Below are 64,692 nucleotides of genomic sequence, written 5' to 3'. Positions count from 1 at the left end.
CCCCGTCTGTGCAGCACACGCAGGGGCTGTCGGGGAGCAGAGCCGGCTGGGTTTAGGGTGGCATTGGTTTCTTCTTTACCTTCCTTTGGCTGGGCGAAGCTGTGAGCAAGGAATCTGACCCATTTTCCTGGGTTCATTCTAACCTTAGAAGCAGCAGCAATGTCACCCGAGGTGCGCTGAAGGAAGCCCCAGCTTGGGGTTTTAACGGAGACCGTTTCCCTCCTCAGCCACACGTGTGAGTCGAACAGCGAGTCACTTTTGAACACAGTTCCTGTTAGCTAGAACTAACCGCGACGTTCCCAGCACCTCTCTGGACGGATGGGCAGCTTCAGACTTTCAACACAGAGCGGTTTTCTCCAAACTGGTATCCAGGCATTGGAGTAGAATAGGGATTTTTTTTTTGAATATTGTCTTATTATGGGGTTTGTGCCGGACTGTTGAAATAGCTGCAAAGTTAACGCCCTCGTTGGTGGAAGACACAGTGACCTTGAACAACGAGGCGTCCTTGTGGCACCTTGGAGACTAACACATTTATTTGGGCAGAAGCTTTCGTGGGCTAAAACCCACTTCGTCAGCTTGGGGATTTTTAATGCCGTGTGTTTTCTGTAACTGTCACTTGAGCATTTGAGTCTAAGAAGCATGATTTTTTTACAGCTTTTCTTATTGTTGGGTTTTTATTGAACCCCCAAAACAGCAGCACTATTCTTTCACCCCGTTATTTTTCCCAGAAGGAGCCAGACATTTTGGCAAGGGGCATTTTTCCCCTAACAGCTGAAGATTTGGGTAGAATAGGGAGGTTTGATTCTAATGGTCTTTTTACCTTTAAAAGGGAACAATGTCATGGCATATCTCATCCTCCCAGCCAAAACCGGGACCGTTTCACTTTTCACCCTGAGCGTTTGCCTCCAAAATCATCTCTGAGCATCTGAGTATGATGATCATTTTGATTTTTTTTTCAATATCTGTATTATCGAGCAGCTGAACTAAGCCGTCCTTTTCTGTCTCCTCTTCTTTTTAGTGCTAAGCAGCACACCGAGGTCCTGTACGGCGCTTTTCATCGGCAGAAAACGATCAGGAACGTGCTGGGAGGAGTCAGAGGCCTTTGAGTTTTAACACAGACTGGATTTCTCCCAACTGGTATCCAGACATTTGAGTTGAAATGCCAGTAATGAACAAACTAACCCTTCTGGCTCCTTGGCAGGCTGGGGGGGGGGGTTCTCTTCATCCGTGAGCCCCCGCTGTCCATAGGGCCAGCCAGCCAGACCTGATTTCTAGCCTAAATCCACCACCCAGCCCCCTACCATTCGTTAATAATTAAAAGCGAGAGAAAAACGCATGCGGGTAGCAAAGAAGGGGTCACAAGGGGGCGCGGCCCCCACAGGCTCTTTCTTTCCTTCCACAGGCAGGTCTGACCAGGAATCCGAGCCCCCCCGACAAGCGGGAGTGGCCAGGCCAAAGCCGGCTTCGCGGGAGGGGACGGGGGGCTCCGGCAGACGGCAGAGCTCCGGGACGGGCCCCCCTCAGGACCCCGCATTACGCCTGTCGCCCAGTAAGGACGTTGTCTCGTCGGCGCTCCTGCGAGATTCTGCAACGAAAACACAGACGGGGGGAGTCTTCAGCCAGCGAACCCACCGATCTGCTGGTAAGGGGGTGGGGACTAGGAGTTAAAACAGAGGGGGCTGGGAGCCAGGACTCCTGGGTTCTCTCCTGGCTCTGGAAGGGGAGTGGGGTCTAGAGGTTAGAGTGGGGAGCCTGGGAGCCAGGACTCCTGGGTTCTCTCCTGGCTCAGGGAGGGGAGTGGGGTCTAGAGGTTAGAGTGGGGAGCCTGGGAGCCAGGACTCCTGGGTTCTCTCCTGGCTCAGGGAGGGGTGTCTAGTGGTTGGATCAGGCTGAACATTCCCTTCTACCTCCAACAGCAGCAGCCGCATCCCACGGCCATGTCCTGTCTCAGCTGCAGCCGGATCTCCTACAAATACCTTTGTGCCTCAGTTTCCCTCCCTCCTGACCAGCGCTGGGGTGGATGATTCTCCAGAGCTGCTGCGCCTGACTAGCTTCATTCCAACCCTGACATGGCCCAATCAGCAGATTGGCCAATCGCCGGCTAATTAGTGTCACCAGCCTCCGCCCAAGTTTGCAGCTGGTCCAGCCGGTTGCAGGGGAACAGCCGCTGTTCCGTCTGGACAAACGCCACCCCAGCCGGTCTGGAGCCGGATCCTGAGCCAGTGTCAATCTGGAGCAACCCCACTGCCCTCCAGGGAGTCAGGGCGGGATTCTGAGCTAAGAGTAACTTGTTCACCTGGCCTCAGTGGGAGCGAAATAGCAATTCAAAGGGAAACTGAGGCACGGAGAGGCAAACCAGCGATAGAACCCAGGAGTCCTGGCTCCCAGCCTCCCCCAGCTGTAACCGCTGGCCCCCTCCCAAAGCCGAGGACAGAACCCAGGAGTCCTGGCTCCCAGCCCCCCCCCCCAGCTGTAACCGCTGGCCCCCTCCCAAAGCCAAGGACAGAACCCAGGAGTCCTGGCTCCCAGCCCCCCCCCTAACCCCTGGGCCCCCTCCTCTCCCAGAGCTGAGGACGGAACCCAGGAGTCCTGGCTCCCAGTATCCCTGCTCCTCTGCTGATGGGAATGGTCTAGGGCCTGGGAAGATTAGCAGCGCAGTTCTTATTGCACCCAGTAGGGGGCAGTGCGAAGCGCAGGCATCACTGCAGAGATGGAAACTTAAACCTAAGCCCAATAATATTCTATCCATCCCCGTACACGGGCTCCATATCTGTGTGTCTGCTCCATCCCCCACCCCCCAACCCCGTCCCTCCAGCCTCCCCCCGGATCCATATCTGTGTGTCTGCCCCATTCCCCCCCCATACCTCCATCCTCCCCCCAGATCCATATCTGTGTGTCTGCTCCATCCCCCACCCCCCAACCCCGTCCCTCCAGCCTCCCCCCGGATCCATATCTGTGTGTCTGCCCCATGCCCACCCCCCATCCCTTCATCCTCCCCCTGGATCCATACGTGTGTCTGCCCCATACGCCCCTGTTCCCCCTGCCGCGGATACCCCCCCATCCCTCCCGGGTGCCCCGCTCCCCCCCCGGTACCTCTCTTCCTCCTGCACAGCCGCTTGATGACGTGCCACATCCATTGCAGCAGGAGGCAGAAGCACTTGCACTGGTTGCACATCGTGGGTTCACCTGCGCCTGGGGGGGGAGGAACGCCGGGGCCAGTGGTCAGGCAGCGCCGGGGCCAGGGTCCCTCCTGGCTGCCTCGCCAATCCCCTGCCGGGCTGGAGTCTGGGGCTCTCGCCACGCCAGGCTCAGACCTCTCACGCCCCCTCCTGCGCTTGGCTGCCCGGCTCGCCTGGGATGGGGGGGCCCGGCTCCCAGCCAGGATCCCGGTGTGACCCCACCGCACGCTATCCGGGGAGGGCCCCCTTCACATGGAGATCCGCTCCCACCCCCGGCCGTGCCATTTCCCCAGGGCTGGTGCCGCTGGCAGCTCCTCCCGCTCGCCTGTCGCCTCAGCTTCTGGCGTAATTAACGGCCCCACCCGCCCGCCTCCGCAGCGGCCTGGCAATCAGGCTGCGGTGTGAGCCAGATCCCTGTGCTAACCTGCCGGGCGCCTCCTGCCTAGACCCCCGGCCAATCCGGCTTGGGTCCGCGCCGCGAGAAAAACAGCACCGGCAGCAGCGGGCTGGCTCCGGATCCACGCCAGGGCCGGCCCGGACTCCCCTGACCTCAGCGGGGTCGCTCGGGATTTAAACGGGGGTCGCTGGAACCAGGACCCAGCAGCGGCCGCCCCCCGGGCCCCAGGGTCAGCGGGAGATCTCTGACCGATCTCCAGTCCCAGAATCCGAGGGACCCCCCCCCCACCCCGATGATCGGGTCGGTTCACGACCTCTCTAACCAGGACTTCCCTGAATTAATTCCCGATTCAACTAGAACAGATCCTTCCGAGCAAACTCCCGGTCTCGATCGAAACAGCCCGGGGCAGAGCCTCTGCCTCGACCCTCGGTAAAGTGCGCCCGGGGTTCATTCCCCTCCCTGTTACAGGGTCACACCTCGCTTCCCGTCTGAATTTGGCTGGCGCCGGCGTCCAGCCGTCGGATCGGAAAACTCTCTGGCCTCGAACTTCTGTTCCCCCTTCCAGCCATGCCTAGAGGGGCCCCTGCCTCCCCGGAACCCCGCTGGGGAGCTACGCAGACCGAGCTCCTGGAGTCGGGGTTTCCAGCTCTTTCATCATTTTCGTGGCCCTTCTTTGAGCCCTCGGCAACTGATCGACGCCCTCCCCGAATCGGGGCCCCCAGAACTGGATCCCAGCCGCGGCTGCTCCGGGGCCGAACCCAGAGGGCAAATCCCATCTCCCGAGTCCTGTTTACACGGCCCAGGATGGCATCGGTGCTTTCTCCACCCCGCCCCCAGATCTTTGCCGGAGCCCGTTTCCCAGGAGGGAGCCCCCCAGGCCCAGACACCTCCAAGAGCCACCGGGCCACGGGCTGGTGAGCGTGTCCCCTCCGTTCCCCGCCAGAGAGATCCTTACCGGTCTCCGGCGTCGTCCCGCTCCGGGTGCCTCTGCCTCATCCTCTGGGAACGGCTCCAGGTTTATATACCCGCCACCCCGCCCTGAATGCCCAGACCAGCTGGATCACAGCGGGGCGAAGTCACGGGGTGGGGAGAAGTCGGGGTGTTTTCACAACCACCCCGGAGCAGCCGGTAGGGTTGGTAGCCTGCCAGGATGTCACTGAATCCAGCATCCTCCACCTCAGACCTTGAGAGGGATGATTCTTTCTGGGGGGATAAGGTGGGGGTGAGATTTGGGGGACGTGGAATTGGGGCACAGCAGATCTGAACCCCCCCGGCTCCCTTTATGGGATCTGGGGGGGGCTGCCCATCTTGGGGGGGGTCTGATTCCCCATCCCTGCCCCCCTCAAGTGAGCTGGAATTTGGGGAGAGCCTTGTCACTCTAGGGGGGTGTCTGACTCTCTCTCCCTGCCCCCTGGCATGAGCTAGGATCTGGGGGGCCTGCCCCTATGGGGGTGTCTCCACCCCCCACGTGGGAGCCGGGACCTAGGGGACCCTGATCCTCTGAGGGTGTCTTTTCCCCCCAACCCGCCCATGTTGGAGCCAGGATCTGGGGGGCCCTGCCCCTATGGGAGTGTCTCCACCCCCAACATGGGAGCCAGGATCTGGGGGACCCTGCCCCTATGGGAGTGTCTCCACCCCCAACATGGGAGCCAGGATCTGGGGGACCCTGCCCCTATGGGAGTGTCTCCACCCCCAACATGGGAGCCAGGATCTGGGGGGCCCTGCCCCTATGGGGGTGTCTCTACCCCCCACGTGGGAGCCAGGATCTGAGGGGCCCTGCCTGTCTCCACCCCTTGCCCCCCGAGTGAGTGGGGATCTGGGGTGGGAGCGTGAAGCGAAAGCAGACTGACATAACGGAAAGCTCAGCGGTGACACGTTGAGGTGCACAGCACCCCTGGTGGGAGAGGGGTGGGAGGGCCTGGCCAGCGTGTGGGGCAGCCCCCCAGCCCTTCCCTTCCCTTTGATGGATCTGCCGGACGTTTGCTCGTGCTGTGAAATGTTTGAAGCCTGAAGCTGCCAACGCAGGGGAAGGGATCTAGGGTCCCAAACCCTGACGGTTTTCTCACCCGGTGGTTACAGGAACTTTAAGCTCAGGAGAGAGGATTGGTGAGGCTCTTTCTCCATCATTCCCTACAACATACCCCACCCCAGCCCGTGCCCAGACCCCCTTCCCATTCAGCCATTAGCACGTTACAAGCCGTCATCACCTTGAGGTTTCACCAAAGTGTTTGAGTAGAAGTGTTCATTTTTACCAGGTTTTCTTCTTCATTTTTTAAGTTAGCCATAAAAATAGTAATACAAAAATCACTGTCCCTGTCACTCGTGGTGTTTTTTTTTTAATTAGAAGGAACCAGACACTTTAGAAAAGAACATTTTTCTCCTAGCTGTTAGCCAAGCATTTGAGTATAATAAGTATTTTTACAGTTTTTCTTCCTATTAGCTATTGTAACCTTTGAAATAGCAGACACATTCATTCTTCTTTTCACCTTTTGTTTAATTCAGTGGCTTTCGACCTGTGCTCCACAGACCCTTGGGGGTCTGCAGACTATGTCCAAGGGGTCCGCAAAAGGTTGTTGTTACCATAGAACAGTTGTTTTCAATCTGTGATCCGCAGACTCCCAGGGGTCCACAGAAAAGGGGTCCGCGGTTCCATTCGAAATTTTGTAGGGCTCCGCAAATGACAAAAGATTGAAACCCACTGGGTTAGTTACAGAAGTTTTTAGAACTGAGCATTTTTCTCCTACCTGTCAGCCAAGCATTTGAGTACAACACATGTTAATGTTGATGCAGCTTTTCTGAATAGTGGATTTATTTTTTAACCTGAGAAGTAGCAGCAACAGTCAGTCGTCTCTTTGCCTGGTTTTGAGTTAAAGGTTTTAGCAATGAGTGCTTTTCGCCGAGCTATTAGCCAAGCATTGGAGTATAACACACGTTAACTTTTAGAAAGATTTTCTTACTATTGGATTTTTTGAACCTTAGAAATAGCAGAAGTTTTCATTCTTCCCCTCACCTGTCTTTCAGTTACAGGTTTCAGAGAAGAGCCCTTTGCTCCGAACTCTTAGCCAAGTATTGGAGTATAATAGGGGACGGGGCAAAGCGAAGGTTTCACAATTCCCGCCAGGGCTGGTAGATCCAGTCTTGGCTGGCACAGGCGTGGGCGTCTGGCTTCAGCTTCCCCAGGAGCGATATTGCTCAAGGGAGCTAAAGTGACGCTGGAATTTCCTCCCCACCTTCCCATCCGGCTCTTCATCGGCCTCTCTCCTGTAATTAGAAACCTGGCTCTGAACGCCCTCCCCCCTTCTCTAACCACCAGGCTCCACTCCCCAAACTGGGGAGAGAACCCTGGAGTCCTGGCTTCTGCTCCCGCCAACCCCCAGACCCCACTCCTCTCCCAGAGCTGGGGAGAGAACCCTGGAGTCCTGAATCCCAGCCCTTCCCCCCACCCTAGACCCCTACTGATCCTGGCCCCCACTGAGTGAGGTGCTGCACATTCAGAGGTGTGGGGACACGGTGACACCAGCCCCTTCTGGGGGGATTAGACCCATTTGTCCCCCTCCATGCCCCATAATCTCAAAGGGCCAGTTGTCCATTTCCCCTCCCCCACCCCCAGTTCCCTTCAGGAGGTGGGATCCACCAGTGGGGGAGGTTGACGGGCGCTGGGCTGGGCCGGGCCAGTCTCAGGCCCCTTGCGGCGTGATGTGGGATCCCTGTGGCCCGAACGGTGACCCCACGTGGGGATGTAGCCAGCCAGGTGTCATGGAGGAGTCGCGCGGAGGCCAGTCTGGGCCCCACGCTGGGGGCAGGTCGAACCGATCCCCGGTGGGACAGGCCCCGGCACTGTTTTGGGGCTCGCGGTGGCCCCTGGGAGGCTGGTGGAGGTGGGGGGAGCTGCATTGTGAGCAGGGGAGGCAGGAGCTGCGGGGATGAGAGTGAAATGGGCGGGAACCCCTTTAAGAGCCAGCCTGGGTATTGGGGAGCTGCCCCTTTAAGAGCTGGAGTAACAAGCAGCGGCCCCTTTAAGAAGGGGAGTAACAGGGAGCGGCCCCTTTAAGAGCGTTCTCTCCCCTCCTCCCTCGCTTCCGCGTTCGGACCAAGTCCTGGGTCACGTGACGAGGGAGCGGCCCCGCCCATCCGCCGGAGTCCGCGCCGGAACGAAGCCAGTCCCAGTGCGCCTGCGCGGCCCGGGCCCGCTCGCTGCTGCCGGGCTCAAGCTGCCCCACGCGGCTCGCGCCGCCGCCGCCGGGATGGTGAGTGCGTGACGTCACTGCCCCCGGGGAACCCCCCCCGCCGGGGGGGGGGAGTGGGGGACATGCGGGGGGGGCACGATGGGGAGTGGGGGGGGTGCGGGGGATTATGCAGGGAGCGGGGGGATGGGGGGGGTCTGGGGGATATGCAGGGAGCTGGGGGATGGGGGGGGTCTGGGGGATATGCAGGGAGCTGGGGGATGGGGGGGGTCTGGGGGAAATGCATGGAGCTGGGGGATGGGGGGGGTCTGGGGGATATGCAGGGTGGGGGTCTGGGGCAGCTGGGGGATATGCAGGGAGCTGGGGGATGGGGGGGGTCGGGGGGATATGCAGGGAGCTGGGGGAGGGGGGGGGTGCGGGGGGATATGCAGGGAGCTGGGGGCTGAGGGGGGGTCTGGGGGATATGCAGGGTGGGGGTCTTCTGCAGCTCGGGCATATGCAGGGAGCTGGGGGATGTGGGGGGGTCTGGGGGATATGCAGGGAGCTGGGGGATGTGGGGGGACTGGGGGATATGCAGGGAGCAGGGGGATGTGGGGGGGTCTGGGGGATATGCTGGGGGATGGGGGGGTCTGGGGGATATGCAGGGGGGGTGCGGGGGGATATGCAGGGAGCAGGGGGATGTGGGGAGGGTCTGGGGGATATGCAGGGGGGGGTGCGGGGGGATATGCAGGGAGCTGGGGGGTGCGGGGGGATATGCAGGGAGCTGGGGGGTGTGGGGGGGTCTGGGGGATATGCAGGGAGCTGGGGGGTGTGGGGGGGTCTGGTGGATATGCAGGATGGGGTCTGGGGCAGCTGGGGGATATGCAGGGAGCTGGGGGATGTGGGGGGGTCTGGGGGATATGCAGGGAGCTGGGGGATGGGGTGGGTCTGGGGGATATGCAGGGTGGGGGTCTGGGGCAGCTGGGGGATATGCAGGGAGCTGGGGGATGTGGGGGAGCCGGGGGATATGTGGGGGGGGGCGGGGGGAGCAGCGTGTCACATTTCTCCAGCAGCTGGAAGCAAGTGGGGGCCCGGCCGGCCTTGGGGCCTGTTGGGGGGCGAGTGATGGTGCCAGGGGGCTGATCAGCGGCTCACGCGTCTCCCTGAGCACTGGGGTGGGGGTGGGGGGGTTTAGCAGTCTCGGGGAGGGGCGGGGACAGAGGCCGGGGACAGGCTGGAGAGCCGCGGAGGAGCTGCCCCCCAACTAGCCTGGAGACACGGGGGGGAACCCCCTGGCTGGCCTTGAGGGGTGGCAAGGGGCACCCGGCATCTGAGCCGGCCTGAGAGCCGCTGGCTGGTGGGGAGGCACTGGGGACACCTCCCCCCCCCGGCTCCGTGCCAGTGAGTCCCAGGGGAGAGGCCCCATCGCTTGGCATGGAGGGGCCCTGGGGTGCTGACATGCACCATCCCCCCCCTCTCAGCCTGATGGCCGGGCCCCAGGGCTTGCGGGGGGGCACTGACCCAGTGGGGGGTGAATGCTGAGCGGGAGGAGGATGGGGTCCGGGGGGCGGTTGGGGGGACTGCAGGGAGGTGATGCTGAGGTGCCCCAGACAAAGGGGACAGTCGGGGTGGGGAGCTGTGATGTCTCTGTCTCTCCATGGGGGTCTCACCTCCCCCCCCCCATCTCTCGCCAGCTTTTCTATTCGTTCTTCAAATCCCTGGTGGGGAAGGACGTGGTGGTGGAGTTAAAAAATGATCTGAGGTGAGTCCTGGTGCACACGGGGGTCCCCTATTGCCTGCCAGCCCCCCCCCCCGCTCTAACCACTAGTCACCACTCCCCCAGAGCTGGGGAGGGAACCCAGGAGTCCTGGCTCCCAGCCCACCCTGCTCTAACCCACCAAACCCCACTCCCCTCCCAGAGCTGGGGTAGAACCCAGGAGTCCTGGCTCCCAGTCCCATTCTCTCTCCTCCCCCCCCCGCTGTTACCCCTGCACCCCGTTCCCCTGTGGTAACACCCCTCCCTCTCTGTTGCAGTATCTGTGGGACCCTCCATTCTGTGGATCAGGTAAGAAATTTCCAGGTTATTTTCAGAGCGTGTCTCTCCCCCCCCCCCCCCCCAGTGCACCTGGCCCAAGAGATTCCTCTACCTTGAGGCCAAATCAGAGCTGGCGCCCCCTGTGCCCCCCCCCCCCCATCCCACCCCTGAACCAGCCAGTCCCCGCCCTGGGGCCGGATCGGAGCTGCCGCCCGTACAGGGGAAAGGCCCAGTGCCCCATTCCCTGCCCCACCCCCCCGCTTTCCTGGCAGAGCGATGCAGAAGGTAGCCCCTTGCGCCCCCCCGCCCCCATCTGCCTTCCCCCTGCCCACCCCCCCAATCTGGGTGTTAACTGTCCGTGTGTCTGTCCGTCCTGCCAGTACTTGAACATCAAGCTGACCGACATCAGCGTGACGGACCCGGAGAAGTACCCCCACATGGTAAGGGGCTGGCCCCTCCCCTTGGCTGGGGTGGAGGGGCCCTGCTGGCGGGGTGTGTGGGGGGGAGTGGGGGGGTCAGAGGTGCTGATGGCATTTCTCACAGGGTGGGTCTGGGGTCTTCACCCAGCCTGCAGGGGGCGGGGTCACAGACACAGGGGGCGGGGGCTGATCTTCCCAGCCTGCAGGGGGGCAGACACGGATCCCCCCCTGCCATCATGGGGTGGGGACACACGTGTGGGAGCTCTGAGACCCCCTCTGCCATCAGGGGGTGTGGACACACATGGGGGGGCTCTGACACCCCCTGCCAGCAGGGGCGCTCCCCCTAACCCCGCTCTCTCCCCCCAGCTGTCGGTGAAGAACTGCTTTATCCGCGGCTCCGTGGTGCGCTACGTGCAGCTGCCGGCGGACGAGGTGGACACGCAGCTGCTGCAGGACGCCGCGCGCAAGGAGGCGCTGCAGCAGAAGCAGTGACCCCCCCATGTTCCCCCCTCCCTCCCTGCTGCAGGGGGTGCAGGGCGGAGACCTGCCCCACCCGGCTGCTTCCCGCCAGCCGTAAAATCCCCCCTGCTTGGCAGCTCCTGCCACTACACCGATGCTCCCGGACGCCTGGGTCCGTGGCTGCTCCCCCTCCTGGCTGGGAGCAGGAGCTGAGCCGCTGTCCAGGAGCCCGGACACCTGGGTTCCTCCTTTTCACCCTGCCGTCCCAGGCCCCGGAGGCCTGAGTTTCTCTCTGCAAGCCCAGGCCTCGGACTCCTGGGTTCATCTCCACTTGTGCTTGGGAGGGAACAGGAAGAGCAGAGGGGAACCCAGGCATCCGGGGCCCTGCATGGGGGCTCAGCTTCTACTCAAGAGAATTGGGTGGGGGCTGTGCCCTTTCTAGGGGCCCGGACGCCTGGATTCAACTCCCCTGCCCCCCAATATGCCCAGATCTAGGACACCTGAGTTCTGTGTGCTCCCTGAGCTGCATATCTCCTGTGGGATGAATATCAGGGTGGTTCCTAGGCTTGTCGTGTCCCCCGCCATTGGGGGGGAAAGATTATGGGGGTCCCCTTAGTTCTGGTTTGAGTCTCCCCAGCCCCCCTCTTTCACCTCCGGGGCCATGGCCAGTTAAGCCTCTTTTTTTTTTTTTTTTTAAACTCTAATTTCTCCCTGTTCTTTAAGGGGGGTGTTTAGTTCCCCCCCACATCTTTGGAGGGGCAGGGACTGCGCTCCTGGGGTGCCGTTAACCCCAGCTGGCGAAATCCTGGAAGAGTTGTGGGGTGTTTGAATTTCCCGGGGGGATTGGGGTTTTTTTAGGGTTTGGGCCGAGGGGGATGAAGGTTTTTTGTATGTTTGATTCATGGCTTGAAGTCTCGGGCGGAATAAAAGTTTTTGGAGCCTGGTTACAAACTTTTGTTGTTGTTTATGGTAGGGTCTACGGTCTGCTCCAGCCCAGCGCCCTCTCTTGGCCCAGACGCCCAGGTTCATCTCCGCGCCTCCCCCCATCCCCCCCCATTATAGATGCTGAGCTGCCGTGCAGGCTCCTGGACACTTGGGCTCCCATGTAGGGTCCCAGCTGCCTGGGTTGATCCATGTTCTACATGTGGGGAAACTGAGGCACAGAGAGAGGTGACTTCCTCACTCTCAAAAGCAATCCAGGCCAGAGCAGGGCTGAGAACCCAGGTGTCTGGGCCCTCAGCTATGACCCAGTCTTCTCTCATCTGCTCCCTCGATGCTGGGGGAGGGGGGGGGGGTGTTCAGGGCCTCCAGAGTGGATGAGTTGAGCGGGTGCTTGGTTGGTCCCTTTAGCGTGGTCTGTGTTCTTGCTTTTGCACACAAGGCTGCCTGTCCCTTTAAGTAATATTGCATCATCAACACTACTATGACATCACCCTGGGACAAGCACTGCCCCTTTCACCTTACGTCATTGTCCAATGGGATTCTCGCACTTTAAATGTTACTCAGGCTCCGCCCTTTTCTCAGGATGACCTCATCTGTCACAAAACTTTCTGCCCTTGCAAACAGTAGGCTCTGCCCACTGAGCTTATTGCATCATCAGGCTCCACCCCTTTGCAATAGGCTCCACCCTTTTCACATGCCCTGTTCTAAGGGATCTTTCCCTTTAAGAAATTATTACATCATCAGGGGACTCCATGTGCCTCCCTTTAAAAAAAAAAATGATGTCATCAGATAAGGCTCCACCCCTTCCACTAGACTGCTTTCAGCAGGCTCTAAGCTCCGCCCATTGGTGATGTCATCAGGCCTGGCCCTCTGTAAGAGTAGCTGTGACCTCACTGGCCAGGCTGTGAGCTGTGGCTTGAAGATGTCATAGTGGCTCCTTAAGCCCCGCCCACTTGAAGAGTATTGCATAATCCCCTTCATGAGGTGAGGTCACTGCTGTGGGTGCTGCCCCTTTAATGGTCCTAAGGTTGGGGATTGGCTGCTTCACCCCTCAACTGGCAGCTGATTGGTTGGCATGAGATGGGTGGGGATGCAGTGCCAGCCAATGGGAAGGCAGGGTGACTCTTGCGTCATGCTTCTACAGAGAGAGCAGTAGGGTTTAGTTAGTGTGGGGGTGGGAGCTGGACTCCCAGGGGAGTAGGGTCCAGTGGTTAGAGCCGGGGGGTGGGGCTAGGGGCCAGGACTCCTGGGTTCCCTCCCTGACTCTGGGAGGGGAGTGGGGGCTGGGAGCCAGGTCTCCTGGGTTCCCTCCCTGGCTCCTCCCTCCCTATTTAAATGATCACCCTTTAACCCCCCACCCCAATCCCATAAGCACTCCCCGAATCCCCATCCCTGCCTGCAGCCTGGGCACCCAGGGGTTAACATCCCCCCCCCAGCCGCAAATGCTCTGCAAACATCCGGCAAACGCTTTGCACCAGCAGGGCTGATCCCTCCCCAGAGCCCCCCAAGCAGCAGCCCCCAACTCCCCCCCCCCACCCAGAGGGACACTCCCACACACCTCCCTCCTGCCTCATTCCCCATTTGCAAACTGTTTGCAGACCCTGGGGGGCCAATTGCAGCTGGTGCCACCGCTGGGGGGGGGGGAAGGGAGAGGAAAGGGGGGACCCCACCCCCTTCTGCCCCCCCCTTCCCAGCAGCCTTTGCAGCTGGCTGCAAGCAGAGGAGACAGGAGCAGCATTTGCAGGCAAAAGGAGAAACCCAGGTACCTTCCTGCTGCAGCAGGGGGGCGCTGAGGGGGCCACGACAGGACCCTGAGGGGCCCTTGGCCAGTGGGGGACCCCACCCCAATATTTAACATTACTGCAACAGGCCCCGTAGCTGGACTGCAGGGGGCAAGGAGTCGGAGTCGGTAGGGGGCGCTCTCCCCGGGCAGTCAGGGCTGGCCCCCGTGCCCCAGGGAGATGCTAGGGGGCGCCGTGCTGCAGGGAGCAGAGCCGGGGGCTCTGTGCTGTGGGGAGCAGGGCTGTGTGGGGTGCGAGGGAAGGGGGAATGGGGTGGGGGCTCGGCAGGGGACACTGGGGTGGGGGGTTTTCAGGGGGAGGGAGGGCACTGGGCAGGGGATGCTGGGGCAGAGGGTGCCGGGTGGAGGGCTGGGCAGAGGGCACTGGGGTGGGGGGCCAGGCACAGGGTGGGGGGGGCTGGGCAGGGGGCGCAGGGGGCTCACCCCGTCTCTCCCCAGGGGGTGCCGGGGCGGGGGGCTGGGCAGGGGGCACCGGGATGGCGTGCTGGGGCGGGGGTGTGGGGGGCTGGGCAGGGGGCATGGTGGGCTCACCCCATCTCTCCCCTGGGGGTGGTGGGGCGGGGGCTTGGGTAGGGGGTATGGGGGGCCAGGCAGGGGGCGTGGTGGGCTCACCCCATCTCTCCCCTGGGGGCGCTGGGGTGGGGGGCCAGGCACAGGGTGTGGGGGGCTGGGCAGGGGGCACAGGGGGCTCACCCGTCTCTCCCCAGGGGGCACCAGGGCGGGGGGCTGGGCAGGGGGCACCGGGGTGGGGGGCCAGGCACAGGGTGTGGGGGGCTGGGCAGGGGGCACAGGGGGCTCACCCCGTCTCTCCCCAGGGGGCGCTGGGGTGGGGGGTTGGGCAGAGTGTGTGGGGGGCCAGGCAGGGGGCATGGTGGGCTCACCCCATCTCTCCCCTGGGGGCGCTGGGGTGGGGGGCTGGGTAGGGGTTGTGGGGGGCTGGGCAGGGGGCGCGGGGGGCTCACCCCGTCTCTCCCCAGGGGCTCTCTCCATGTCGGCGCGCCTGGCCCTGGTGGACTGGCTGGACGAAGGCTTCTCCAGCATCATCGAGCTGGGGGCGGTGAGCGAGCCGCGCCGGGACCCCGCCCGCTACCGGCCGGGCCAAGAGGTGGCGGCCCGGTGCCCCCTCTTCAAGGGGCTGAACCGCGCCCGCATCCTGGCCCTCAGCGGTGAGCGAGCGAGCGAGCGCCCCCCTGCTCCGGACACACCCCTGTCCTCCCCCCCCCCACACCTCTCTGTCTGCCCCTCCCTCCCTCCATCTCTCCACTCCTCCATCTGTTCCTCCCTCCCTCCATCCATCCCCTCACACCTCTCTGTCCCTCCGTCCCTCCTGCACCTCCTGTCCTCCCCCCCACCACTCTGTCCGTCTGTCCCTCTCTCCATCCGTCCCCCCACACCTCTATCCCTCCATCCTCTCTTCTCTCCCTGCAGGGGACAGGCAGGAGTTGAAGCGGATCCAGGTCCGGGCCGGGGGCTGTCCCAGGAGCAGCTGGGGGGCCGGGATGCTGCGGGGCCCCCCCCACCGCTGGGTGGCGACGTGGAGACGGGACAGACTGCCCCTCGAGAGAAGGAAACACAGCACAGGTGGGTGCTGCCCCCCGTGCCAGACACCTGGGTCCCATACCCCATCCCGGTCTCCAGCCCCCCAGGGTGAGTGCTGCGCTGCTGTCCCGGATGCCTGGGTCCCATTTCCTGTCCTGATCGCCAGCCCCTTAGGGCGAGCACTGCACTGCCATCCCAGATGCCTGGGTCCCGTTCCCTGTCCTGATCGCCAGCCCCCTAGGGGTGAGAGCTCTGCACTGCTGTCCCAGACTCCTGGGTCCCATTTCCTGTCCTGGTCTCCAGCCCCCTAGGGTGAGTGCTGCGCTGCCGTCCTGGATGCCTGGGTCCCATTCCCCTAGAGACCAAGAAGTCTCATTCAGTGAATGTTCCTTGTCTCATTCCAGGAGGCAACGCTGATGACGTCACCACCTCCGTGCTCGACCCTGAAGGGACCCAGGTGTCCGAGGACGAGGCCCGGGCAACCCCCCAAAGCACCTCATCCTCGGAAACCTGGCATTCCTCCTCCCCCGACTGCCCCCACGTGGACAGCTCTGGCTGCGGGGTTCCCTGCTCCCCTGGCCCTGCAGACCCAGGCGTCCGGGCGGGGCTCACCGAGCCCTGCACCAGGCCTGAGTGCGAGAGGATGCGACAGGAGCTGGAGGCGCTGAGGGACCGATATGCCAAGGTGGAGGCTCAGAACGCTGTGCTGGCCCAGAGACTCGGTGAGCCCGGACGCCTGGGTCCTCGGGGATGAGAGTGGGATCTTGTGGGTCAGAGCAGAGGGGCGGGCTGGGAGCCCGGACGCCTGGGTTCTCAGGAAGTAGCGTGGGAGCAAGTGGTCACTCGTGTCTCCGTTCCCTGCAGGGGGCGATGTGGAGCCGCCCAGGGAGGTGGACAGTGAGTCCGTGCGGCCGGAGCCTGGGCTCTATGAGGACCCTGCGCTACCTTGGAAACATGGGGTGAGCTGGGGGGTGGGGAGTGGGTTGGGGGATAGTGGGGGGGAGGGGTCCCTATTATAACAGTGTCTCCTCCCCCTCTTCCTTCCATCCCCCCTCCTGACCCCTGCCTGCTCCCCCTACTGCCCCCACCCCACTTTCCTTGTGCCCCCCTCCCTGCCCCCCAGATGCAGGAGCTGGTGCCGGGAGGGGGCGTGTTCCTCTACCCCGCCCAGCTGGCCCTGGCCCGCTCCAGCGCCCGCAGCCAGACGGCCCTGGCCCGGCTCCTGCTCGACGTCTTCTTCTCCCGCCAGGAGCAGGCGCGGAGCAACCTGTCCGGGGAGAACGGGCTGCACCGCCTCAGCCCCCCCATCGTCAGCGCCATCGTGGGTGAGTCCGGGGGGGGTCAGGCGATGGTATGGCCCTGGGGGGCGGGGACAGGTAGTAGTATGGACTGGGAGGGACAATGATGGTATGGCCCGGGGAGGGGCGGGGAGGCAGGCAGTATTGTGGACTGGGCGGGGTAATGATGATATGGCCCAGGGATCAGGGTCAGGCGATGGTATGGCCCCAGTGGGTGGGGTAACGCAGTAGTATGGCCTGGGGGGGGGGCAATGATGGTATGGCCTAGGGCAGGATGATGGTATGGCCCAGCAGTGTGTGTCAGGCAATGGTATGGCCTGGGTGGGGGAGGTTGCGGTGATGGTACGGCTCAGGTTGGGCTAGGCAGTGATACTGGCTGGAGGGTTAATGATGGTATGGCCCAGGGGGTGCAAGGCGATGGTACGGCCTGGGGGCGTTAATGGTGGTACGGCCTGGGAGGGGAGTGAGGGAATGGTGCAGCCCAGGAGGGGAAGGCAATAATTTGGCCCGGGCAGGGGTTATAATGGATTGGTCCATCATAAGGGTATTCCGGTGGGGGGGGGGATCCTGCTGCCATTCACCCCTCTTTTCTCTTCCCCCCCGCAGCCTATGCTGTGGGTCAGTCCCAGTTCCAGCCCAGCAGTGCCGCCGTCGTCAAGAACTCGCTGCGCAACAAGCTGGGCTGCCTGAGAGCCCCGTCCCGCCAGCAGGGGGCCACCAGGGGGCGCCCTGCGGCCTGAGAGCCCCATCCTGCCAGCAGGGGCCCACCAGGGGGCGCCCCGCGGCCTGAGAGCCCCGTCCCGCCAGCAGGGGGCCACCAGGGGGCGCCCTGCGGCCTGAGAGCCCCATCCCGCCAGCAGGGGGCCACCAGGGGGCGCCCCGTGGCCTGAGAGCCCCGTCCCGCCAGCAGGGGGCCACCAGGGGGCGCCCCGTGGCCTGAGAGCCCCATCCCGCCAGCAGGGGGCCACCAGGGGGCGCCCGGCGGCCTGAGAGCCCCGTCCTGCCAGCAGGGGGCTCCCCGTGGGCTGAGAGCCCCATCCCGCCTGCAGGGGGCCACCAGGGGGCGCCCTGCGGCCTGAGAGCCCCGTCCTGCCAGCAGGGGGCTCCCCGTGGGCTGAGAGCCCCATCCTGCCTGCAGGGGGCCACCAGGGGGCGCCCTGCGGCCTGAGAGCCCCGTCCCGCCAGCAGGGGGCCACCAGGGGGCGCCCCGTGGCCTGAGAGCCCCGTCCTGCCCGCAGGGGGCTCCCTGTGGTCTGAGAGCCCCGTCCCGCCAGCAGGGGGCCAGCAGGGGGTGCCTGCGGCCTGACAGCCCCGTCCCGCCAGCAGAGGGTGCCCCACGGCTCGAGAGCCCCATCCTGCCAGCAGGGGGCCGCCGGGGGGTGCCCTGCAGGCTGAGAGCCCCGTCCCGCCACCAGGGGGTGCCCTGCAGCTGAGAGCCTGTCCCAGTAGCACAAGGCCAGCAGGGGAACCCTGTGGCCTGAGAGCCCATCCCCACAGCAGGGGGGGCAGCAGGGGAACCCCGTGGCCTGACAGCCCCGTCCCGCCAGCAGGGGGCCATGCCACGGCCTGACACCCCACATCCTCCCAGCAGGGGATCCCCGAGAGCTGTGAATGGGGAGTGGTTCTGATCGTGTTTTCTAATCACCAGACTCAATACAGAAGGTTTTTTGGCACCTCTGAGTCCCCTGCTCTTTATTTGTGGGAGGGACTCAGGACTCCTGGGTCCTCTTCTGCTCTGGGAGGGGAGTGGGGGCTGGTGGGTTTCCAACGCCCTCTGAGGTTCAGTGGAAATTCCCCTCCCCATGCTGGGCTGGATCTCCTGCCCCAGCCCCCATTTCTCCTGCCCCCACCCCACTGGTCACCCCCCATCACTTCCCTATAGCGCCAGTCACGATACACTGAGCTGCAGTGACTCACTCCCGCCAGCAGGGGACGCTTCCCGGTGCTTTCCCTCTCTATGGCCGTTTCTTGCTGTAGGGAGCGTGACTCGGCCGCTCTCTCCACCGGCTTTTAGCGCTCTATGGCTCTCCAAGTGCCGGTCGGGTGGCCGAGGACCCCGGCTGGGGCTGGCTCGGCAGGTGCCTGACCAGAAATATCCCGCCCCCCGGCTGAGCTCGTGGGGCGTGGGGCTGGGGGCGTCCCCGAGGTCTCGGGGTTTCTCAGGCAGCGCGGGCCGGGGGGTGGGGAGCAGCTGGCGCGGGGGAGGCCGGGATCAGGCGGCGCCGCGGGCAGCCCGGGGCGGGTCCTGCAGGCGGGATCAGCCAAAGGCGGAGACACGTGGGGCCGGGAGCAGCTGCCGGGAGCGCAGGTACCGGGGGGCTGGTGCCTCCTCCCCCCCGCCCCATAACCACCCTGACCCCGCCCCCCCACACACCCTCCGGCCCCCCACTCCCCCTTCTGCCCCATAGAACCCCGCCCCCCAGTACCGACACCCCCTGCCCCATAGATCTTCCCAGCCCCCCACCCCCGTCCTAGACTCTCCCCTGCCCCGCAGCCCCCCGGCACTGACACCCCCTGCCCCATAGATCTTCCCAGCCCCCCACCCCCGTCCTAGACTCTCCCCTGTCCCGCAGCCCCCCGGCACTGACACCTCCTGCCCCATAGACCCTCCCAGCCCCCCACCCCCGTCCTAGACTCTCCCCTGTCCCGCAGCCCCCCGGCACTGACACCTCCTGCCCCATAGACCCTCCCAGCCCCCCACCTCCCGGTCCTACTCCCCACAATTGCCCCACAGCCCCCCACACTACCTCCCGCCCCTCCCCTGCCCCACAGCCTCCCAGCCCTGACACCCCCTGCCCCATAGATCTCCCAGCCCCCCATCTCCCTGTTCTAACCCCCCCGCCCCAAACACACCCTGCACCTCCCCTACACCCCATCCGCTCTGTCCTTACCCCCGCCACACAGCACCCAGCCCTGACACCCCCACCCCCATAGAGCCTCCCTGCCCCCCACCTCCCTGGCCTAACACCCCCTCCCTCTCGCACCCACAAATGATCCTGACGGTACCGCTCCCCCCAACCCTCAGTTGCACCCCCCCCATCCCCTGTTCATACCCCCGTCTGCCCCACTCTGTGCTGCCTGTGGTCCATCCTGTGATGGGGGGGTGATGGGGCTGGGTACCTAGGGCCATTGGCTGGGGAGGGGGCGTTGCTTGGATCGCGCCCCCCCCCAGTGACAGCTCCCTTGGCCCCGCCCCAGGGGGAGGATTCTCAGAGGCGGGTCCTGGCACTGGGATTGCATCAGCTCAGCCGGTGTCAGAGCCGAGCACTGGGGCCAGGTGGGAGCCGGCGCCCCCTAGAGGGGCCAGACCCCTGCCCCATTGCCCCCCCCCCCCCAGCCAGCCAGTCCCACCCTGGGACCACATGGGAGCCAGCGCCCCCCCCAGAGGGGCCAGACCCCTGCCCCATTCCCCGCCCCCCCAAGCCAGCTGGTCCCTGCCGTGGGACCACATGGGAGCCGGTGCCCCCTAGAGGAGACAGGCCTCTGCCCCATTCCCCGCCCCCCTGAGCCAGCTGGTCCCTGCCCTGGGATGGGAACTGGTGCCCCAGGCAGGGGAAAGGCCCCTTGTCTTACCAACTCTGTGTCTCCGTCCCCAGGTCTGTCTTCGGGGTGCTCAGCCCTCGCCATGCCCACCCTGTACCTCTCCCCGCACCCGGACAATTTCCAGAACCAGCGGGTGCTGATCGCAGCCCGCTATGCCTCCACGCTGCCCGAGGTGGTGGAGCTGCCGGAGCAGGGGCTCCCCCTGCAGCCCCCTGCCTCCTGCCCCCTGCCCAAGCTGCCGGCGTTGGAGAGCCGGCCGGGGGTCTGGGTCTCGGGCCCGGCCGCCGTGGCTCATCTCCTGTGCCCGGAGCGGCTGAGGGGGCAGGGGCCAGCGGGGGCCGCGCTGGTGCAGCAGTGGGTGAGCTACGCTGAAGGGGAGATTGCCCCTGCCGCGTGCGCAGCCGCCTTCTCCGCCCTGGGTCTGGTGGAGCAGAGCAAGCAGGTGAGAGCGCCCGGACTCCTGGGTTCTCCGGGAGGGGAGCGGGGTCTAGTGGTTAGAGCGGGGCGGGCGGACTCCTGGGTTTTAGGGGAGGGGAGTGGGGTCTAGTGGTTGCGGGGGGGAGAGCCCGGACTCCTGGGTTCTCAGGGAGGGGAGTGGGGTCTAGTGGTTAGAGCGGGGGGGCGGCCTTCTGGGTTTTAGGGGAGGGGAGTGGAGTCTAGTGGTTGGGGGGGGCAGAGCCCGGACTTCTGGGTTCTCAGGGAAGGGAGTGGGGTCTAGTGGTTATTGGGGGGGGGGAGCCAGGATTCCTGGGTTCTCAGGGAGGGGAGTGGGGTCTAGTGGTTAGTGTGGGGGGAGGAGCCAGGACTCCTGGGTCCCGTGTCTGTTGCATTACCCTGGCGTGTCTCTCTGCCTTCCCAGGTGGTGGAGCGGGCGGAGGCTGAGCTGCGCAGGGCGCTGGCCGTGCTGGACGGGCACCTGAAGCTGCGCACGTACCTGGTGGCTGAGGCTGTGACGCTGGCGGACGTGACCGTGGCCTGCGCCCTGCTGCTGCCTTACAAATACGTGGGTGCCCCAGCTCCCCTGTGGCCCCACAACCCATTCTCCCAGCTGCTGGGTGGGGGTGGGGGTGCATTGGGGGAACGGTGGGAAATGTGGCGGGGGGGACTGAGAAGGCAAGATACCCCCACCCTCTTCCCCACACACTGGTGAGCAGGTGGGGTGGCCATTAGGACATCGTGGGGGTGGGGGGGACTTGGCAGAGTCTGTGTGTGGGACTGGAAGGGCAGTTTTGGTTGGGACCCATCTTGTGTCCCCCACCACCACCTTTATTGTCAATAGTAGTATCTCCCTTTTCCAATTTCAATAACGGTATCTTCTCCCCCCTCAATTCCAATGATGGTATTGCCTGATATTCCCCTCCCCCTCCTGAATTTGAGTAATGGTATCTTCTGCCCCCTCAATTCCAATAATGGTATTGCCTGATATTGCCCCCTCCTCCAATAATGGTATCTTCCCTCTCCCCCTTTCTAAGGATTTTTTCTCTCTCCTCCACCCTGGAATAATATTGGTATCTCCTAATTTTCCTCTCTCCCTCCCCCGTTTCCATAATGGTATCTCCCTTGCCCCCCATTCTGATAATGGTTCCCCCCCATCTCTTGTGGTCTTTCCCCAGGTGCTGGATCCCCCGAGCCGGGCTCCTTACCCCAACGTCACGCGCTGGTTCCTGACTTGCATCAACCAGCCCCAGTTTCAGGCCGTGCTGGGGCCGGTGAAGCTGTGTGAGCAGGTGTGTGGGGGTGACGCCCCCAAACCGAAGACCCAGGGTAAGTGACCCCCCCAACACCCGCCCAGAGCACCTGCTTCCAAGCCGCCTCCGCCTGCAATGCCCCTGCTGCGTTGGCTTCGCGGTGGCCTGCGGAACTCCCTGCTACTGGATATTACAGGGGATACTGGGCTGGATTGACCCAGGGCTCAGATTCATGGTGGTGGGGGCGAGATACCAGCCTGGATGGGTCTATGGGTCTGATTGGGGGCAGGACTGGGGTTGGGGTACCGGCTTGGATGAGCCCATTGATCTGATCTGGGGGCTGGGCCCACTGGTGTGATCTGGGTGGCCGGGGGAATGGCAGGGGGGGGATACCTGGCTGGCCTGACCCACAGGTCAGATTCATGGTGGTAGACATGGGATACTGTGCTAGAGGGGCTCATGGGTCCAATCCAGCCTGATTTTTCTCCCCCATCCCAGAGCGTGTGGTGCCTGCAGAGATGGGACCAGCAGCGGGGTCAGTCCCTGGCCCTGGGGAGGCCCCGGTCAAGAGCGCCTCTCAGCTGAAGAAAGAGGCGAAGAAGAAAGAGAAGCTGGAGAAATTCCAGCAGAAGAAGGAGAAAAGCCAACAGCAGCAGGGGGAGGTGAGAGAAATGCGGCCAGCTCTGGGGTCGGGTGGCTGGGGAACAGCCACGTGGAACGCTGCCTGGGGATGACCTGCCCGGTGCTGAGATGCAGCCAGCTCTGGGGCTTGGGAACAGCTGTGTGGAACGCTGCCTGGGGACGGCCTGCCTGGTGCTGAGATGCAGCCAGCTCTGGGGCTTGGGAACAGCTGTGTGGAACGCTGCCTGGGGATGGCTGGCCGGTGCTGAGATGCAGCCAGCTCTGGGGCAGGGCAGCTGGGGAACAGCTGTGTGGAACATTGCCTGGGGACGGCCTGCCCGGTGCTGAGATGCAGCCAGCTCTGGGGTGGGGCGGCTGGGGAACAGCTGTGTGGAACGCTGCCTGGGAATGGCCTGCCTGGTGCTAAGATGCAGCCAGCTCTGGGGCGGGGCGGCTGGGGAACAGCTGTGTGGAACGCTGCACGACAGTTTGGGATGGGACAGGGGACCGTGTAGCTGTTTTGAAATTACAGGCTGCATTTTAGCGAGGGCACAATCGAGTCAGCTGAGTTGGGGCCTGGCCAAGACGCCGGGGTTCCCACCCCAACTCGTTGGGGGAGAAGTACAAGGGTTCTGCAGTGAGCATGCGGGCGCCCCCTGCTGCCCCCCACCTTGCTCCCTGCAGCACAGCGCCCCCGGTGGCGAAGGGCAGCATTACACATCCTTTCTTCTCTCCTTTCCCCACAATCCTTCCCAGAAAAAAGCAAAAGCCGAGAAGAAGGAGAAGAAAGACCCCGGGGTTCTGACCTACGACAGCCCCACGCACCCGGGGGAGAAGAAAGGTACTGGGGGGCGGGGGGAAGGCATTCAGGCTGCGATCTGGGGGGGCTGCTCAGCACCAGGGCCCCCCCACAGCAAAGGGGAGGTTGGTGCTGGTCTCAGCTGGTGGGGTTGAGGGATGCTGCCAGCAGTGGGAGGTGGAGCCAATGATGGAGGCGGAGCTCCCCTCTGCCCCGCCCCAATTGGTGTCATGGGGGTGTGGCTTGGTGGCAGTTGAGGATTGGCTGATGGCGGCTGGTTAGGTAGAGGTTGGGATCTGGTTGGTTGCTGGTGAGTGACTGGTTGGAAGCGACTGACGTCTGGTCACTGGCGATTGGTTGTTAATAGTGGGTAGGTGGTTGGGTGTGGTGGCTGGTGATTGGCTAAAGCAGCCGGCTACGGCCAACTGATTGGTTGCTGGTCATGGAGCGTTTATTGGCTATGGTGGCTGGTCACTGGTTGGTTAGGGCTGGGTGACGGTCGGGTGATGGTGGCACGTGCGGGGTGACTGGCCGAGCTGCTGATTGGTCGAAAATTACCTTTCGGGTTCATCCATGGTGGGGGTGCTGGATGCGGGGTGTCGCTCGGGGTCGTTTTGTGGTTTTCAGAACCAGGCTCCGGCTTGGGGCTGGGGAGATGCTTCCTTCGCCCGGGGGCTCCCGGGGCCCAGCCGGCTCGTCGGCGAGCGAACGGCTTGGAGATCTCGGCTCTGCGGCCTGATTCGAGGCGGGGGTGTGGTAGATGGTTTGGGGGATTGATAGTGTTGATGGATGGATAGTTGGGTTGCTGGGTGGGTTGTTGAGTAGATGGTTGCTTAGGTTGTTGGGGGGTTGGTTGGTTTGGGGGGCAAGTGGGTTGTTTGGTGGGTTGTTGAGGGGCTGGTTGGTCGTTGGGCGGTTGGGATGGATTGCGGGGGTGGTTGGTTTGCAGGTGCGTTATTGGGTGGATGGATGGTTGCGTTGTTGGGGGGATGGGTTGTTGGGGGGTTGGTTGGTTTCAGGGGCGGGTGGGTTGTTTGGTGGGTTGTTGAGGGGCTGATTGGTTGTTGGGTGGTTGGGATGGATTGGAGGGGGTGGTTGGTTTGCAGGGGGGTTATGGGTGGATGGATGGTTGCGTTGTTGGAGGGATGGGTTGTTGGGGGGTTGGTTGGTTCGGGGGGCGCGTGGGGTGTTGGTTGGGTTGTTGAGGGGCTGGTTGGTCGTTGGGCGGTTGGGATGGATTGGGGGTGGTTGGTTTGCAGGTGCGTTATTGGGTGGATGGATGGTTGCGTTGTTGGGGGGATGGGTTGTTGCGGGGTTGGTTGGTTCGGGGGGCGCGTGGGGTGTTGGTTGGGTTGTTGAGGGGCTGGTTGGTTGTTGGGCGGTTGGGATGGATTGGGGGGGTTGGTTTGGAGGGGGGTTATTGGGTGGATGGCTGGTTGCATTGTTGGAGGGATGGGTTGTTGGGTTGGTTGGTTTGGGGGGCGAGTGGGGTGTTGGTTGGGTTGTTGAGGGGCTGGTTGGTCGTTGGGCGATTGGGATGGATTGGGGGGGTTGGTTTGCAGGGGGGTTATTGGGTGGATGGATGGTTGCGTTGTTGGAGGGATGGGTTGTTGGGGGGTTGGTTGGTTTCGGGGGCGGGTGGGTTGTTTGGTGGGTTGTTGAGGGGCTGGTTGGTCGTTGGGTGGTTGGGATGGATGGGGGGTGGTTGGTTTGCAGGGGGGTTATTAGATGGTTGCATTGTTGGAGGCGTTGGGGGTGGACAAACAGACGAACGGCCGGACTGACAGCTCATGCTGAACTTGTGGGGCTCTGGATCCTGGAGCCGGGTTGGCTGGCGACGGCGGCTGACCGATGACCGGCTGGTTAACGGGGAGAGACGTTTGCCTGTTCGTCTCCAGTCACTGCTCTGATGTGCATGTGGGTGGGCGGATCAGGACCCTGGGGGATTCCTGCTCAGGCCTCTCTCTCCTTCCCCTGCAGACGTGACCGGCCCCATGCCCGACGCCTACAGCCCGCAGTACGTGGAGGCGGCCTGGTACCCGTGGTGGGAAAGCCAGGGCTTCTTCAAACCCGAGTACGGGGTGAGTGGGGGGCCGGGCGGGGGCCCGAGGCTGGAATCCAGTGGCCCCTGTGTGTGGGAGCAGTAGGGGGGATAAGACACCCAGGGCAGGGCTGGTCCCCTCCAGCAGGGGGCGCTGACCCAGGTGTGGGGCTATTTTGGGTGCCGACGAAGTGGAACCAGCCTTGGCCTCCCAAGTCTCAGCCTCGTGTGCTCGCAGGGACTCACCCTCCGGGGGCAGTGCGGGGGTTCTGACACACAGTCTGACTCTCCCCCTGCTTCCCCCAGCGGCAGCGCGTCTCGGAGCCGAACCCCAAAGGGCTCTTCATGATGTGCATCCCACCCCCCAACGTCACCGGCTCGCTGCACCTGGGCCACGCGCTCACCAACGCCATCCAGGACGCCCTGACCCGCTGGTGAGACGCCCCCCATGCCTGCCCCGCAGCCCCTGGGCTCCCCCCAGCTCTGCCGGTGCCCGTCACTCCCGACCCGCAGCCCCCTGGGCTCCCCCCAGCTCCGCCGGTGCCTCTCACTCCCGATCCGCAGCCCCCTGGGCTCCCCCCAGCTCTGCTGGTGCCCCTCACTCCCGACCCGCAGCCCCCTGGGCTCCCCCCAGCTCTGCTGGTGCCCCTCACTCCCGACCCGCAGCCCCCTGGGTTCCCCCCAGCTCTGCTGGTGCCCCTCACTCCCGACCCGCAGCCCCCTGGGCTCCCCCCAGCTCTGCTGGTGCCCCTCACTCCCGACCCGCAGCCCCTGGGCTCCCCCCAGCTCTGCCGGTGCCCCTCACTCCCGCCCCGCAGCCCCCTGGGCTCCCCCCAGCTCTGCCGGTGCCCCTCACTCCCGACCCGCAGCCCCTGGGCTCCCCCCAGCTCTGCTGGTGCCCCTCACTCCCGACCCACAGCCCCCTGGGCTCCCCCCAGCTCTGCCGGTGCCCCGCAGCCCCCTGGGCTCCCCCCAGCTCTGCCGGTGCCCCGCAGCCCCCTGGGCTCCCACCAGCTCTGCCGGTGCCCCTCACTCCCGCCCCGCAGCCCCTGGGCTCCCCCCAGCCCTGCTGGTGCCCCTCACCCCGGCTGTGGCATCCCGGCAGGCACCGGATGCGCGGCGAGACGACGCTGTGGAACCCGGGCTGCGACCACGCCGGCATCGCCACGCAGGTGGTGGTGGAGAAGAAGCTGTGGCGGGAGCGGGGGCAGACGCGGCACGACCTGGGCCGGGAGGCGTTCGTCCGCGAGGTCTGGACATGGAAGAACGAGTGAGTGCCGGGATCGGGGTGTCCCCACCCCACGGCACAGCCCCCTAGCGCTGCCTCGGCTGCCAGGGGAGAGCCCCCTGCAGCACAGCGCCCCCCTGATTCTCCTCCGTCTCCCCACAGGAAGGGCGACAGGATCTACCATCAGCTCAAGAAGCTCGGATCGTCCATGGACTGGGATAGAGCCTGCTTCACGATGGACCCGGTAGGCTCTGCCGTGCGCCGTGGGGCCTGTCCCCTCTAGGGGGCGCCGGCTCCCACCCGGCCCCAGGGCGGGGACTGGCTGGCTCAGGGGGCGGGGAATGGGGCAGGGGCCTGTCCCCTCTAGGGGGCACCAGCTCCCATCTGGCCCCGGAGGTGGGTCCATGCAACGCCTATCACCTCCCCTCCTCCGCCTTTCTCCAGTTCTGCCCTGTGTAGTGGCGTGCCCCCACACCCTCAGTGCGGGGAACATCCCATGATCCCCATCCCCGGGGCAGTCAGAGGTCACACTGGGGCAGTGTGGGTCAGAGCCGGCCCCGTGGGAACTTGCTCCGCACGTAGGAGAATCTCCCTCCCTGGGTGGCAGAGTGGGGCGCAGGACACGGGGATGTGTGGTCTGACGTCTCTCCAGCAGGGGGCAGGGATCTCACCTCTCCTCTTGCTCCTCCGCAGAAACTGTCCTACGCTGTGCAGGAAGCCTTTATCCGGCTGCACGAGGAGGGGGTGATTTACCGCAGCAAACGTCTGGTCAACTGGTCCTGCACCCTGCACTCTGCCATCTCTGACATCGAGGTGTGTGGGGGGACGTGGAGCTGGTGGGGGCGGGGGGTCCAGCTAGAGGGGCTTGCGGGAGGGTCGGTGACGTCTCGGCTCCCGCCCCCAGGTGGATAAGAAGGAGCTGCCTGGCCGGACCCTCCTGCCCGTCCCCGGGTACAAGGACAAGGTGGAATTTGGGGTGCTGGTGTCATTCGCCTACAAGCTCGAGGACTCAGGTAGGGCCAGGGAGGGGGGCAGGGCAGAGAACAGGACACGGGGCCTTTTCCCTCCGATCTGGCCCCAGGGCGGGGACTGGCTGGCTCAGGGGGGCAGGGAATGGGACACAGGGTGTGTCCCCTGTAAGGGGCGCCGGTTCTGAACCGGGGCGGGCAGGGAATGGGGCACAGGGCCTGTCCCTTGTAGGGGGCGCCGGTTCTGATCCGGAGGGGCAGGGAATGGGGCATGGGTCCTGTCCCTGGTAGGGAGCTCTGGTTCTGATCCAGGACAGGGGTGCCGGGAATGGGGCCTGTCCCCCATAGGGGGCACCGGTTCTGATCCGGGGCAGGGAATGGGGCACGGGGCCTGTCCCCAGTTGGGGGCACCGGTTCTGATCCGGGGCACGAGGCCTGTCTCCTGTAGGGGGCGCCGGTTCTGATCTGGGAGGGGGCAGGGAATGGGGCCTGTCCCCCGTAGGGGGCACCGGTTCTGATCCAGGGCAGGGAATGGGGCACGGGGCCTGTCCCCAGTTGGGGGCGCCGGTTCTGATACGGGGCACGGGGCCTGTCCCCTGTAGGAGGCGTCGGTTCTGATCCGGAGTGGGGAGGGGCAGGGAATGGGGCACAGGGCCTGTCCCTTGTAGGGAGCTCTGGTTCTGATCCAGGACAGGGGGACCAGGAATGGGGCACGGGGCCTGTCCCCAGTTGGGGGCGCCGGTTCTGATCCGGGGCACGAGGCCTGTCTTCTGTAGGGGGTGCCGGTTCTGATCCGGGGTGGGGGTCAGGCTGGCTCCGGGGGGGGTCTCACCGTCTGACTCTCTCCCCACAGACGAGGAGGTTGTCGTGGCGACGACGCGGGTGGAGACCATGCTGGGGGACACGGCCGTGGCGGTGCATCCGCAGGACCCCCGCTACCAGGTACCTGCCCTGGGTGGGGAGCGTGTGAGCTTGGGGAGGGAGGGGGTGGCTGGGTGACCCCTGGGGGTGTCTGGTTTTGGGGTCTCCCAAGTGACCCCCTCGTCTCCTCCCCGTTCCAGCATCTCCATGGGAAGCGCGTCCTGCACCCCTTCACCGGGCGGCGCATGCCCATCGTCTGCGACGACTTCGTGGACATGGGCTTCGGGACTGGTACGTGGGGGCGGGGCCTGGGGCGGGGGCGGGGCCTGGAGGAGAGGTGGGGCCAAGGGCTGGGGAGGGGCCTAAGAGGGAGGAGAGGAGGGGCCTAATGGAGTGGGGGCGGGACCTGACAAAGGACCCAATGGGGCCAGGGCCTAGTGAATGGGGGCGGGGCCTAGGGAGGTGTGATGTGAAACACAGGAGGGGCCCAGCCAAGGGGGGGTGGAGGGACTTGGGGGGGCGGGGCCCAGAGTCATGGGAGGGGCTATGGGGCGTGGAGTGAATATGGGGCTGGGGTCAGGTCCCAGGGTTGTGGGTGGGGTCTCGGCGAGGTCAGTACCTGGGGAGTGGAGTGAGGCTGGGGGTGAAAGGGGAGGAGCCCCGGGGCTGCAGCGAATCACGAGGCATGTCTGACACCTGCCCCCACCCCCAGGCGCGGTGAAGATCACCCCGGCCCACGACCACAACGACTACGAGGTGGGGCAGCGCCACGGCCTGGACTGCGTCACCATCATCGATGACAGCGGGTGCCTCATCAATGTGCCTCCCCCCTTCCTGGTATGGGGGGGACCAGCAGGCTGGGGGGGTGGATACTGAGCTGGATGCGCCCAGGGCTTGGACTGGTGGTGTCAGCAGTGGGGCATCAAACTGGGGCTGGGGAATTCTTAGGTCTGATCTGGGCCAGGAGATACCAGACTGGATGGGCCCCCGTGCGGAGTCTGATCTGTGGTGGCAGTAGTGGGATACCAGGCTGGATGAGCCCTGGAGGTCTGATCTATGATGGCAGAGGTGGGATACCAGGCTGGATGAGCCCTGATGTGGGATCTGATCTGTGGTGGCAGAAGTGGGATACCAGGCTGGATGAGCCCTGGGGGTCTGATCTGTGGTGGTAGCGGTGGGATACCAGGCTGGATGAGCCCTGGGGGTCTGACCCTCCTTGCTCCCCCCAATGCAGGGTATGAAGCGGTTTGAGGCCCGGGGGGCTGTGCTGGAGGCCCTGAAGCAGAAGGGACTATTCAAGGAAGTCAAGGACAACCCCATGGTGGTGCCGGTGTGCAGGTGAGGGGGGACTCTTTGATGGGGCGGAGGGATACCCTCATAGGGGGGTAGGAGTTAGAGCAGCACTTACTAAGGGAGGCGGAGGGGTATCTGTGAAGGGGTATCTGTGAAGGGGCAGTGATTTGCCAGTGGGGGACTATTTTGAGGGGTGGGCTGATGGTGTAGGGGGCCGTGTTTGAGTGCAGAGGGGGGCGGGAGGCGGCGGGATACAAGGAGTCGGGGTGCAAGGGGCGGAGGGATATCTGTGCATCAGGAAGGGTGTGAGGGGGTGGGTATCTGAAGGAGAGGTGAGGGCGGCTCTCGGTGGCGGAGGGATACGTGTGCAGAGAGGAGGGGGATGCCAAGGAGGGATATCTGGGAGGGGGCGGAGGGATATCAGCACTTGGAATGGGAGGGGCACTCTAAATTGCACGAAGGGATATCAGTGTGAGGGGGCGGAGGGATATCGGCCTGTGGATGACAATTGGGGGGGGCGCGGAGGGATATCGTGTAGGGGTCACTTGGACAGGTGAAGGGCATCGGTGCGCGGTTAGGCCCCTGAGCGTGGGGGGCTCCTGAGCGATATGGGGGGCACCGGACGGCTGCCCCATGAGGGGAGCGATAGGGCTGGCGGAAGGACACAGGGACTATTTGTCACCCTCCAGCCGCTCGAAGGACGTGGTGGAGCCGCTGCTGAAGCCGCAGTGGTACGTGCGCTGCGAGGGGCTGGCCCGGGGGGCGGCCGACGCCGTGCGCCGCGGGGACCTGCGCATCCTGCCCCCCTTCCACTGCAAGACCTGGTTCCAGTGGATGGACAACATCAGGTGAGGCCCCAGGGGCGCTCCCTCCGCTGCAGCCGCGGTAATAGGGCTTTTATCCACCTATTTCATGCACCTCTCCGCGTTGGTGCAGCTGGAACCTGCTGCCTCCCTCCCCTCCCCTCTCCTCCCTCCAGGCCCTGCCTCCCTGGCTGTGGTACAGCAGCAGTAGTAGATCTTTTATCCGCCCTGCCCTGCCCTGCCACAAGGAGGCAGTAATATCCCAGGTGACGTCTGAGGCACTTTCTCCCCCAGGGACTGGTGCATCTCCCGGCAGCTGTGGTGGGGCCACCGCATCCCAGCCTACTTCGTCACTGTCGACGACCCCTCGGTGCCCGCAGGAGAGGTGAGGGGGCACAGAAACCCCAGGAAATAGTTGGGGAGGGGACCGAATCTCTGTCAGTGCCCACCCCAAAACCATGGGTGTGGGGCAGTATTGGGGGGCAGCAGGAGGAAACAAACTGACACAAGGGAATTCAGCTTTGATTCACGTTAACCTGCGGAACTCACTGCAACAGGCTTATGTAATGGGGGAAACTGAGCCGGCTAGAGCCCTGGGTCTGAGCCGGGAGGGGCAGGACGCCGGGGTCGATGGGCCCAGGGGTCTGAACTGGGGAGTACGGCCTGACACCGGGGCGTTCAATGGGCCCAGGGGTCTGAGCCGGGAGGGGCGGGACGCCGGGGTCGATGGGCCCAGGGCTCTGAGCCGGGAGGGGCGGGATGCCGGGGTCGATGGGCCCAGGGCTCTGAGCCGGGAGGGGTGGGACGCCGGGGTCGATGGGCCCATTGGTCTGACGTATGGTGACCCCCCTCCCAGGACACGGACGGCCGATACTGGGTGAGCGGGCGGAGCGAAGAGGAGGCCAAGGACAAAGCGGCCAAGGCCTTTGGGGTGACCCCGGACAAGATCTCGCTGCGGCAAGGTATGGCGGAGAGCGGGTGGAGGGGGGGTCCTGGGGCTGCGGGTCGGGAGTGAGGGGCATCTGCTTTGAGAACAGCGCCCCCTGCCGGTCGCCTGGCACGCGCCCTGGGCTCCTGTACTAACATCCGTCCGTCTGTCCATCGCTCTCGTTCCCAGACGACGACGTCCTGGACACCTGGTTCTCCTCCGGCCTCTTCCCGTTCTCCATCTTCGGCTGGCCCAACGCTGTGAGTCTGCGACGCGGGGAGGGGACCCAGGCATCCGGGACAGGGGCGCAGGGCGCTCACCTCTGGGAGGGGCTGGGGGGTGGAAATGGGACCCAGGTGTCCGGGTGAGCAGCACAGGGCACCACACCTAGGTGGGGGTTGGCGGAGACCGGGCTGGGGAATGGGACCCGGGCGTCCGGGGCGCTCACCCCTCGGGAGGGATGGGGGATGGCAAGGAACCCAGGCGTCCGGGATGGCAGCACAGGGGGCTCACCCCGGTGGGGCTGGGGAATGGGACCCAGGCGTCCGGCTCGGTCCCGTCACCGTCTGTCTGTCCCGGCAGAGCGAAGACCTGACGGTTTTCTACCCGGGGACCCTGCTGGAGACAGGCCACGACATCCTCTTCTTCTGGGTGGCGCGGATGGTCATGCTGGGGCTGAAGCTGACGGGCAAACTGCCCTTCCGCGAGGTGAGAGCGGGGCACGGCGCCCCCCCCCCCGCCAGCACGGCGCCCCCCCAGCCCCGCCCGGGGGCCTCGGGCCGCCCTGACCCCGCCCCGCCTGGCTGTGTTTCAGGTTTACCTTCACGCCGTCGTCCGCGACGCCCACGGCAGGAAAATGAGCAAGTCGTTAGGCAACGTCATCGACCCGCTGGACGTGATCAGCGGGATCACGCTGGAGGTAACCGCTGGGGGGGGGGGCATCTGCCCCCCCCAACCCATCCTCCCAGATGTAACTGAACCCCCCTCCCCTGCCCTGTAGCCCGACAGCCCCCTGGATCGGCAGGGGGCTCCCCGGCTGTGCCTAGGGCGGGGTTAGCCGGAAGCTGTCCATCAGTAGGTTTCAGAGTTAACGGCCCGTGGTGATTCCTGGGGCAGCGCGCGGCTCTCTGGGCAATGGGCTCAGGCTCTTGGCAGCCTGGGCCCATGTCCCCCCGGTTGGCACCGTCCTGAGCCGTATCCGTTCTCTCCCCGCAGGGTTTGCACGCGCAGCTCCTGGAGAGCAACCTGGAGCCGGCTGAGGTGGAGCGAGCCCGGCAGGGCCAGGTGAGGTGCTTGGGGGGGAGCGGGGACCCGTGGGGCTGCATGTGGGGGGCACGGAGGGGGGGACAATGGGGCTGGCTGGGAGTTGATCCCCCTCTTCCCATCCCCCCAGAAAAGCGATTACCCCGCCGGGATCCCGGAGTGCGGCACGGACGCCCTGCGCTTCGCCCTCTGCGCGTACACCTCCCAGGGTGAGTTCCCGGCTGCCCCGAGAGCCCTGCCGTGGGGCCGGCCCCCCTGCTCCCAGCCCCGCCTGCCCCCGCAGCTCCCCGGCCCCTCGGTGGATCAGGGCTGAGTTTGCCCCCAGCCAACCCCTTCTGCGCTGCTCCGGGACCCTTTGGCACCCCTGGGGGAGCCGTGCAACCTACACAGGGAAACTGAGGCACGCCCAGGTGCCATAAAAACACAACAGACAATTCCCTCTTGGTCTCTGGCTCCGTCTCCCTGTCTGTGGGCACCGGTGTCTCTCCCCACAGCACCGCCCTGCCCCCAGTCACCTGCCCCCTTCGTTCTCCAGCTCGCGGCCTGGCTCTGCCCCATGTCCACAGCTGGGGCCGGCCACCCATTGCCGTGGGTCGGTTTCAGCTCGCCCTATAGTGCCCTATTTGCACCACCCCAGAGATGTGAACCCCGCCAGGCCCTGTCCTGGCTCCTTAACTCTTCCCATGCTGAGCCCCAGGGAAACTGAGGCACGCGTCGGCCTCATGAAAACACGACGCAAATTCCCACTTCGTTCCCCCCCCCCCCCGTTGCCTCGCCCGCCAGGCCGCGACATCAACCTGGACGTGAACCGCATCCTGGGCTACCGGCACTTCTGCAACAAGCTCTGGAACGCCACCAAATTCGCTGTCCGCGGCCTGGGGGCCGGGTTCCAGCCCCCGCCCGGACCGGAGGTGAGAGGGACCCGCGGCCCGGCACCCCCTGTTGTCCCCCTGCCAGGTGCCCACCTGGTGCCCCCTGCTGAGCCCTCGCCCCGGTGCCCCCTGCTGCCCCCCCCGTGGCCCACTGCCCCCTGTGTCCCCTGCCGAGCCCCCCGCTGCCCGCAGCCCCCGCCCGCCCTCCCCGCTCAGCGGCGTCTCGTCCCCGGCTGCAGCCCAGCGGCGCCGAGAGCCTGATCGACCGCTGGATCCTGAGCCGGCTCAGCCTGGCCGTGGAGCTGAGCGACGCCGGGTTCCGGGCCTACGACTTCCCGGGCGTCACCACGGCCGTCTACAACTTCTGGCTGTACGAGCTCTGCGACGTCTACCTGGTAAGGGGGCCTGGCGGGGGGGGCCCTGGGCACAGGGCTGGCAGGGGGTGTGGGGCAGGGGAGATGGGACACGGGGCTCCCCCCCCAGAGACGCCGGCTCCTGGCTGGCTGGGGCGGGGGGGGGGCTTTTCCCACCCAGGGACACCAGGTCCCGGTTGGCTGGGGTGGGGGAGATGGGGCAGGGACCGGGGAGGCTCTGGGAGATGGGGCCTGTCCCCCCCTCAGGGGGCGCCGGCGCTGACCTGTCTCTCTCCCCCCCCCCCCCAGGAGTGCCTGAAGCCCGTGTTCGCCGAGGGGCAGGCGGCTGCGGTGGCGGCCGCGCGCTGCACCCTCTACACCTGCCTGGACGCCGGCCTGCGGCTCCTCTCCCCCTTCATGCCCTTCGTCAGCGAGGAGCTTTTCCAGCGCCTGCCCCGCCGCGCCCCCCACGCGCCCCCCAGCATCTGCGTCACCCCCTACCCCAGCCCCGAGCAGGTAACCGGCACCCACGGGGCGGGGGGGGGCACCCGCGGGGCGGGGGGGGGCAGGGACCCAGGGGCTGCGGGTCGGGAGTGAGGGGCACCGGCAGAGCTGGGGGGGAGGGGCAGGGTTGGGCTGGCAGGGGGCTGCGGGTCGGGAGTGAGGGGCACCGGCAGAGCTTGGGGAGGAGGGGGTGGGCTGTCAGGGGCTGCGGGTCGGGAGTGAGGGGCACCGGCAGAGCTTGGGGAGGAGGGGGTGGGCTGTCAGGGGCTGCGGGTCGGGAGTGAGGGGCACCGGCAGGGCGGGGGGGGCTGGGCTGGGCTGGCAGGGGCTGCGGGTCGGGAGTGAGGGGCACCGTTAACCCTCTCCTCTCCTCTCCGCTCCAGTTCTGCTGGCGGGACGGGGGGCTGGAGGGCTCGGTCGAGTTCTCGCTGGGCATCGTCCGCGCCGTGCGCTCCCTGCGGGCCGACTACAACCTCACCCGGACCAGAGCCGACTGTGGGTATCCGCCTGGGGGGGGAGATCTGCCCCCCCCCCGCTGATCTCTGACCCCTCCCCCAGCACCCCCTGACCTCTCTCCCGTCGCCCCCCCCAGGTTTCCTGCAGTGCCTGGACTCGGGCGCGGGCGACGCCGCCAGCCGCTGCTCCGCCTACATCCGCAGCCTCTCCTCCTCCGGCCTGGTGCGGGTGCTGGGCCCGGGCGAGGCGCCCCCCGCTGGCTGCGCCGTGGCCGTCGCCTCCGACAAGTGCACCGTCCACCTGCTGCTCAAGGTGAGAGGGGCCGGGGACCCAGGCGTCCGGGCTGGCAGCACAGGGATTGGACCCAGGTGTCCGGGAGGGTCTCCCCTAGACGGCTGGAGCCAGCAGGCGGGACCCAGGCATCCGGGTGGCCTTGCAGGGGGTCTCCCCTAGACGACCAGAGCAGTGAGCAGGACCCAGGTGTCCGGGTGGCCCTGTGGGGGGCTCTCCCCTAGACGGCTGCAGCCAGCGAGCGGGACCCTGGCATCCAGCACAGCCCTGCAGGGGGGCTCTCCCCACAGAACCGCAGCCAGGGACAGGGTCTGGGATGGCCCTGTGGGGGGGCTCTCCCCAGCGAGCGGGACCCCGGCGTCCGGGCGGCTGACGGGCAGGGCTCTGCCCCCCCCCAGGGTCTGATCGACGCGGAGAAGGAGATCGCCAAGCTGGCCGGGAAGCAGGGCGAGCTGCAGAAGCAGATCGAGCGGCTGCGGGAGCGGATGGAGACCCCCGATTACGGCACCAAGGTGCCCCCCAAGGTCCAGGAGTCCGACGCTGCCAAGGTACCCGGCTGACCCCCCAGCAGGGGGCTCCATCCTCATGCTTCAGGGCAGCCCCCCCCCCCCCCCCCCCGCTGAGGTCAGGAAGGGACGTTCCTTCTCGGGGCTCTAGGGGGCGCTGCGAGTGAGGGGCTGTTCTGGGGGGCTTGGGAGGAGATGCTGTGCAGGGGGAATGGGGCGCTGTGCTGGGGGGACACGGCTGGGAAGGGGGAGATGGAGGTGCTGTGATGTGGGGGGCCAGGCAGGGGTTGCTGGGGGGACTCGGGAGCAGGGGACACTGTTATGGGGGGGCCGGGCAGGGAAGCTGGGGGAGGCTCTGTGCTGGGGGAACCCGGCCGCGTGTCCCCCCCTCACCCCCGGCCGCGTGTCCCCCGCAGCTGCAGCAGAGCCGGACCGAGCTGCAGAAGGTGACGGAGGCGATGGAGACTTTCCAGAGGATGATCTGAGACAGACGGACCCCACAGCTCCTCCCCCCGCTGGGGGGCTGCCCCACGGCTGACTTAATTTCCCCCCCACCGCCGCTCTCCGATTTCCTGCCCCCCACCCCCTGCCAAATCTATTTTTTTTTGGAGATATTAAACTATTTTGCCGATTTAGAAAAGCCCAGGTCTTCCTTGGGGTGTGTGGGGCTGGGGGCTGCGCCGTGGGGGGTGCTGGGGCGGGATTTGAGCCGGGGCTTTCCCCAGGGGGGAGCTCCCTCCGCCACTAGCAGCAGGTGGGCTTTTATTCTCCCTCGATGTGGGGCACCGTGTCTGACTCACCCTACCCCCCCCAACACCGGGGCATTCGGACCCCAAAGGGGACAGGGGCCGTTGGGCTCTTTGGGGGGGGGAGAAGTGTCCTGGTGGGGGGGATGTGGGGTTTAGGGGGAGGGAGGCCAGACCCCAGCCAGACCCCCTGCCCCCTAGCTGTGGGGCTGGGCTGGCTGGGTCGCTGGCGCCCCCTGGAGGCCGCTTTCCCTGGTCTGTCTCTGCCAGGCCGGGGTGACTCAGCGCTGGGCCCTGGCCAGGGACCCGCTCGGCTGAGCCGCAGTGCAGGTGGGGGGAGGGCATGGGACCCAGGCGTCCGGGATGGTAACGCAGCGCTGTCGCCCCTGGGAGGGCAGGGAGTGGGGCCCAGGAGTCCAGGGAAGGGTAATGGGGGGTGGCTGAGGGCCAGGACTCCTGGGTTCTCTGTCTGGCTCTGGGAGGGGAGGGGAGTGGGGGCCGGTGGGATACATCAGCGAGGAGCGGGGGGCTGGGAGCCCTGACTGCTCGAGTCTATTCCTGGCTCTGTGCCTCAGTTTCCCCACTAGGATTTTCCTCCCCTGGTAGCGGCCCCCCCCTCCTTGCAGAGAGGGGCGTGGCCAGGCCCCTCCTCCTCTCCTGCCCTCGGGCTGTCACTCCAGCCGGAGCTGCGAGGTGCGTAGGGGGCTGGCTGGGTGTGTGTGGGGGGCGGGGGGGGGAATCTCCCCGGGGGGGGGAAGGAGACAAGGGGAGAAGGACGGAGCCAGCCAGGTACGGGAGCCCCGCGTTGTGGGGGGTTAGGGGGGGCTGGGGCAGGTGGGGGGGTGATGTCCTAGGGGAGCCAGGGGGTGGGTTAGGGGATCCCTGAGGGGGGGTCAGTTCTGGGGTCTCTGCCCCCAGGCTGAGCCGGTGGCTGGGGGGCCAGGCTCGGACCCACGTGGCTGAGGAGTGATGGGGGGTAGGGGGTGCTGGGACCTCTGGGATTTGGGGGGGGAGCAGCTTCAGGGAGGGAACCCAGGCGTCCGGGGGGCAGGCGTTTGCGGGTGGTTGTGTTGGTCTCTAGGGAGTTGGGGGAGTCTGCTAGCAGCTGGATGTGGTGTCTCGGGGGTTGTGTGTGTGGGGGGGGTTGTATCCCGGCTGGGCGGTATTGGGTGGTGGGGAGACGGTCTGGCAGTGTGTGTGTGGGGGTGTTGAGTGGTGTCTATAGGTGGGGTGTGGGTTTAGTGACACTAGGGGGTGTAGTGGGGGGGTTGTGTGTGTTGTGTTGTGCGGGGTGGGGTGTGTATGTGCGGTGTGTCTAGCTGGTGTGCGCAGGTGTTGTGTGTCCCTGGGAGACGATGGGGTGTGTTGTGGGTGTTTGTGTATCTCCAGGAGGGGTGATGTGCTGTGTGGGTGTTGGGTTGTGTGTCTCTGGGCGCTGTTAGGGTCTGGCTGTGCTGTGGGTTGTGTTAGGGGCTCCAGGGTTGTGCATTGTGTCTCGGGTGCGCGGGGGGGGGGGATTTGGGGGGTCTCTGCTGTCTGGGACCCCCGAGGAGGCTGGATCCCACATCCCCCCCGCGCTACCTGGGAACCCCCAACTCACCCCCCGCCCCCAAACGTGTCCTGCTGAGGGCAGATCCCGGTTTCCCAGCCCCCCCACCCCCAGCTCTGTGGGTCCTGGCGGTGGGGAGCATTGTGCGGGGGGGGAGGGCGTTGCCTGGGCAGCCGCTGCTCCTTAGAAGAGAAGCGAGGACCCAGGAGTCCGGGCCGTTACTTCCCCGGGGCCCCGCCCCCGTTCCCCACCCTGCTGCTCCGCCGAGATAACGCGGGGCGGGGGGACGGGGGCAGCTGCACCCAGAGAGACAGCGGGGGGGTCGCTAGGGGGGCGCTGGGCAGCAGGGAGCGGGGTGGGGGGCAGCAGGGGGCGCTGCAGGACCCAACGCCCCAGGGCGGCACTAGGGGGCGCTGGGATGCAGGAAGCAGTGGGGGGCAGCAGGGGGCGCTGGGCAGCAGGGAGCAGGGTGGGGGGGCAGCAGGGGGCACTGCCCCAGGGCGGCACTAGGGGGCGCTGGGCTGCCCGGAGCGTCTCCCCCCGTTTAACCCTTTGCTCCCCGCAGCTCCATGTCCCCGCTATGGCGCGTTCCCCGGCCCGGCCCTGGGGCCCCCTGTGGGTCCTGCCCCTGCTGCTCCTGGCGCCCCACGGGGCCCTCGGCTTCTTCCCCAACTTCTGGTCGCGGGCCATGGCCCTGGCCTGGGGCTCCGCCACCCACCAGGACCTGACGGAGGACGCGCTGCTCAACGCCACCCTGGAGCTTCTCCGGGACCTGCCGCCCCCCCGCGGCCGGCGCCCCGCCTGGGAGCAGCTCCAGGTGAGCCTGGGCCGGGGGGGCCGGCGCCCCCCAGAGGGGATGGGCCCCTGCCCCAGTCCCTGCCCCCCTGAGCCAGCCAGGCCCTGCCCCATTCCCCCCCCTAAGACAGCCAGTCCCCGCCCTGGGGCCGGGTGGAGCTGGTGCCCCCTAGAGGGGACGGGCCCCTGCCCCAGTCCCTGCCCCCCTGAGCCAGCCAGGCCCTGCCCCATTCCCCGCCCCCCTGAGCCAGCCAGTCCCTGCCCTGGGGCCGGGGGGAGCTGGCGCCCCCTAGACGGGACGGGCCCCTGCCCCACTCCCCAGTCCCCGCCCCCCGCGCCAGCCAGCGCCCCCCAGGGCCGGCCCCGGCGTCTCATGGCCGCTCTCCCCCCCACCAGGGCCGGCCCCTGCTGGCGGACGAGGTGTTCGCGGCGTATTACGGCCCCGGGGCGTCGGCCCGGCGGTTCCGCGCGGCGCTGGCGGAGGTGGCCAACGCCAACGCGGCCCTGGACTTCCAGCCGGCGGCGCGGGACGACCCGGTGCTGCACTTCGACGGCGAGTTGCTGCGGCCGGCGGCCGCCTCCCTCCTGCGCGCCCGGCGCGAGGTGCTGCAGGCCCTGGGCGCCGAGCTCTACCCCCTGGCCCGCCGGCGCCTCGGCCAGCTGCTCCACTCGCTGCAGGTCCGCCCGGACGCCGGGGTCCCTCCGCCCCCTCCTCCCGCCCCGTCTGTGCGCCCGGCGCTGCTCAGCTCCAGCCCTCTGGTTACCCAGCGTCCGTCCGGCCATCTCTGCCGCCATCCGTCCGTCCATCCACTCCTCTGTCCACCTGTCCGGCCACCTCTGCCCCCATCCACCCCTCTGTCCATCCGTCCAGCCATCTCTGCCCCCATCCACCCCTCTGTCCATCCGTCCGGCCACCTCTGCCCCCATCCACCCCTCTGTCCATCCGTCCGGCCACCTCTGCCCCCATCCACCCCTCTGTCCATCCGTCCGGCCACCTCTGCCCCCGTCCACCCCTCTGTCCATCCGTCCGGCCACCTCTGCCCCCGTCCACCCCTCTGTCCATCTGTCCGGTCACCTCTGCCGCCATCCATCCCTCTGTCCATCCGTCCGGTCACCTCTGCCCCCATCCACCCCTCTGTCCATCCCTCTGTCCATCCGTCCGGCCACCTCTGCCCCCATCCACCCCTCTGTCCATCCGTCCGGCCACCTCTGCCCCCATCCATCCCTCCATCCACCTCTGCCCCCATCCATCCATCCCTCCACCTCTGCCCCCTTCCATCCCTGTGTCCATCCATCCGGCCACCTCTGCCCCCATCTGTCCCTCTGTCCACCTCTGCCCCCATCCATCCCTCTGTCCATCCGTCCGGCCACCTCTGCCCCGAGCCATCCCTCTGTCCATCCGTCCGGCCACCTCTGCCCCCAGCCACCCCTCTGTCCATCCATCCATCCACCTCTGCCCCCGTCCATCTCTCTGTCCATCTCTGCTCCCATCCGTCCATCCATCCACTTCTCTCCCCATCCATCCCTCTGTCCATCTCTGCTCCCACCTGTCAGTACATCCATCCATGCCCCCATCCACCCACCCCCCGTCCATCCAGTCATCCATCTCTGCTACATCCGTCTGTCCATCTCTGCCTCTGTCTGTCCGTCCCTTCCCCATCTGCCCCTGTCTGTCTGTCCAGCCATCTCTGCTCCCTCCATCCATTCACCCAGCCCAGCTGTGTCCATCCGCCCATCTCCTCCCATCTCTCTCCCAGCTGCTGCCCCCTTCCCTCCGGCCCAGCGTGGGGCAGGGGCGGCCCGCGGTGCGGGGGTGGGGGGGGCTCTCACGCTCGGCGGCCCATGGGGTGACCCAGAAGGCCAGGAGGGGGTGGCCGGGGGCCCATTGGGCCGATTGCTCGTGGTCCGTCCATTTATTTATCTCTCTCCCGTCTCCCTCCCCCCCCCGATCTCTCTCCCCCCCTCCCGGCAGGATTTCTACAGCCACAGTAACTGGGTCGAACTGGGCCACCGCGGGATCCACCCGGACCTGCTCCAACCCGGCCGTGAGCTGGGCTCCATCGCCGGAGGTACCAGCCCGGCCTGAGATCGGGGACCCCTCCCGCCGGGCGCTGCCGAGACCCCCCCCCCCCCGAGGTCGGGCCCCGACCGAGTCGCAGTCGTAACACAGATCGTTTCTCCTCCTTTCTCCTGGGGAAACCGAGGCACAGAGCGGCCACGTGCCCGAGGTCGCCTGGGGGAGGGGAGGTTCCGGGGCGGCGCTGGGGACAGAACCCAGGCGTCCGGCCGGACCTACCTTCACCCCCCGCCCTTTCCCCGCCTCTCCCGCAGCCGATGTCCCGACCTGCCGCTCCTGCACCGGCTGGACCTGCGAGGGGAACCTCCTGGGCTCGCTCCGGCAGCGCGGGCTGCTGACCAGCGGCTATTTCGGCTCCGAGCCGGGGAAACCGCCCGGTAGGGCTCAGCGGGGCCGGGTTTGGGGGTGACCCCCCCAGTCCCTCCCTCCTGCACAGGCCCCCATTTCCCACAGCATTGACCAGCACCCCAACATTTTGCAGTGCGGAGGGAACAGAGGGGGGCTGTGACCCCCCAGGGGGAGGGCTTATGTGGGGGTGACGTGGAAACACCAGTCTGGGGGTGCATGGCTGGTGTGTGCCAAGGCGTCAGGGAGGCCCCCCCCCCCAAGATTTTAAGGGGTGATACCAATGTCGGGGGGGGCTATGAAAGTTGCTGATTTGGGGTTCCTGGTTAGGTTGGGGGGGCAGAGGGCAGGACCCCAATAATTTAGGGGGTGCCGCTTATTTCTGCTGCAGGCAACAAGCGCCCAATACTGAGGGCGAATGGTGACCCCGATAATGCGTGCGTTACCTTTCCGGGGGCCCAGGGTTGCTCTGGATGATTCGGGGGTGAAGGGGTGGCTGGCTGTGGTTTGGGGAGGCAGAGGTGACCCCAATAATTGGGGGGTACCTTTGCGAGGGGAGCGGGGTGGGGGTTGATATTGGGATCATAGGGGGGCATCAGAGGAGGGTGACCCCGCAGGACAATGTGGGGGGAGATTTTAACAGGGAGGGGTTTGGGGGGCCCTGGGGGGCGATTTGGGGGAGCAGGGAGGCTAATTGAAGCCTTTCTCCTCTGCCCCCCCCAGGGAAGTGCAGCCACGGGGGGCAGCTCGACAGCAGCCGCCTGCGGGACCCCCAAGGGGGGATAAACAAGGACAGTTCGTCCCCCCTCTTCTCCCCCCACCACTATCTGCACGGCCCGGCGGCCGGCCTGGCCCGCGAGGCCTCGGCCCGGTTCCTGCGCGACCTGCGGCGGGACCTGGCCCACGACAAGCGATTCATGAGGTGAGAGCCCCCCTGCGAGCCCCCCCCACACCCCGCTCGGGGCCCCTCCCCCTACACCCCACTGCGAGCCCCGCCCCCACCCCGCTCGGGGCCCCTCCCCCACCCCCCCGCTGCGAGCCCCCCCCCCGCCACGCTCGGGGCCCCTAACCCACCCCCCCGCTGCGAGCCCCCCCCCGCCACGCTCGGGGCCCCTCCCCCACCCCCCGCCGCGCGCCCCCCCCACGGTGGGGGCCCCTCCCCCCCACCCCGCTCGGGGCCCTCCCCCACACCCTGCTACGAGCCCTCCCCCCACACCCCGCTGCGAGCCCCCCCAACACCCCTATTGGGCCCCCCCACCCCCCCGCTGCGAGCCCCCCCCACGCTCGGGGCCCTCCGCCTACACCCCACTGCGAGCCCTGCCCCCCACCCTGCTCGGGTCCCCTCCCCCACCCCGCCGCTGCGAGCCCCCGCGACGCTCGGGGCCCCTCCCCCACCCCCCCGCTGCGAGCCCCCCCCACGCTCGGGGCCCCTCCCCCTACACCCCACTGCGAGCCCCGCCCCCACCCCACTCGGGACCCCTCCCCCACACCCCCGGATCAGCCCTGCCCCCCTCACCCGGCTCGTGGGGTGATGGCCACCTGCTCAGGCCTGGCCCATCACACCTGTATTGGCCCCAATCCCTGGATCCGGGGTGTCCCCCCACTTGGCCCCAGCCCCCACACCCAGATCCTGGGGTGACGTCCCCCCACTCGGCCCCGGCCCCCACAGCCGGATCCCCCCCCAGGCCCCACCCCTGGATCCAGGGTCACGTCCCCCTGCTTGGCCCCATCCCTCGCGACGTCGCCCCCCCCCGTCCCCTCCCGCCGGTGACCGAGCGTCCGTCTGTGCCCCCGGCCCCGCAGGCTGCTGGACGCCAGCCCCGGCGTGGGGCTCAGCTTGGTGCTGGACACCACGGGCAGCATGGGCGAGGAGATCGGCGCCGCCCGGCTCCAGGCCCGCGACATCCTCACCCGCCGGCTGGGGGGGCCCGAGGAGCCCGACTCCTACCTGCTGGTCCCCTTCCACGACCCCGGTGCGTCCGGGGAGGGGGCGACGGTGGGGGGGCACTGGGGGGTGCGGGCCCCCCTGGGGAGGGGAACCCCCCGATGTTACCGGCTCGTCCTGCACGGATCTGCCCAGCGCCAGCTCCCGAAATCCTTCCGCGGGGAGGGGACCCCGCCCGCTCTCGGCCGGGGCCGGATTTCCACCCCCTGGTTTGAGACCAAACGCCCCAAGTGTCGGGGCGGAAGCCGGAAAGAGGCAGGACGGGGTTGGGGGGCAGGGGTGGAGTGTGGGGCCCCCGGGGCTGATTCCAGGCCAGTGGCTGCTCCCCAGGTGTAGACACAGGTCACGGGCTGTGGGGGTCAGAGGGAGCATTGGGGGGCTGGGTGGGGCCGCTCGGGGGTGGGGCCCGGCGGGATTTAGGGCGATTGCCCTTTGACTCCCGCCCTTCCCCGAGCCCGGCCCCCCTGCCTCGGTTTCCCCCTCCAGGCTTCGGGCCCGTGCACAAGACGAGCGACGCCGACGAGTTCCTGAGGGTCCTGAATTCGATCAGCCCCCTGGGCGGGGGTGACGAGCCTGAGATGTGTCTGTCGGCGCTGCAGGTACCGGAGCCGGGTCCTCCCCCCACGGCCCCCCCATTTCTCATCCCCCCTAATCCTGCCCCCCATGACCCTCCCACTTCTCAGCCCCCCAATCCCTGCCCCGCGGCCCCCAATCCTGCCCCCGCCTCCCCACTTCTCAGCCCCCCAATCCCTGCCCCGCGGCCCCCCCATTTCTCATCCCCCCCAATCCTGCCCCCCCGACCCTCCCACTTCTCAGCCCCCCAATCCCTGCCCCGTGGCCCCCAATCCTGCCCCTGCCTCCCCACTTCTCAGCCCCCCAATCCCTGACCCTCAGCCCCCCAGTCCTGCTCCCCCTGCCCCCCCAGCCCTCCTACTTCTCATCCCCTTCAAATTCCACCCCACAGCCCCCAATCCTGCTCCCCTGATTCCCCCAACCTCCCAGTTTTTACCTCCTCTGTTCCCATCCCCCCATTTCCCCACTCCCTGAAACAGCACCCCCATATCCAATCCTGAGCCCCACACTTCAGCCCCCCCGGTTTCCTTGCCTAGGCACCTCCCCCTCTCCCCACAACCCCCCATTTCTGATCTCCTGCTCCCCCCCCCGCAGCTCTCTGGTCCCTCCGGCCCACAGCCCCCCCCCCATCTGGCCCCCCGACAGCTCTCTGTGTCCCCCCAGCTGGCCCTGCTGCACTCGCCCCCCATGTCTGAGATCTTCGTCTTCACGGACGCCTCGGCGAAGGACGCCCACCTCCGGAGCAGCGTGGAGGCCCTGATCCAGGAGCGCAGGTGCAAGGTGGGCAGCCCCTGGCGGGTGGGAGACCCTACCAAAACAAACGGATGCCCGAGAGACCCTACACTAACAACCTGGCAGAGCAAAGGTAAACGGCAAAGCAAAACGATGTTGGGACTTCCAGGAGGCCCTGCGATAACAAACCGTCCGAACCGAGAGAAGAGAGAAATCAAAACAAGGAAAATACTTTTGGTAGGCCCTACAATAACAAACCGCTCCAACAAGAGGAAACCAAAACAAAAAGAGCATTGGGTTAGGCCCGGATATAACACAAACCGTCCCACTAATGATTAAATAACAACCCCAAACCACCCCAGCGCTTTGAGTAGGCCCTACAATAACAAACCACCCCACTAATAATTAAATAACAACCCCAAACCACCCCAGTGCCTTGAGTAGGCCCTACAATAACAAACCGCCCCACTAACGATTAAAGAACAAACCCAAACCTCCCCAGCGCTTTGAGCAGGCCCTACAATAACAAACCCAAACCTCCCCAGTGCTTTCAGTAGGCCCTACAATAACAAACCCAAACCTCCCCAGTGCTTTCAGTAGGCCCTACAATAACAGAGCCAGGGTCTCGCAGCTCCCTGGGGAGTCTCACCTCCTCTTGGTTCCTCTCCAGGTGACTTTCCTGATCACGGAGGACCCCTCCAGGACGCGGGTGAGGCGGGAGGTGCTGGCCCCTGACCGCTTTGACCTGTATGTGGACCTGGCCCGCAGCTCCGGCGGCCAGATCATCTTCACCGACAACGCCAACATCCGGCAGGTGGCGGGCGTCATCGGCGAGACCACTTCTTCCTCGGTGCGGAGAGGGGACCCCGGCGTGGGACGGCAGCGCTGGGTGTCACCCCCGGGGGGGCGGAGACAGGGATGGGGAATGGGACCCCGGCGTCCAGGACGGCAGCGCTGGGTTGTCCCCCGGGGGGGCGGAGACAGGGATGGGGAATGGGACTCAGGCGTCCGGGACGGCAGCGCTGGGTTGTCACCCCTGGGTGGGGCTGGAGACAGGGATGGGGAATGGGACCCAGGATCCCTCACCTCTTGGAGGGCGATGGAGAAGAGGGACTCCGGCGTCTGGGACGGTGCTGACGCTGCTGTGTTTTGGGGGTGGGGGCCCCGTGTTTCCAGGTGACCCTGTTCCAGTACCAGAGAGGGGGCAGCTCGGGCCCCGGGGGGCTGGGCCGGAGGGGGCGGAGGAAACGGGCCGCCTGGGAGAGCCACCGCTTCTGGATCGACAGCCGGGTGGACGGGGCCATCGTGACCGTCCAGGGGGCCGTCGGCACCTTCCGGCTCCGGGACCCCAGCGGTGAGTCCAGGGGGAGACGCCCCCACCCGATCGGGGGCAGGGATCCGCGTGTCCCGGCCTCTGCCCACCTGCCCCTTCGCCCCACAGGGACCTCCCAGAGCTCGGACGCCGCCAGCGGCCCCCTGGGCACCGGCCGGCGATTCGGGACTTTCCACCGGCTCGAGCTCTCGCCCCGGCCGCCCGTCGGCCTCTGGACCCTGGAGGTGCAGGCGCAGGGCAACTACTCGGTGCACGTGCGAGGTGAGGAAAGGGTTAAACCTGGCAGGGAGTGGGGCAGGGGCCTGTCCCCTCTGGGGGGCGCCGGCTCCCCCCGGCCCCAGGGCGGGACTGGCTGGCTCAGGGGGGCGGGGAATGGGGCAGGGGCCTGTCCCTCTAGAGGGCGCCGGCTCCCACCCGGCCCCAGGGCGGGGACTGGCTGGCTCGGGGGGGCAGGGAATGGGGCAGGGGCCTGTCCCCTCTGGGGGGCGCCGGCTCCCCCCGGCCCCAGGGCGGGACTGGCTGGCTCGGGGGGGCGGGGAATGGGGCAGGGGCCTGTCCCCTCTGGGGGGGCGCCGGCTCCCCCCGGCCCCAGGGCGGGGACTGGCTGGCTCGGGGGGGCAGGGAATGGGGCAGGGGCCTGTCCCCTCTGGGGGGCGCCGGCTCCCCCCAGCCCCAGGGCAGGGACTGGCTGGCTCGGGGGGGCGGGGAATGGGGTGGGGACCTGTCCCCTCTGGGGGGCGCCGGCTCCCCCCGGCCCCAGGGCAGGGACTGGCTGGCTCAGGGGGGCAGGGAATGGGGCAGGGGCCTGTCCCCTCTAGGGGGCGCCAGCTGCCCCCGGCCCCAGGGCGGGACTGGCTGGCTCGGGGGGGCGGGGAAGGGGGCCCGGGACCTCTCCCCTAATGGGCCCCCCCCCGCTCTGTTACCAGGCAACAGCTCGCTGGATTTCCTGTCTTACTTCGCTGTCCCGGCCAAGGGGCCCCACCCAGGACTCTTCAAGCTGGACAGTCGCCCGGTGAGAGGTAAGAGCGGGGGTGGGGGGATCAGCAGGGGGTTCTCCCCCCCCCATCAGGGCTGCCCCATTGCCCCAGGGTGGCGCTAGGGGCTGTGTATGGGGCGCCCCAGTGTGCTGGGTCACTCTGCTTTCACTCAGCTGTGAATCTCCTGTCACTTCCTCTCCCACGTTGTTGTGCGGCTGATCCCCCAGCTGCCCCGCCCCAGAGCTGGCTGCATCCCCGCGCCGGGTGAGCCGTTATGTGTGGCTGTTCCCCCAGCTGCCCCGCCCCAGAGCTGGCTGCATCCCCGCGCCGGGCGAGCTGTTATGTGCGGCTGTTCTCCCAGCTGCTCCGCCCCAGAGCTGGCTGCATCCCCGCGCCGGGTGAGCCGTCCCCATGTGGTGTTATGTGTGGCTGTTCCCCAGCTGCCCCACCCCAGAGCTGGCTGCATCTCCGCGCCGGGTGAGCCGTTATGTGCGGCTGTTCTCCCAGCTGCCCCACCCCAGAGCTGGCTGCATCCCCGCGCCGGGTGAGCCATCCCCATGTGGCGTTATGTGCGGCTGTTCCCCAGCTGCCCCACCCCAGAAGCGTCCGCATCCGAGCCCAAGGGCTTTGGGCTCTGCCGTGGTCGGGGATCGTCTCGACGGGGGCTTGGACTCGGTTCTGGTTCTGACCCGACAGGGCTGCCGCTGTGGCTGGTCCTGGCCGTGACGGGGCTGACCCGGCCGGGCGGGGGCTCGGTCCGGATGGAGGCGGTGGAGCTGGTGGACCCCCTCACGGGCCGGCGGCTGGGCGGGGAGCTGCCGCTCCAGGAAGTGGCCAAGGGGACGGGGCTTTACGCCGCCGCCCTGCCCCCGGCCCTGCCCCGGGGGGGCTTCGCGCTGATCCTGCGAGGGTCCGACAGCCGGGGCCGGCGCGTGGAGAGACCAGCCCCCCAGGTCACCTCGGCCGTGGGGTTCCTGCTGCAGGTTGGTGCTGCTGGGCCCCAGGGCGGCGCTAGGGGGCTCAGTGGGGGGGGGGCTCAGTGGGGGGGGGCTCTGCTGCAAGGAGGGGACTCGGGGTGCAGTGGGGGCATCATGCTGCAGGGAGGGAGTTTGGGAGACTCTGGGGGGGGATGCTGTACTGCAAGCAGGGGGTGGGGGCTCTGTGCTGCAGGGAGAAGGGTGGGGGGGTCGGAGGGGCATCATGCTGCAGGGAGGGGGTGGGGGGGGCTATGGGGGTCACTGATGCAGCAGGGAGGGGGTCCAGTGGGGGGCTCCGTGGTGCAGGGAGGGCATGGGGGCTCTGTGCTGTAGGGAGGGGGTGGGGGGGCTATGGGGGTCGCCATGCGGCAGGGAGGGGGCCCAGTGGGGGTCGGCCTGTGGTGCTCCCCCCCCCCAAGCCAGCTCTCCCTGGTTCTCCCCCCAGCTGAGCAGCGCCGGGCCCCTGTTCCCGGGGCAGACGGGCACCGTCGCCTGGTGGGTCTGGAACCCCGAGGAGCCCCAGGAGCTGGGCCTGGCCGTGAGCAGCGACCCCGGCTACCCCGTCAGCACCTCCAGCCCACGGTAACCCCCCGGGGCCCGTCCGTCTGTCTGTGCTCGGCTCCCCCGGCTGGCCGCCCGTCTGGCCGTCCGTCCCTCAGCTCCCAGGGTCGGTCTGTCCGACCATCCATCCCCTGGCTCCCTGCATTGGTCGGTCTGTCCATCGCTCTGTCCATTGGCTCCTGGGGTTGCTTTGTCTGTCCATCCATCCATTGGCTCCCAGGGTCGGTCTGTCCATTGGCTCCCAGGGTCGGTCTGTCCATTGGCTCCCAGGGTCGGTCTGTCCATTGGCTCCAAGGGTCGGTCTGTCCATCCATCCATCCCTCGGCTCCCAGGCTGTCTGTCCGTCTGTCCATTGGCTCCCTGGATCAGTCCGCCCATCCATCCTTTGGCTCCCGGGGTCGGTCTGTCCATTGGCTCCTAGGGTTGGTGTGTCCGTCAGTCTGTCCTTTGGCTCCCGGGGTCGGTCTGTCTGCCCGTCCCTCCTTGCCCCACAGCATCCGTCTGTCCCTCTTCGGCTCCCAGCTTCCGTCCATCTGTCCCTTGCCTGCCCCGTCCCCGCCGGTGCTGACCCCGCCTCTCGCGCAGGCTGCAGCTGGGCAGGAACCAGACGGCGACGGGCGTCATCTTGCTGCAGGTGCCTGGCAGCGCCCCCCCCGGGTCGGCTGTCACCGTCACCCTCCGCGCCGACCCCCTTTCCCCGGCCGGGGACGCCAACTTCGCCTTCATCCAGCTCCTGGTGCTGCACCAGCCACCGGTGAGTCCGGGGGCGCGCGGCCAGCAGCTGGCACCAGGGCGCTGGCTCCGCAATGGCTCTCGGCTGTTCAGCAAAACACCAGGGAAATGAAATGTCCTGCAGCAAAACTTCCTGAGCTGCTGAAACTAAGGGTACGTCTACACTACGGGACTATTCCGAATTTGCATAAACCGGTTTTGTAAAACAGATTGTATAAAATCGAGTGCGTGTGTCTACACTAAACACATTAAATCGGTGGTGTGCGTCCACGGTCCGAGGCTAGCGTCGATTTCTGGAGCGTTGCACTGTGGGTAGCTATCCCGTAGCTATCCCATAGTTCCCACAGCCTCCCCCGCCCCTTGGAACTTCCGGGTTGAGATCCCAGTGCCTGATGGGGCAAAAATCATTGTCGCGGGTGGTTCTGGGTAAATGTCGTCAGTCACTTCTTCCTCTGGGAAAGCAACGGCAGACAAGCATTTCGCGCCTTTTTTCCCTGGATTGCCCTGGAAGATGCCATAGCATGGCAATCATGGAGCCTGTTTCGCCTTTTGTGACTGTCACCGTATGTGTACTAGATGCCGCTCACAGAGGCGATTCAGCAGCGCTACACAGCAGCATGCTTTTGCTTTTGCATGACAGCAGAGATGGTTATGAGCCGTACTGCACCAGCTACCAATCCATACATTGGTAATAAGATGATCGTGGCTACCAGTCCTTTTGCACTGCACCATTTGCTGCTGTCATAAGTGCCCCTGGCTGAGATCAGCCAGGGGCGCAAAAGCCAAAATTGGGAATGACTCCCTGAGTCAATTCCTCCTTTTTGGTATCTAAAAATAGAATCAGTCCTGCCTAGAATATGGGCAAGTGTACTAGAGAACCACTGTATCATAGAACCAGAGAGCACAGCTGCTCTGTGTCAGATCCTGCAGAAATTATGATCTGTATGCTATTCACAGGGGGTGCTCCTGCAACAACCCCACCTGTTCATTCCGTTCTTCCCCAGCCTTCCTGGGCTACCATAGCATTGTCCCCCCACTTGTGTGATGACACAGTGACTTGTTAGTGAGAAATGAGTGGAAGGCAGCCTCCAGCTGCTATGATAGTCCAGACAGGACAGTAAGGAGTGTGGAGGAGAGGAGCCCAGCATCCCTCTGCTAGTCCAGGGGCAATTGAATCTTTTCTTTACACATGAAGGGTGGGGGCTGATGAAGCTCAGCCCCCTGTTGCTATGATGGAGGACGGTTACCAGCCATATTGCACCATCTACCAGGAAAAATTAGGGGCAGGCACCCTTGATCGACCTCACGGATGCTAGTCTGCATGGTTACCAGTCCTTTTGCACTGCCCCATGTGCCAATAGGCTGCTGATGATGATGGATATCAGCCATATTGTACCATCAGCCACCCATGGCGGGGAGGAGCAAGGATGTTGGTGTTGAGTGCTGCACCATCCCGTCTATCTGCAGCATTCAGTACAGATAGGGTGACATGTAAAAGAGTCAAGAGAGGATTGTTTTCCCTTTCACTTCTGGGGGTGGGGGGGGGTGCGTAAATTGCCGAGCTATGCCCTGACCCACCACGGACACGGTGTTTGACCCTAGAAGCATTTGGAGCTCAGCCAAGAATGCAAATGCTTTTCGGAGACTGCAGGAACTGTGGGATAGCTTGAGTCCTCCAGTCCATGAGCGTCCATTTGATTCTTTGGCTTTCTGTTACGCTTGTCATGCAGCAGTGCGCTGAGTCCCTGCTATGGCGTCTGTCTGGAGATTTTTTAAAAATGATTTTGAATTTTGTCTTCTGTAACGGAGCGCTGATAGAACAGATTTGCCTGCCCTTACAGCGATCACATCCGCATGGTCCATGCGGGAGCTCTTTCTTTATTTTGATTTTTAACTGCATCGCCACCCGTGCTGATCAGAGCTCCACGCTGGGCAAACAGGAAATATTCAAAAGTTCGCGGGGCTTTTCCTGTCTACCTGGCCACTGCATCCGAGTTCAGATTGCTGTCCAGAGCGGTCAGTGGTGCACTGTGGGATACCGCCCGGAGGCCAATACCGTCGATCTGCGGCCACACTAACCCTAATCCGATATGGTAATTCCGATATTAGCGCTACTCCTTTCGTTAGGGAGGAGTACAGAAACCAGTTTAAAGTGCCCTTTATACCGATATAAATGGCCTCTCAGTGTGGACGGGTGTGGCGTTAAATCGGTTTTACGCTCCTAAAACCGGTTTAAACGCCTAGTGTAGACCAGGCCTCAAATGCAACGGCCCAAATTTTGTGAGTCTCTGAGAAAACCCTGTGAGGGGATGGGTCACAGAAACCCCCTTGGGGCTGCCACCCAGTGTGCCCAGACTACTGCCCCTGCTTTCCCTGCCAGCTGGGGGCCCAGCACCCCGTCTTGCTGAGCCAGACATGCCCGTCTGCTCCGACACAGACCCCGCGTCTGAATTACCTGCCCCAAAGCTGCAGGTTTACCTGAAAGCAGCTCACAGACGTGTGCTTGTCTCTAACACCCAGATGCCCAACTCCCAGTGGGGTCTAAACCGAAATCAATCCGTTTTACCCGGTATAAAGCTCATACGGGGGAAACTCATCAACCGTTCGCCCTCTGGAACACTGACAGAGAGATGCACGGCTGTCTGCTCCCCCAGGTATTAATACAGACTCTGGGTTAATTAATGAGTAAAAAGTGATTTGATTAACTACAGAAAGGAGGATTTCAGTGGCTCCAAGTAGTGACAGACAGAACAAAGTGAACCACCAAGTAAAATAAAATAAAACGCGCCAGTCTAAGCTTACTACAGTAATAAACTGAATATGGATAAAATCTCACACTTGGATGTTCCAATAAGCTGCTATCACAGACTGGAGCCTTCCTGGTCTGGGCACAATCCTTTCCCCTGCTCCAGCCCCCGTTCCCGCTCAGGGGGTAGCTCGGGGATTCCCCGTGATGGCTCCTTCTCTTCCACCCATTCATAGACCTTTGGCACAAGGCAGGAATCCTTTGTCCCTCTGGGTCAGAGCCGTAACAAGGAATCTTTGCGCCCGAGGCAAGGGCCGGCTCCAGGCTCTTTGGCGGCAGGTCCCCCTAGTGTGTGTGTGTGGGGGGGGGGCAGGGGGGGCTATGGTACAGCATCCAGTCCTGGCTACGGCACCCCCTAGTGGAGACAAGTGGTACTGCACCCGGTGGGAGGCTCTTCCTATAGGGTGCCCTCTAGTGGAGACAAGCGGTACTGCACCCGGATGGGACGCTTTTCCTATAGGTATCAGAGGGGTAGCCGTGTTAGTCTGGTTCTGTAGAAGCAGCAAAGAATCCTGTGGCACCTTATAGACTAACAGACGTTTTGCAGCATGAGCTTTCGTGGGTGAATACCCACTTCTTCGGATGCAAGCAGTGCTTTTCCTATAGGGTGCCCTCTAGTGGAGACAGGTGGTACTGCATCCGGCTAGGAGACTTACTATAGGGTGCCCTCTCGTGAGGATGTGGTAGAGCAGGGGTCCCCAACCTTTTCAGGACCAGGGACCTGCGGAGGGAGCGCTCGTCCTGCGGCTCGGGTAGACCTCCCGCAGGCGTGCCTGTGGGCGGTCCAGCTGAGCCGCGCGACCAGCGAACCGTCCGCAGTCATGCCTGCGGGAGGTCCACCGGAGCCCCGGGAGCAGCGGACCTCCCACAGGCATGACTGCGGAGGGAGCACTCGTCCCGCGGCTCGGGTACACCTCCCGCAGGCACGCCTGCGGGAGGTCCACTGGGTCGGTTCGCGGCCCGGTTTGTAAGAGGCCGTGGACCGGTACCGGGCCGCAGACCGGGGGTTGGGGACCCCTGTGGTAGAGCATCCAGGTCAGCTCTCCTCTGCAGCTGCACTGGGGGCTGCTGGGAGAAAAGGGACCGGTGACTGTGTGGCTCTAACACCCTGCAGTGTGTGTGTGGAGGGGAGGGGGGGGGGGTTCATACCGTGACACCCCCAAGTCGGGAATCTGGGATGGGCTATTTGAGATGCTTTTCTGAACTGACACCAGAAGTATGAATAATTTCCAGCAAAAAATAATATATTTTCCCCCAACTTTGGGGGATGAATGTTACACCCTGACTCCATTTCCCAGCACCAACGCCCAGTGTGAGTCATGGCGACAGCTCCTGGAGGTCGGGGCCTCTCAGTCACAGCGGTGGGATTTGAACTCAGAACCTCCTGGGTGCCTGTCTGCTGGACGTTCTCCTAGGCCGCAGAGCACAGAATGGCCGGGCTGCCTTGTGTTAATGCATAAGGCTGCGTGTCAGGACTCCTGGAGTCAATTCCTGCCTCTTCTGGGCAAGTCGCTTTCCTGGTCTGTGCCTCAGTTTCCCCTTGGTCTGTCTAGTGTGTAAGCACTTCAAGGCTGAAACTATCCCATGTCTGTATGCAGACCTAGTGCAACAGGGGCCCTGATCTCAGTCAGGAGGGGTGTGTGCAGCACCTGGAGCCCTGATCTTAGTTGGGGAGGGCGGGGTTTGCAATGCCTGGCATGACGGGGCTGGGATCTCTGTTCTGCCTTTCGAAGCTGCCCATGATCGTCCTGACCCGAGATGCTTTTTAAATTTCATCTCCTAATGGTTGGAAGAGTTGTGGCTGATTTGTATATTTTGGCTAATTATTTTCAGTAAGTGAATTATTTTTGGATTATATTTATTTCCGGTGATTCTGGTATTTCTGGGGGATGATTTTAAATTGGGTTTATTGTTTGGGTGTTTGTGCTTTTTTTTTTTTTGTTAGTTTTGTTTTTGTTTTTTGGTTGGTTAAAGATACCACTTTTAAAAAAAAATTAAACTGCTGTTAATAAAGAAAATTGATAATGCCGCAGAAGAGGTGAGTTCCAATTCTGATTTGGGACATGGGGTCTGTCCCCTCTAGGGGGCGCTGGCTCCCACCCGGCCCCAGGGCAGGGACTGGCTGGCTCAGGGGGGCGGGGAATGGGGCAGGGGCCTCTCCCCTCTAGGGGGCGCTGGCTCCCATCCGGCCCCAGGGCAGGGACTGGCTGGCTCAGGGGGGCGGGGAATGGGGCAGGGGCCTCTCCCCTCTAGGGGGCGCTGGCTCCCATCCAGCCCCAATCCCTGGCTCAGCGAGGCGGGGAGTGGGACACTGAATGAAGAAGTGAAGCTTGAATTCTGTCCTTTCCTTTTGGCCAAGTTTATTATATTAATTGCAATCGGTCTATTTACAGCGATTAGAATAAATACCTTGGAGGAGTCTTCCCCCCACATCCATCGTCTGAAGTGGGGGAGGATGGGGGCTAACACGGAGGGTAAAGCTCATGCTATGTGTTGTCAAAGGGATGCCGGGGGTAAAGGTAGGTGGTGGAAGGAGAATCCCCATCAGCTTTAAGCACTAGAGGGCTAATGACACACGCGCAGGTCTGAATCCAGCCACTAGAGGGCACTTAGACATAGACAATGTGTCAGACCCCACAAAGGGGTCAGGGAGGGAACTCTGAAAATGCACACAAGTAAAAGTGCGGGTTGAGAGGTGGGTGTGTGGGTGGGGGTGGGTGGGTGCGGGGGAAGTAGAGGAGTATGCAGGGTGGGATGGGGACCTCATAGATCTATAGCTAAGGGTTATGCGGGTGCTGGTGCAAAGCACTGTGGGTATTCCCCATTGAAAGCCTCTTTGGACAGTCAGTTATTAGCCCTCTTGTTACCCATAATCCAGGAAGTGATGTCATCGGGAGGCTCCCAGATGACAGGAAGCCAGGAGTGTGACATCATGGGGTGGTTGTGTCAGGCTGTGTGTGTGTCCATAAGAAAGGCCGTGACCTCGGAGGGTGGGGCAGGGTTGGACTTGACTATGAAACAACCACACGGGTTGGAGGAAGAAGGGACAGGAAGTGAAGAAATCAGTGACATCATCAGAAAAAGCAAGGAGGAGGAAGTGACGCCTACAGGCTCTGAAGAGGAAGTGATGTCAGCAGAATCTGACGATGATGTAATACCATCAGGAGCGTGACATCATGGACCAATGATAGGATGGAGGAAATGACATAATAGGACAGGAGGAGGAAGTGAGCTAGTTCCTTCCAGGTCCAGCAGGAAATGACTGCACTGGGGGGTGGGGTAGAAGGAAGTGACCTCACTGGCCTTGGGAGAATGACAGGAAGTGACATCATTGCCCCAGGAGAAAATTACGTCTTTTCTCTCAGAAGGAAGTGACTTGGGTCCCATAGGTCTGTGGCAGGAAGTGACCTCGTCCGGTAGGTCTGTGGCAGGAAGTGACCTCGTCCGGTAGGTCTGTGGGAGGAAGTGACCTCGTCTGTCAGATGAAGGTCGACTCCTTGTGGCTGGGCAGCCGGTAGCCCCGGCTCTCCTGGAGTTGCCTGCACAGAGCCGCCTTCTCCTGCTCCAGCTGGGCGATGCGGTCGCTCTTCTCCGACACCTCCTGCCGCCGAGAGGACATCGGTCACGCTCGGGCGGCCATATTGGCCTCCCTCCCCACGCCCCTGGATGGGAAGGGGGGAAGCGCGGACTCCTCGGGCGGCCAGCGGGTGGCGCCAACCTCCCGGCCACCTTGAGCCCCCTGCCCGAGCCCAACCTGGATGCTCCGGGGCAGGGAAGACGTCTCAGGCGGCCATTTTGTTGCGCTGCCCGTTACTTATCCTGCGCTTCTTGGGCGGCCATCTTGGGCCTTCACCCAATCTATCAAGGAAGACCATTCTGGCGGCCGTCTGGTGGCACTGCCTCTTCCCCAGGTGGCCATCTTGGGGCGCTACCTCCTTGCCTCACCTCCTGGCTACCTGGCAGTGAAGACTCGTGAGGCGGACATCTTGAACCCACTGCTGAAACATGGCAGCGAAGAGCTCTGCACTCGTTGTCCTACCCCCCGCCCAACCTCACCGCTAGGCACCCTAGGCCGCCATCTTGAATCCGGGACTCAAACCCAACCTTGCCAGAAGGCAGAGCTGGGTGTGGTGAGCCATCTTGAATCTCACCCCTTGCCACTCTAGGAATAGAGCGATCAGGTGGCCATCTTGTTATGCGACTTCTGAGGCAACCAAGCCACAGGGCAGAGATCCCCACAGAGTTGGCCATCTTGACCAGTTGCTGCACCCTGAGGGAGGCAGGGTGGACTTTGCAGAGTCGGCCATCTTGAACCCTTCTCTGCTGCCATTTTCCGAGTCCCGAATTCCCCCTCCCGGGCCCATGACCACCTCCGTACCTTGATGAGCAGGCGGTTCTGCTCCTTCAGCACGTTCACGGCTTGCTGCTGAAATTCCTGCTGCTTCCCCGTTTGGAAGAGGGGGACCCCAAACCGGCTGGAGGAGAAGCAGGGGGGAGGGTCAGCCTGGATGGGGGGGAAGAACAGATCCATCGAGTCCCTTTTCATACTAGCCAAGAGAGTGCATAGCTCCCCCTTCCTCCCCCACCCAGCTCTGCCGGTGCCCCTCACTCCTGACCCGCAGCCCCTGCCAGCCCAGCCCTGCCCCCCCAGCACTGCTGGTGCCCCTCACTCCCGACCCGCAGCCCCTGCCAGCCCAGCCGTGCCCCCCCAGCTCTGCCAGTGCCCCTCACTCCCGACCCGCAGCCCCTGCCAGCCCAGCCCTGCCCCCCCAGCTCTGCCGACCCGCAGCCCCCTGCTAGCCCCCCACCCCCCCGCTGACCTTTCCAGGGCTGGCCAGTAGGTTTCGCAGCCCAAGATTCACCTCCTGGATCTTGGCCAGCAGGAGGCAGCTCTGATTGGGGCACGAATCCGGGAAATAATCCTGGTGGGAGGGGAGAAGAAATAGTCAATGGGGAAAATTCCTGCAACGAGCCTGCAGGTCCCCTGCCGGACGCCTGGGTCCCCTGCCGGACGCCTGGGTCCCCTGTACCCACCCTGGGCAGCTTGGGCTGACCCACTGCATCCCATATCACAGTTCACCCCTCCATCATGGGAACAATGGAATGATCCATTTCACTCCCCCCAACACTAAACAATGGAATGATCCATCCACACTAAATAGTTATGGAATGATCCAATATCCTCCATCCACTAGTAACAATGGACTGTTCCTCCCCGTTATCCCCATAATAATAAGAATGGAATGACCCATTGCCTCCTCCCAATAATACCGTGGACCCATTTATCCCGCAGCGATTACAATGGATCAGTCTATTTCCTCTCCATGAGACAGTGACAATGGACCAGTCCATTCCCCCTTAATGGTAACCATGGACCAGTCCATTTCCCCTCCACATAACAATGGACCAGTCCATTCACCCCAATGATAACAATGGACTGATCCACCCCACCTACTCTTTATAACAGAACAACCCACCTCAATTAGGGTTGCCAACTTTCTAGTCACACACAACTGAACACCCTAGCCCCGCCCCCTCCCAAAGCCCCGCCCCCACCCAGTCCCCCTCCCTCGGTGGCTTGTTCTGCCCCACCCTCACTCACTTTCACTGGGTTGGGGCAGGGGGTAGGGGTGCAGACTCTGGAGTCAGGCTGGAGATGAGGGGTTTGGGGTGCAGGAGGGGGCTCTAGGTGGGAGGGTGGGGCCGAGGGATTTGGTGTGGGGGAGGGGGCTGTGGGTTGAGGCAGGAGGTTGGGGTGCCAGAGTGGGTGATGGGTTCAGGGTGTGGGAGGGGGCTCTGGGCTGGGGCAGGGGGTTGGGGTTCAGGACATGGGCTTATCTTGGGCGGCTCCTGGTCAGTGGGGCAATGGGGTGGGGGATAAGGCAGGCTCCCTGCCTGTCCTGGCCCCTCTGACTCCTCTGCGTGCACCCCGGAAGCAGCCAGCAAGTCCGGGTCCTAGGTGAGGGGCCAGGAGACTCCATGCACCTGTCTTGCTTGCAGGCACCGCCCCCACAGCGCCCATTGGCCATGGTTCCCAGCCAATGGGAGTGCGTAGCCGGTGCTCAGGGCAGGGGCAGCGCGTGGAGACCCGTGGCCCCCTTGCCTAGGAGCTGAACCTGCTGGCTGCTTCTGGGGTGCAGCGCGGAGCCAGGACAGGTAGGGATTAGCCTGCTTTAGCCCCACAGCACCCCCAACCGGACTTTTAACGGCCCAATGGGCGGTGCTGACCGGAGCCCCCAGGGTCCCTTATCGAAAACCGGACACCTGGTAACCCTCACCCCTCTGTACAGTAATAATGAAATAATCTCTCCACACCCCCCATTAAACACAGTGGACTGCTCCACCCCCCATTATTAATAATGGACCAAACCACTCCCTTCACACTTTACACAATGGACTGAGCTTTGCTCCCACCACCCCTCTCAGTAACAACAGCCTGCTCCATTACCACCCTATCCATACCAATGGCCCAGTCTATTCCCCCCATAATCCGAATGGACTGATCCTTCCACCTCCCCATGTTAACAATGGACTGATCCATCCCCATTCTAATCACAATGGTTTGATCCACCCCGAAGATCGATCCATCCCCATCTCCTAATTAATACTAACAGATCAATCCAGTCCCCCTCACAGTAACAATGGATTGATCCGTCCCTCCTGCCAATAAAAATGGTTTGCTCCGTGTTCCCCAGGCTAATGGATTTATCCACCCCTATTAAAAACAATGGACTGATCTATTGCCCACCCCTCAATTAAAAACACCAACCACCCCCCCATTGTGACAATGGACCGATCTGACCCCTCCCATCCCCCCCAAAGACAATGACCTGACCCATTTCCCCCCCGTATTAAGGTGGCGATGGTACGTACCGGCTCCGCCCCCACCTGCTCCTGCCTGCGCTGGGCCTCCAGCAGGTGGCGCCGGTACCAGCCCCGCAGGCGCTCGGCCAGTTCCAGCCCCTGCAGCAGCGCGTCCCGCTCCCGCTCCCGCGCCTGCCTGCGCTGCAGCTGGGGGGAGACGGGGGTCAGTGTGGGGCGGGGAGCCCGGACGCCTGGGTTCTCTCCCCAGCTTGGGGAGGGGGGGGCTGGGAGCCAGGACTCCTGGGTTCTCCCCCCAAGGTCTGGGAGGGGAGTGGGGTCTAGTGGTTAGAGTGGAAGGTGAGGGACCGGTGGGTTAGAGCAGGGGGGCTGGGAGCCAAGACTCCTGGGTTCTCTCCCAGCTCTGGGAGGGGAGTGGGGGCTGGTGGTTAGAGTGGAGGGGGGGGGCTAGGAACCAGGACTCCTGGGTTCTCCCCCCAGAGTCTGGGAGATGAGTGGGGTCTAGTGGTTAGAGCGGGAGGTGCTGGCTGGTGGGTTAGAGCAGAGGGGCTGGGAGCCAGGACTCCTGGGTTCTCTCCCTGTCTCGGGGAGGGCAGTGGGGGCTGGTGGTTAGAGCCGGGTGCCCTGGACGCCTGGGTTCCCGAGGGCGGGGCTGTCACTCACCCCCAGGAAGAAGTGCTCTGCCTCCCAGCTGCCCAGCCCGGTGCCCAGGGGCAGGATGAGGATGGTGTAGCTGCGTTGAACGGCCCCGGGGGGCAGCAGCAGCGACAGCAGGGGGCAGCGCCGCATGGTGGGGTGGGGGGGCCAGCGGGGAGCCCCCGCCCTCATCCAGCCCCCACTCCGTGTCCTTCCCCTTCCGCGCTGCCCCCTTCACCCCTCCTCTCTGCCCATCCGGCGGCTCCCGCTCGGCAGCCCAGCCCGGTGCTGACTGAGGGGCCCGGCCCGGGGAGCCCGGGGGTGGGGCGGGGGGGGACCCTGTGCCCGGCTAAGCCGCCCGGCTGCTGAGCGCAGCATTTCCCGCGGCGCCGAGACAATGGCCCCTAAGCCCCGGCTTCCGCCCGGCTGGGCCAGGCAGGGGGACAGAGACGGGGACGGAAAGAAACGCCCCCCCGGCCCTAGAGGGGACAGGCCCCTGCCCCATTCCCTGCCCCCCCGAGCCTGGGGCCAAATGGGAGCCGGCGCCCCCCAGAGGGGACAGGCCCCTGCCCCATTCCCTGCCCCCCGAGCCTGGGCCAAATGGGAGCCGGCGCCCCCCAGAGGGGACAGGCTCCTGCCCCATTCCCTGCCCCCCGAGCCTGGGCCAAATGGGAGCTGGTGCCCCCCAGAGGGGACAGGCCCCTGCCCCATTTCCTCCCATCCTGTAGGACTTCAGTAATTATTTCTGTTCTTCACCAGTAGAGAACATGTAGGGGGCTGCGGGTCAGGAGTGAGGGGCACCGGCAGAGCTGGGGGGAGCCCAGGGGGCCGTGGGTCAGGAGTAGGTGGCACCGGGCTGGACCCAAGGGGCTGCGGGACGGGAGTGGGGGGATCGGGGCTGGGCTGGGGGGCACCCGCGGGGCTGCGGGTCGGGAGTGGGGGGATCGGGGCTGGGCTGGGGGGCACCTGGGGGGCTGCGGGTCGGGAGTGGGGGGAGCCGGGCGGGGCTGGGCCCAGGGGGCTGTGGGTCGGGAGTGGGGGGCGCCGGGCGGGGCTGGGCCCAGGGGGCTGTGGGTCGGGAGTGGGGGGCGCCGGGCGGGGCTGGGCCCAGGGGGCTGTGGGTCAGGAGTGGGGGGCGCCGGGCGGGGCTGGGCCCAGGGGGCTGTGGGTCGGGAGTGGGGGGCACTGGGCTGGGCTGGGGGGCACCCGGGGGGCTGTGGGTCGGGAGTGGGGGGATCGGGGCTGGGCTGGGGGGCCCCTGCGGGGCTGCGGGTTGGGTGTGGGGGGCACCGGGCAGGGCTGGGCCCAGGGGGCTGTGGGTCGGGAGTGGGGGGATCGGGGCTGGGCTGGGGGGCACCTGGGGGGCTGCGGGTCGGGAGTGGGGGGCGCCGGGCGGGGCTGGGCCCAGGGGGCTGTGGGTCGGGAGTGGGGGGATCGGGGCTGGGCTGGGGGGCACCCGGGGGGCTGCGGGTCGGGAGTGGGGGGCACTGGGCTGGGCCGGGGGGACTCACCGCCCCGTAGTCGATGCCGTGGGTGATCGTGTGGCGTCGCGGCTCCTTCTGGACGCGGAGGCTCCGGGGCCGCCCGGCCTGGCTCAGGGAGCTGTTGATGCTGCGGGATCGGGTCACGCCCCTCGGCTCCCCCTCACCTGGGGGGAAAGGGTGGGGGTGAGCCCCAGCCTGAGCACGGGGCCTGTCCCCTCTGGGGGTGCCGGTTCCCCCCAGCCCCAGGGCGGGACTGGCTGGCTCAGGGGGGCAGGGAATGGGGCAGGGGCCTGTCCCCTCTAGGGGCCACCGGCTCCCATCAGGCCCCAGGGCGGGAACTGGCTGGCTCGGGGGGCAGGGAATGGGGCAGGGGCCTGTCCCCTCTGGGGGCCTTTGTCCCCTTGTCCCGTCCTCGCTGCTGTAATTAAACCACTAATTAATTACAGGGCCTCATTGATTGCCCGGCTGGGCCTGTACTGATCCATCGATCCTCGTATTGGAGACACGGACACGACCCTCGTCAATGTAATTAACTGGCCCCGGGCGTCCCACGCCGGTGCCCCTCACTCCCGACCCGCAGCCCCTGCCAGCCCAGCCCTGCCCCCCCCAGCTCTGCCGGTGCCCCTCACTCCCGACCCGCAGCCCCTGCCAGCCCAGCCCTGCCCCCCCCAGCTCTGCCGGTGCCCCTCACTCCCACCCCGCAGCCCCTGCCAGCCCAGCCCTGCCCCCCATGAGCCCTGCCGGTGCCCCTCACTCCCGACCCGCAGCCCCTGCTAGTCCAGCCCTGCCCCCCCCACCCCTGCCGGTGCCCCTCACTCCCGACCCGCAGCCCCTGCCAGCCCAGCCCTGCCCCCTCCAGCTCTGCCGGTGCCCCTCACTCCTGACCCGCAGCCCCTGCCAGTCCGGCCCTGGGCTCCCCCCTCCCCCTCTCTTGTGTCTCAGCCCCTTGGCTCGGGTTTGCCGCACACGGTAGAGAAGGGGGGGGGCAGGGATTTAAGGGGCAAGGGAGAGTTTGGGGGGGACTGAGGGGCCCGTGGGGCTGGGTTCCCGAGGAGACAGAGGGAGGGACAGAGCCGGGGCTTCCGGCCGACTCAGCAGGAACAGGGCAGCCGGGGCCTGGCGCCAGGAGCGACCCCCCCACCCCCCGCCGCAGACACAGCTGTGCTGCCCAATGCCCGGCCGCACGTAGGCAGCTCCGCCGGTGCCCCTCACTCCCGACCCGCAGCCCCTGGGCTCCCCCCAGCCCTGCCTGTGCCCCTCACTCCCGACCCGCAGCCCCCGGGCTCCCCCCAGCCCTGCCGGTGCCCCTCACTCCCGACCCGCAGCCCCCGGGCTCCCCCCAGCCCTGCCGGTGCCCCTCACTCCCGACCCGCAGCCCCCGGGCTCCCCCCAGCCCCACCAGTGCCCCTCACTCCCGACCCGCAGCCCCTGGGCTCCCCCCAGCTCCGCCGGTGCCCTTCACTCCCGACCCACAACCCCTGGGCTCCCCCCAGCTCCGCCGGTGCCCCTCACTCCCGACCCGCAGCCCCCGGGCTCCCCCCAGCCCTGCCGGTGCCCCTCACTCCCGACCCGCAGCCCCTGGGCTCCCCCCAGCTCCGCCGGTGCCCCTCACTCCCGACCCGCAGCCCCCGGGCTCCCCCCAGCTCTGCCGGTGCCCCTCACTCCCGACCCGCAGCCCCCGGGCTCTTTGAGGTGAGTGTTCCCTCCCTGTCACCGTTAGACCCAAGATTTTCTGGGCTCTGTCTCACGTGCCCAGGGGCCCCAGGCTAGAGCTGGCCCTGAGATGCGGCCACCTCTGGGGAGGGGTGGCTGGTTATCCAGGGACCCCTCCCCCAGGGCGGAGGTGCAGCCACCTCTGGGGCCGGCGGCCGGTTATCCAGGGACCCCTCCCCCGGCCCTGAGATGCAGCCACCTCTGGGGCCGGCGGCCGGTTACACAGGGACCCCTCCCCCGGCACCGAGATGCAACCACCTCTGGGGAGGGGCGGCTGGTTATGCAGGGACCCCCCCCTGGCATTGAGATGCAGCCACCTCTGGGGCAGGGCGGCTGGTTATACAGGGACCCCCCCCTGGCATTGAGATGCAGCCACCTCTGGGGCGGGGCGGCTGCTCGTACTCTCCGGTGGGTGTTTCGTGGGCCGAGCCGGGAAGGGAGGCGTCCGCAGCAGCTGGGGCTGGCGCTGGGCCGGCCGGTGGGTCGGATTAGACGCCTTAATCTGCAGCTTAACCCGAGCGAAAGCTCCCAGGTGCCAGGCCGGGGGCGAGACGCTGGGAGCGGCGCCCGCGGGAGCTGGGGTAGGTGGGCGGGTGGGGGGGGCAGCATCGGGGCCTGGTGGGTTAGAGGAGGGGGGCTGCCGTGGGGCCGGCTCCCCAGGGCTCTGGCTGGCCGTGGGGCCAGGCCGGGCCCGGCTCTAAGAGGATTGGGGCTCTCCATGGCCGGGCAGACAGGATCAGCCCTGCTAAGCCCCCGGCCGTATGCTGCCAGGCTGACCCCCCCTCCTGAGAGACCGGGGGGGGGCTGGCCCCACAGCCGCCTGGCTGCCCATCCCCCTCTCCATTCCCCTACAGATCCTGTACCCACCCCCACCCTCCCGTCACCCCCAGCCCCGAGAGCTGCCACTGCCCCCCCGCCCTGACCCACCAGCCCCCACTCCCCTCCCAGAGCCAGGGAGAGAACTCAGGAGTCCTGGCTCCCATCCCCCCCCCTGCTCTAACCACTAGCCCCCACTCCTCTCCCAGAGCCGGGGAGAGAACCCAGGAGTCCTGGCTCCCATCCCCCCCTGCTCTAACCACCAGCCCCCACTCCCCTCCCAGAGCCAGGGAGAGAACCCAGGAGTCTTGGCTCCCAGCCCCCCTGCTCTAACCACTAGGCCCCACCCCCCTTCTGGAGTTCGGGAGAGAACCCAGGAGTCCGGGCCCCCCGCCCTGCCCCCTCACTCACGCGTCTGGCCCCCGCTCGGCCCCTCCTGCGCCGAGTTGTGTCCGGTCTCAGCCGGCTCCGGCCCAGGCTCCTGCTCCCGCTCCCGGTCCTGGAGCAGCGCGATTCTCAGCCCGGCCACCAGGCGGGGGAAGCTCAGAAACCCCCCGCTGGGCCCCGCCACCTGCTGCAGGGCGGGCAGCACCCCTGGGGGCAGGCGCTCGTGCTGCACCCCCCCCGGGGGGCTCAGGCCCGGGCCCCCCCGGCCCCAGCGGCTCTCGATCTCCGACAGGTGCACGGCCCCGCGCCGCTGCTCGTCCAGGATCTCGAACAGCGTCCGGAGGCTGCGGAGGAAGGACCGGGGCAGCCGTGGGGCCAGGCCCGGGGCAGGGTCCTCGGGGGCAGCGGGGGGAGGGGAAGCAACCAGGGAGGTCATGGGTCAGAGCGGGGTGGGGGGCTGGGAGCCAGGACGGCTGGGTTCTCCGGGAGGGGAGTGGGGGCTGGTGGGTTAGAGCAGGGGGGGCTGGGAGCCAGGATGCCTGGGTTCTCTGGGAGGGGAGTGGGGGCTGGTGGGTTAGAGCAAGGGGGCTGGGAGCCAGGACTCCTGGGTTCTCTCTGTGGCGGTGGCTTCGTCCGTCTGTCCGTCCCTCGCCAGCCCATCTCGGAGTCAGAGTGGCTGGGGGGGGAGGCGGGGGGTGATCCCAGCTGGGAGCCGGTCACGTGACTCACCAGCCTGTCCACTTAATCCTCCAGGCCAGCTGATTAGCGGCTCTGGCTAATGAACCTTCCCCACTCTGGGATCGGGGCCAGGGGGCTCAACCCCTGCGGGGGAGACCCAAAGAACCCAGCCCCTGCCCCCATCAGCTGCCCTCCCTTTCGCCCCCTCGTCTGCTCCCCTCGTCTGGGCGCCCTTTGTTATTGTAGGGTCTCCTGTATCAAAAGTGGGGTGGGGTGGGTTGTTATGGTCGGGCCTCCGGTGAGCGCTGGGGGGGGGTGGTTTGTTATTGTAGGGTCTCCCGTAAGCGCTGGGGGGGGGGGGTTGTTATTGTAGGGTCTCCCTGGTTTGTTGGGCTCCGGGTTTGCGGAAGTGCTGGTTATTGCAGGACCTACTGTAACGTCAGCTCAGCCCAAGCCAGGGGCTGGTGGCCCCTGTACCCCCCCCATGGAGCGAGGGGCCCTCAGCCCGGCCCCCCCCCCCGGCCCTCCACCCCTCCCCCGCACACTGTCCCCCAGCACCCCCCGCCGGCCCCCTCCCCCCGACCGGAGCATCCGCCCCCAGCTCCTGGGGGAGACCCCTGGGGAAGGGGGCTCAGGGGGGGGTAGGCGGGGGAGGGAGGTTGAGTGGCACAATCCTGACACCTTGTGGCCAGTAGCAGCACTGCACCATGCGGACGGCAAGGCCCCCCAAGCCCTGCCGGTGCCCCTCACTCCCGACC

At 65.4% G+C, this 64,692-nt stretch overlaps 5 protein-coding genes across 7 annotated transcripts; 4 read left to right on the top strand and 1 right to left on the bottom strand.

Annotated features, from left to right (window-relative positions):
- Window positions 1-7,672: 7,672 nt before the first annotated feature.
- LOC123345600 (U6 snRNA-associated Sm-like protein LSm2) lies at window positions 7,673-11,752 on the top strand. Its single transcript, XM_044982585.1, has 5 exons — window positions 7,673-7,823; window positions 9,434-9,501; window positions 9,774-9,804; window positions 10,155-10,214; window positions 10,560-11,752. The coding sequence occupies exons 1-5, from the start codon at window positions 7,821-7,823 to the stop codon at window positions 10,683-10,685; spliced, it is 288 nt and encodes a 95-aa protein (XP_044838520.1). The 5' UTR covers window positions 7,673-7,820; the 3' UTR covers window positions 10,686-11,752.
- A 1,385-nt stretch (window positions 11,753-13,137) lies between these two features.
- On the top strand, window positions 13,138-17,316 carry LOC123345589. 2 transcript variants are annotated; one of them, XM_044982571.1, is made up of 7 exons: window positions 13,138-13,356; window positions 14,373-14,561; window positions 14,824-14,976; window positions 15,339-15,656; window positions 15,799-15,893; window positions 16,184-16,259; window positions 16,839-17,316. In XM_044982571.1, exons 2-7 carry the CDS (start codon window positions 14,384-14,386, stop codon window positions 16,970-16,972), a joined length of 954 nt encoding a protein of 317 aa, XP_044838506.1. In that variant the 5' UTR covers window positions 13,138-13,356; window positions 14,373-14,383; the 3' UTR covers window positions 16,973-17,316. The 2 variants fall into 2 exon arrangements, with proteins under 2 accessions (XP_044838506.1, XP_044838505.1); XM_044982570.1 differs by having other exon boundaries at window positions 16,058-16,259.
- A 1,104-nt stretch (window positions 17,317-18,420) lies between these two features.
- Window positions 18,421-35,890, top strand: LOC123345562 (valine--tRNA ligase-like). Of its 2 annotated transcripts, none has more exons than XM_044982537.1 (31): window positions 18,421-18,540; window positions 19,829-20,217; window positions 20,635-20,778; window positions 21,389-21,539; window positions 21,962-22,125; window positions 22,841-22,925; window positions 24,864-24,964; window positions 25,231-25,358; window positions 26,030-26,194; window positions 26,315-26,396; window positions 26,846-26,965; window positions 27,057-27,165; window positions 27,974-28,062; window positions 28,182-28,272; window positions 28,694-28,818; window positions 29,216-29,319; window positions 29,964-30,122; window positions 30,372-30,462; window positions 30,934-31,039; window positions 31,195-31,265; window positions 31,588-31,713; window positions 31,820-31,924; window positions 32,221-32,289; window positions 32,399-32,477; window positions 33,052-33,179; window positions 33,380-33,535; window positions 33,803-34,009; window positions 34,381-34,492; window positions 34,590-34,765; window positions 35,143-35,292; window positions 35,667-35,890. In XM_044982537.1, the coding sequence occupies exons 2-31, from the start codon at window positions 19,858-19,860 to the stop codon at window positions 35,733-35,735; spliced, it is 3,822 nt and encodes a 1,273-aa protein (XP_044838472.1). In that variant the 5' UTR covers window positions 18,421-18,540; window positions 19,829-19,857; the 3' UTR covers window positions 35,736-35,890. The 2 variants fall into 2 exon arrangements, with proteins under 2 accessions (XP_044838472.1, XP_044838471.1); XM_044982536.1 differs by lacking the exon at window positions 18,421-18,540 and adding an exon at window positions 19,374-19,509.
- A 2,235-nt stretch (window positions 35,891-38,125) lies between these two features.
- LOC123345829 (von Willebrand factor A domain-containing protein 7-like) lies at window positions 38,126-54,570 on the top strand. Its single transcript, XM_044982886.1, has 15 exons — window positions 38,126-38,362; window positions 38,737-39,018; window positions 40,313-40,409; window positions 40,672-40,794; window positions 41,486-41,684; window positions 42,566-42,735; window positions 43,194-43,306; window positions 43,944-44,060; window positions 44,683-44,862; window positions 45,189-45,606; window positions 46,272-46,364; window positions 47,019-47,305; window positions 47,745-47,881; window positions 48,446-48,614; window positions 54,277-54,570. The coding sequence occupies exons 1-15, from the start codon at window positions 38,126-38,128 to the stop codon at window positions 54,568-54,570; spliced, it is 2,916 nt and encodes a 971-aa protein (XP_044838821.1).
- LOC123345828 (suppressor APC domain-containing protein 2-like) lies at window positions 53,700-63,692 on the bottom strand. The gene is made up of 6 exons (XM_044982885.1): window positions 63,281-63,692; window positions 60,368-60,504; window positions 58,272-58,409; window positions 56,219-56,320; window positions 55,777-55,902; window positions 53,700-54,999 (listed from the first exon to the last, which is right to left on the bottom strand). Exons 1-6 carry the CDS (start codon window positions 63,690-63,692, stop codon window positions 54,877-54,879), a joined length of 1,038 nt encoding a protein of 345 aa, XP_044838820.1. The 3' UTR covers window positions 53,700-54,876.
- Between the last annotated feature and the right edge of the window lie 1,000 nt (window positions 63,693-64,692).

Source organism: Mauremys mutica, chromosome 12, assembly GCF_020497125.1.
Source record: "Mauremys mutica isolate MM-2020 ecotype Southern chromosome 12, ASM2049712v1, whole genome shotgun sequence".
Classification (NCBI taxonomy): Eukaryota; Metazoa; Chordata; order Testudines; family Geoemydidae; genus Mauremys; species Mauremys mutica.
Note: the sequence above shows the minus strand (reverse complement) of the source record. Positions and strands in the feature narration are given on the sequence as shown.

Bases quoted from the DNA above. Each gene is read 5' to 3' on its own strand.
- LOC123345589 (XM_044982570.1), top strand. From the start codon at position 14,384: ATGTCGGCGCGCCTGGCCCTGGTGGACTGGCTGGACGAAGGCTTCTCC. The intron at 15,657-15,798 runs GTGAGCCCGGAC...CGTTCCCTGCAG, and splicing joins TGTGCTGGCCCAGAGACTCG to GGGGCGATGTGGAGCCGCCC. The intron at 16,260-16,838 runs GTGAGTCCGGGG...TCCCCCCCGCAG, and splicing joins CATCGTCAGCGCCATCGTGG to CCTATGCTGTGGGTCAGTCC.
- LOC123345600 (XM_044982585.1), top strand. The intron at 9,502-9,773 runs GTGAGTCCTGGT...TCTCTGTTGCAG, and splicing joins GAGTTAAAAAATGATCTGAG to TATCTGTGGGACCCTCCATT. The intron at 10,215-10,559 runs GTAAGGGGCTGG...CTCTCCCCCCAG, and splicing joins CGGAGAAGTACCCCCACATG to CTGTCGGTGAAGAACTGCTT.
- LOC123345828 (XM_044982885.1), bottom strand. From the start codon at position 63,692: ATGACCTCCCTGGTTGCTTCCCCTCCCCCCGCTGCCCCCGAGGACCCT. The intron at 60,505-63,280 runs GTGAGTGAGGGG...CTTTCCCCCCAG, and splicing joins GCCGAGCGGGGGCCAGACGC to GTGAGGGGGAGCCGAGGGGC. The intron at 58,410-60,367 runs GTGAGTCCCCCC...GTCTCCCCCCAG, and splicing joins ACGGCATCGACTACGGGGCG to CTGCAGCGCAGGCAGGCGCG.
- LOC123345562 (XM_044982537.1), top strand. From the start codon at position 19,858: ATGCCCACCCTGTACCTCTCCCCGCACCCGGACAATTTCCAGAACCAG. The intron at 29,320-29,963 runs GTGAGGGGGGAC...GTCACCCTCCAG, and splicing joins ATGGTGGTGCCGGTGTGCAG to CCGCTCGAAGGACGTGGTGG. The intron at 34,766-35,142 runs GTGAGAGGGGCC...GCCCCCCCCCAG, and splicing joins CCGTCCACCTGCTGCTCAAG to GGTCTGATCGACGCGGAGAA.
- LOC123345829 (XM_044982886.1), top strand. From the start codon at position 38,126: ATGGCGCGTTCCCCGGCCCGGCCCTGGGGCCCCCTGTGGGTCCTGCCC. The intron at 41,685-42,565 runs GTGAGAGCCCCC...CCGGCCCCGCAG, and splicing joins CACGACAAGCGATTCATGAG to GCTGCTGGACGCCAGCCCCG. The intron at 44,863-45,188 runs GTGCGGAGAGGG...CCGTGTTTCCAG, and splicing joins GCGAGACCACTTCTTCCTCG to GTGACCCTGTTCCAGTACCA.